General features: G+C 40.8%; 4 protein-coding genes across 8 annotated transcripts in view; 2 read left to right on the plus strand and 2 right to left on the minus strand.

The window, feature by feature from the left end:
• The first annotated feature begins 208 nt into the window (after positions 1-208).
• On the plus strand, positions 209-6,975 carry smad4a (SMAD family member 4a). The gene is made up of 12 exons (XM_044053681.1): positions 209-555; positions 940-999; positions 1,355-1,693; positions 1,802-1,976; positions 2,284-2,313; positions 2,395-2,598; positions 2,800-2,907; positions 2,999-3,049; positions 3,162-3,345; positions 3,454-3,622; positions 3,842-3,980; positions 4,750-6,975. The coding sequence occupies exons 3-12, from the start codon at positions 1,454-1,456 to the stop codon at positions 4,959-4,961; spliced, it is 1,512 nt and encodes a 503-aa protein (XP_043909616.1). The 5' UTR covers positions 209-555; positions 940-999; positions 1,355-1,453; the 3' UTR covers positions 4,962-6,975.
• Positions 6,976-9,207: 2,232 nt separating this feature from the next.
• Positions 9,208-23,342, minus strand: rfx3 (regulatory factor X, 3 (influences HLA class II expression)). 4 transcript variants are annotated; one of them, XM_044053677.1, is made up of 17 exons: positions 23,201-23,340; positions 18,742-18,854; positions 18,495-18,583; positions 17,537-17,795; positions 15,686-15,760; positions 15,213-15,394; positions 14,999-15,118; positions 14,799-14,923; positions 14,552-14,667; positions 13,788-13,903; positions 13,491-13,645; positions 13,281-13,378; positions 13,016-13,165; positions 12,703-12,911; positions 12,453-12,606; positions 12,266-12,308; positions 9,208-11,928 (listed from the first exon to the last, which is right to left on the minus strand). In XM_044053677.1, the coding sequence occupies exons 2-17, from the start codon at positions 18,847-18,849 to the stop codon at positions 11,648-11,650; spliced, it is 2,280 nt and encodes a 759-aa protein (XP_043909612.1). In that variant the 5' UTR covers positions 18,850-18,854; positions 23,201-23,340; the 3' UTR covers positions 9,208-11,647. The 4 variants fall into 4 exon arrangements, with proteins under 4 accessions (XP_043909612.1, XP_043909613.1, XP_043909614.1 ...); XM_044053678.1 differs by lacking the exon at positions 23,201-23,340 and adding an exon at positions 20,344-20,541; XM_044053679.1 differs by lacking the exon at positions 15,686-15,760 and having other exon boundaries at positions 23,201-23,339.
• Positions 23,343-25,630: 2,288 nt separating this feature from the next.
• glis3 (GLIS family zinc finger 3) lies at positions 25,631-41,397 on the minus strand. Of its 2 annotated transcripts, none has more exons than XM_044012937.1 (12): positions 41,091-41,397; positions 40,764-40,815; positions 39,929-40,321; positions 39,107-39,272; positions 37,904-39,020; positions 32,890-33,051; positions 32,699-32,809; positions 30,541-30,682; positions 30,341-30,413; positions 27,549-27,673; positions 26,637-26,807; positions 25,631-26,544 (listed from the first exon to the last, which is right to left on the minus strand). In XM_044012937.1, exons 3-12 carry the CDS (start codon positions 40,299-40,301, stop codon positions 26,423-26,425), a joined length of 2,562 nt encoding a protein of 853 aa, XP_043868872.1. In that variant the 5' UTR covers positions 40,302-40,321; positions 40,764-40,815; positions 41,091-41,397; the 3' UTR covers positions 25,631-26,422. The 2 variants fall into 2 exon arrangements, with proteins under 2 accessions (XP_043868872.1, XP_043868871.1); XM_044012936.1 differs by having other exon boundaries at positions 39,107-39,275.
• Positions 41,398-69,191: 27,794 nt separating this feature from the next.
• unc5cb (unc-5 netrin receptor Cb) overlaps positions 69,192-72,089 on the plus strand; it is a 134,775-nt gene continuing 131,877 nt past the window's right edge. The window contains exon 1 of the mRNA XM_044012117.1: positions 69,192-69,331. Within this exon, the coding sequence (XP_043868052.1) occupies positions 69,265-69,331 (67 nt within the window). The 5' untranslated portion in view covers positions 69,192-69,264. The remainder of the gene's footprint in view (positions 69,332-72,089) is intronic.

Below are 72,089 nucleotides of genomic sequence, written 5' to 3' on the forward strand. Positions count from 1 at the left end.
TGATGGAATAAATGATTGTGGCTGGGCCACATGAAATGGGCTTAGAGGGCCGCATGTCGTCCGCGGGCCACGAGTTTAAGACCTCTCACTAAGTAACGGCTCGAAAGTGTCTTTCTGCTGTGTACAATTTACAGAGTGTGGGTGTGTTGGTTGTATATTTCTTGTCGTTTTTCAGAAATGAGGAAAAAACAGCAGCAGGGCCACGCCTGTCACATTTCACGCGCGCACGCGCAGTTGGGCCGTGTGGTGGGTGGACAGAGATTTTTGTTTATTTTCGTGATTTGCTAACCAGTAAACGTTTTTTGCTCAAACGCTCACATTTAACGCTAAAAAAGTGTAAACCGCTAAAGATCAACGTGAGCGTATTTCAGCGTGCGAAGTACCGCGTTTTAGCTAGCGGGTTAGCGTGAAGTTGATTAATGTCTCTATAGCGTTAGCTGTTAGCGGACTATGTTAGCACGCTAGCTAAGACTGGACACGGGATATCAAAGTTTAATTAAAACCACCCAGTTACCGTTCGTTTCTTATTGGGTTAACGCTACGATAAAACTCACGGTAAGTCCTCAAATCAGGGTGAGTTTGGGGCTCTTTGAGACAGTTAATGCTGCGGTACCAAGTCATAGCTAACACCGACATTAGCTGGGGAATCTAAGCTATCTGCATGTCCTCTCTAATAATTCCATTTTAATTGGATATGTTTGTGAAATCGACCAACTAGTATTTTAGACTAATTTCAGACTGGTTTAGCTACACAGTGCTGATGCGTCGTTCGAAAGGATGAAGCTGGCTGTGTTTATCTGCTCTAGTGCCTATCAGGGCTAACATTAGCTTAGAAAAAGCTGCAATAAATGTCATCATATATTAAATCCCAATGTAGAGTATATGCGAAAGGAAAACGCCCCTTTCTCAGACTATAAAATGTTTTGTTTTGCATTTCAGACGAAATGATATGGACATTTTTGCAGAAGACGACCTCTGAGGTGTTCTGCATGCATGAATGTGAGCTATTACTGCAGTGGTTATACTTTCAAATAAGGATTGATCCCTGCAAACAGACGTTATGTGTTTTTGTTTTTTTGTGTGTGTTTTTTGCACTTAATATACCACAGATGCACTTATAATCAAAGCATTTATCCCAAGAATTTTTGAAAATTGTCTAAAAACCCAGAACTACAGAGTATGGTTGTTCTGTTATTAGTAGAATCTATAAACTGTTCTCCCTTTTTTTTAGGTGTTTTTTAATTGTAGTTAAATGGTCCTTGACCAGAGTTTTAATGTTGGTTAAATATTTACTTTATTTCTTATAATACTGTGTTTGGCATACCCATCTTAACACATCTCTGTCTCTGTTCAGATTGCTAAACGTGGGCAGCTTTTGATCAACACCTCTACTGGTAAAGCTATAGAGGATATAGCTGGAAAGCCTCCCCTAGGTTGAAACCTAAGGAGCAAAATGTCCATCACAAACACTCCCACCAGTAACGATGCCTGCTTGAGCATCGTGCATAGCCTGATGTGCCACCGGCAGGGAGGGGAGAGTGAAAGCTTTGCCAAGCGGGCTATTGAAAGTCTTGTCAAGAAGCTGAAAGAGAAGAAAGATGAGCTGGATTCCCTTATCACAGCCATCACTACGAATGGAGCGCATCCCAGCAAGTGTGTAACCATACAGCGAACCTTGGATGGACGTTTACAGGTGCAGTAGCAGATGATGCAGTGTAAAGTTGGCTTAGTAATATGCTCAGTGAAAACTTAAGGAGAGAACACAGAATCATTGTCTCATTAGATTCTCTTTGTTCTTTAGGTTGCAGGGCGTAAAGGTTTCCCCCATGTTGTCTATGCTCGACTGTGGAGGTGGCCTGATCTCCACAAGAATGAATTGAAACACGTGAAATATTGCCAGTATGCCTTTGACCTGAAGTGTGACAGTGTTTGTGTGAACCCATATCACTATGAGAGGGTCGTCTCTCCAGGCATTGGTAAGTCAGTGATCCATATTTTTTTTTAGCCTGGCTGGATATCATTATTTTATGTATTTTATGTTGTGAATGTACAGTAATTGTAGAGATACAGTAAAGGGTTGTGAAGTTTGATGTGAGTTCATTGATTTGTTGATTTGAGCATTGCTAAAGCTATTACTGGATTGTTATTCCTCAAATACATTTTTAAATATATAACATTGTTCTACATACTATTCTTAGTGATCATGGATTTCTGTACAATACAATAATACATTGATAAAGGTACTGCCAACCAACTAACATTTATTACTTTATTCTTTTTCAGACTTATCAGGGCTGACTCTTTCCAGTTCAGGTAAGGAGAACTTGTGTTTTTGCTCTTTCATGGTTTTGAGAATATTCATCAGCTCTAACTTTGTTTGTTATTCTCTGATAGGCCCACTCATGGTGAAGGATGAATATGACTATGATAACCAGCAATCTCACTCCAGCTCTGAGAACCACTTGCAGACTATCCAGCATCCACCATCAAGGCCTGGTCCACAAGAGACCTTCAGCAGCCCCACTCTGCTCCCTCCATCAGAGAGCAGCAGTTCTGCATCAACCTCTGCTTTCTCCACAATCAGTGCTGGACCCTCGAGTGAGACACATACTATATATACTGTACTATTAGAAACAAATACATTTGATCAACTTCAATATTTCTGCTGAAGAAAATATGAATCTAAGGATTATCCCCCCCCCCACCAAAATACCTGGACATTTCTGTTGTACTGTTCATTAATTTATTTTAAGTTTGCACAAATATGGCATCACAATTCTTTTAAATTTATGTCTATAGATCCTACCCCCAACTGGAGCAGGAGCAGCAGCTTTACTCCTGCGGTGCCTCAGCACCAGAATGGTCATCTGCAGCATCATCCACCCATGCCTCACACAGGGCATTACTGTAAGTAGACGAGGAAAGACCCCCAGTGTCTGAATAATTTATGAATACAATTTATAAGAGATATCAAATTAATATTTGCACATTTTCACAGGGCCGGTTACTAATGAAATTGCTTTCCAGCCCCCCATATCCAATCACCCTGGTGAGTGTAAAGAAGCAAATGAAAAAATATTCATAAATTTACCCTTTATTATTTATAAAATTGTAACTATGATCGCTATAAACCCTTTGATCTCTGTTTGCTTTTTTCCCAGCTCCAGAATACTGGTGCTCTATTGCTTACTTTGAGATGGACGTCCAGGTAGGGGAGACATTTAAGGTCCCGTCCACATGTCCAATTGTTACTGTTGATGGTTATGTGGATCCATCGGGAGGCGATCGCTTCTGCTTGGGCCAACTGAGCAATGTCCACAGGACAGAGAACATAGAAAGAGCCAGGTACTGATATTTGAAGGTTTTGAATATGACGATATTGTTTATTCAAGCAGGCAGAGTTCTATACATAATAAGTTAGTAAGAGATATGTTTTTCTCTTTCGGACCTCAGGCTCCACATTGGTAAAGGTGTACAGCTGGAGTGCAAAGGTGAAGGAGATGTGTGGGTGCGCTGTTTGAGCGATCATGCAGTGTTTGTGCAAAGCTATTACCTGGACCGCGAGGCTGGACGCGCTCCTGGAGATGCAGTTCACAAGATCTACCCCAGCGCTTACATCAAGGTGATATTGGAATACCTTGCACATACATTGAAAAGCAGAAATATTCCATGTAGTGTGATTAAAAAAAACTTGAGTTTTCTCTTTTATGTAATTGCAGTTAAGCCCAAGTGTAAAACATGTGGAGCATCCTCAGAAAAGTTTAATTCTGTCTTATTAAGGTCATAACTTTGCTCATCACAGGACTTATTTAGTGTTGTAACCAATCTCGTCTCCCACCAGGTGTTTGACTTGCGTCAGTGCCACAGACAGATGCAGCAGCAGGCAGCAACAGCTCAAGCAGCAGCCGCAGCTCAGGCGGCAGCAGTGGCTGGTAACATTCCTGGACCTGGCTCTGTGGGAGGCATCGCCCCTGCCATCAGTGAGTAATCTAACTGTTTCTTTTCTCTTCAGCCAGTGTATTATTTTGATTGCTTCTCAGAATCTCTATTTATACATGCATTTGGTGTCCAGACTAAAATCAGGGACTTTTATACCACCTCAATGCTCTAACTTTCAGAACCAGTTCCTCAAGCCTAACACTTTATTTTAAAGTACACAGGATTAAACACAAAAACCACACCAAAACCAATAAACAAATGTTTCTAGTTATTGATATTTCTGTTAATGCTTCCCTGCAGTTCTTAAATGATCTTTGAAACAGATGTAAATATCACATTGTTGTTGCTGGTGTGCCTTACAATCTCTACTGCTACAAGACTACAGTCTGTAAAACACTTGGTGTAAAACGACTTTGCCAGCATTGCTAGCGTTGGATAGCGTGCTGCATTTGGGCCGTTCATCTCTGCTTTTCCCTCATCGCTGTTTGTTTTGTCCAGCTTCATTTTGCTGTGCGTCAGCCTTCTCTCCATTGTGTCCACATTAACTCATCGTGTATTGTGTTTCCGCTTCTACTACTACTTCTGCGTGTCATGGTTGGCATTCATGTCCTCCAAGCAAAACACAGTGCTGCTCTGTTCAAACAGTAGTGAAACGGAGCTTTGATGCGAAACATCTTTGCTTCAAAGATTATTATCATTTCATCCCAAACTCCACCTTTGTACAACAACAGTAACTTTACTGACATGTCTTTGGTTTGGCCTGTGGTTGCCACGTTGATATGACCGTTGCTGTGTGCTGCTCCTCTGCAGGCTTGTCTGCAGCCGCGGGCATCGGGGTCGATGACCTGCGCAGGCTGTGCATCCTGCGGATGAGCTTTGTGAAAGGCTGGGGACCCGACTACCCACGGCAAAGCATTAAAGAGACACCCTGTTGGATTGAAATCCATTTACATCGGGCTCTACAGCTACTGGACGAAGTTCTGCACACCATGCCAATAGCTGACCCTCAGCCTCTTGACTAAGTTGAAAGACACAATTGTACAAAAACAGACAAACACAAAACAAAAATCGGACTGTACTCATTACAGACAACTCCACCTATGGGCCCGGAGTGCCGAAGGAGGACTGCAACTTCAGGGATGATGAGTAGGTCATAAGGACTAAGAGTGAGGACGTAAAGATTGGCAGTATACTCCAAACGCACTGCTTTTCCATTCTAGTGCTGGGAGCGGTTGTCAGTTTACTGAACTAGACTCCCAGGTCTGTGTGTTCAGTGACTTCCACACAACAGCTGGAGGAGCATGTGAGTCACACTGGGAGGAGTTAGTAGCATAGTGGAAAACATGCGGCCAAGAGGATGTGCATATGAAAGGAAGCCGGGATTCTGACATTGTTCAATTGGGACTCTACAGTATAATATGCAGTGAAGAAGGCTCTCATATCTTGAGTTTGATTTGAAAAAATAACCTCACACCACTACGAGGAAAAGAATGTGTCCACACCGAGTTTGCTGAATATATGCTGAAATCTTATCAATTATTCAATTAACCTAAATAATGCAGAGAACATGTTGTGCTGTGGGCATTTTCTACTATAATGGTTAAAGATGTTGAATAAGACAGTTGATTGATCTCGTTTGGACTAATTAGTCAGAACCCAATCAACGGAAACTGTTGAGCTGAGCCCGTGTTAGTGGATGCAGAGCTGTTGTATATTCCTGTCAAATGTGAGTTTTGTTGGTGTATACTGCCACCGGTCCAGTCCTCCTTCAGTGGCTCTCTGGTGTGAATATCACTTCATGTAAGTGGAGTTTTATTCCTGCCTTTGCAGATCAGGACATTTATGTGAAATAATGTTATTTACCCCCACCCCCTTCCTTTTGTTGTAAAATATTAGCTTAAAAATGTTTCTCAGAGCTAACGGTCCTCCTTGATGATTTTTGATTCATAGCCCTTCCTTTTTGAATAGTTGTTTTTATTAATGTAAAGATCATTTACAAAGGCCCTTTTTTAGTTGAGCTCAGCTTCTCTTTTTAAAAACAGTTATTCTAGCACCAGGCAAGGCTGTTGAGGCAGTGAGAGTTTTCTACTGAAGTTTTACTAAGTCCCCCAAGTTAATTGAAAAGATTAAAATACTTTTTTTTTAAAGAAAAATTTATTATACACATCAGCGTAATATTATTTGTTGTCATTTTTTTAAAAAAATTAGATGTCTTTTAGTGTCTATTAGCACTTTATTAATTTGCCTAAGTATTTTGTCTTGTTTTTGTTGTGTGGTTACTTGTATCCATATAATATCTTAGTATAGTGAAAAATCTAAAAGTGTACACTGGGTCCCAAAGGTCTGAGGCTACTTTTGGACCCCACAAGCGGTGTCTTCCCAAAATCTCTTTTCAGTATCAAATGTTTCACCTGCAGAAGGATCTGTAATGTTTTCTGATGGAAACTATTTTATTTGAAAAGGCCACAATCTCTGATACTCTAAAGATACATTTGGGTGGATTATCATGATAAGTTAGCTCACTTTCACCCATTTTAAAATGCACATTTTCTTTTTAGGGACAACTCGTTAACGTAGGTAACAGCCGAGGAAGTTGAAGAGGGTTGAACTGTGAGAGGAAGTGTAGCCATATCGATGCCAAAAATACTGAAAAGTAGGACGTTCATCACACTGCAGTCATTTCAGTGTTAACGTCACTTCTTTCAATTTGGTTTTTCATGCTTAACGGAATGATTTTAGTTTTTTGCTCAGCACTATTCATACAATACTTTGGTAGTTTGAGCTCTGTTTACAGCTGTTGCAGTATTTTATACTTTTTTGCTACCTTTACACTTATGAACCACTCTGGCTGTACCTGAAAATGATTTTTTTTTTTTTTTAAGTAAAAGGAATGCTGTACAATTTTCAGGAAATGCAAGTTTGTGCTCATTGTAACCCTTTACAATTAAGTCATACATTCTGAATACATAACGGAGTTTGAATGATGTTGGTGTTTTTATGTACGAATACGGTTGAATAAAATTTAATGGGCTAATACTACTGCGACATTTGATCGGTGTGTGAACTAAAACCAAGCCAGGACACTCGACGTTGAACAAGAGAACATTTATTACTGCAAAGACATGTCACAAATCTTAAGAAAACAACACTAAAGCTAGCCTGAGCTGAGATCTGAAATATTCAGAAAACCAAACTACATGTGTCTTTAATAGTTTCTATAATCATCAATACAACACACTAAATGATATCTTTAGAAATATAAAAGTCCCCCAATTGTCCTCATTTTTTATGCAAAATACACAATACAAATCACCCTACACGCATTGGTTCGCTTGCCAGTTTGAGAAGATAAGAAGGAAACTTAACAGCACACAAAAAGAAAGTTACATGAAATTTGTGTGTATATATTATATCAGATACTATACATAATCCCAAAAAAGAGGAAAAAAATGAATCACAAAAGCACTTGAGCCAACAAATCCGATAAAATGTTCACCAAAAAAGAACAAATCAAATAATTAGGACACAAATAAATAGAACTTTTTTCATTTTTTCATATATATACATATTTTTGTCTAGGGTGAATCAAAATAAAAACCTTCCCCCAAATGCACCTGCCAAATGCTTGTGCTTGCATTAGAGCGTGCTACAGATGGCCACGACTCACTGCACTGTCAAATGGCACTTGAAAATATCCAAATACAAATCTCAAACAGGTCACAGCATTCAGAAAATATCATTTGACAAAAAAAAAAAAAGTCACTATCATGAGAAAACCAGTCGCAGGAGAGCGCTTTCCTTACAGTAACTCTCCTTGTTCATGAGCCAGCTCTATACAATAAAACGTCGTTTTCAGGTCATCCGCCGTGTGTTAACCATTCGGTGTTTGTCTCTGGTGTCACATCCAATAAATAAACAGTCCAGTCTGAGAACAGGGTTTTTTTTTTTCTTTCCTCAGCCATGGTGTGTTCTCAGTTGCAGCACCTGTGCAATCAAATGTTTTGCTCTGATAAGCCTCTATCTGTAGCCCACTAGAGACCCAATTGTCACCCAGGCCATCTGCACTGGCCAGGGTGAAATTAAAGGCACTGGAGTCTGCTATGGGTCAGTGAAGCTGCCATGTTGTCCAGGTGAGAAGGCATTTCATTCGCTTTCACTCCCGATTGGTTTGGAAACGGGCTCATTTGCACACAGCGGTTACGAAAAAAAAAAACGAAAACAAACAATTCTCAATTTCCAAAGACACTGAGAAATTAAGTACAATTGTGTTGGCAGCATTAACATTAGTCCAGTGTCAACCAGGCAAAAAAGCTAAAATCACTGTGTGGCACATCAGTCTATGTGAAAACATAACAAGATAAAAAAGATAGGGAAGAAAGAAAACCCGAACGACGAAACGGTTTCTAGCAGCACATGGTAGGCGTGCAAGACCAGAAAGCACTTAATGATCCTAAAGCACACAATTAAGATTCAAATAAAACCATTACTTATCTTTTTTTTAAAAAACAAAACAAAACACTTCCACTCCAGGCACAAAAGAATACATGATACCATCGACAGTGTTGTAGTTAATTCATACGACAAAAAGGAGCGGAGACTCGCGTCAGAGAAAATAAATAAATAAAACATCAATCAGCAGGAGGCGGGATATTCTATCCTGCAAAACCCTTTATTCCTAAACCAGTACATATCCAGATTTGTGACAAAAATTACTTTTTTTTTACACACCGCATTCTCAACAACTCGAGGGAGAGTGTGACTTTATTTTCCGCAGTTATAATGTGAATAAAACAAAGGTTTCGGTTATTTATGAGGCTCTGGACAAAGATCGAGGGCTTATGTTTATAGATTTGTTCATCTAGTGTTCTCTCAACTTGCATTTGGCCGTTAGTTGGGGAGCAGGGTCACAGTTCAATGTATGAAAAAAACAAAACAACATAACACCCCAGGCCTTGCTACTGTACTTCCAGTCTTGTCGACGTTTTTAAACCGTCCTCGGGGGATAAGATAAGATAGCAAGATTTGCGTGTGCTCCGTTTCTAGATCTGGTAAACCAGACATTTCAAGCCAATAGGATGGGATGAAAATAAATTAACAAAACTACTACAGTCATTTGACCCAGTTACCTAAATGACACACAATATTTTCCCACCTTCCTTTACTACTGAGCATGTTTTCTGCACACAGCCTACAATAAGACGGAAAACAATGGCAGAGATCCTGTGCCTGTGTACTGTTAGTATTTAAAAGGATTTTTTTTTTTGAAAAACTTTTAAAGACTGATTACAACAAAGAATAGCGCCAACCCTTCTTTAACATCCGTAATCAATCCACAGGGGGTTAAAAATGAAAATAAAAAAACACCTTCTGGTCCTCCTGTACAGTAGTTCTGCTCTTTGCAGTGCTTTAAACTCACAATTCATAACAAGTTCCCATGATAACATATGCAATTCAAAACAATGACAAAAAAACCCAATAAATATCAATAAATAAAACTTTTCCGCAAAGAGACGTTTATGCAGAACATATCAACAGGCAAAAAAAAGACATTTTAGTAGCAAAATCTTCCTATTCAGAGGATTAATCTCAATCTTCTCCACAAGACAGAAGGCTGTTACACTTCAAGTATAGATGTAGTCTAATGAACCAAAAAAAAAGTTAGTACCCATGCCTTTCCCCATTTCAGTCTATAAACTAACCACAGAGGAGCTACCAAAAGAAACGAGTCACATATAAACCGATCCGATCAAAAACACGCGGAAAGCAACAAATATACGTAGTGTATCGTCATTATATATACTATACATATATATATATATTTATATATATAATCTTTGAATATCAGAAAATATCTACTTTTGGTCCACTGTACAAAGATGATCTCCAAACAGGGGAACAAAGAATGAAGCATTTTTTTTGTGTGTGTGGGCTAAAAACGGAAATCAATGTATCAGAGGTGAGAGAAAAAAGAGCAAATGCAGATTTTTTTTCTCCATCGCGTTGAGATTTGTGCAGTACAGAGGTGTGTGTGCAATAAGTGTTTGGTGACTGCTCTGCACGCGTCAAAAGGGCTGGCACCACTGGTTTGAGGTAGGGTGACTGACAGATGTGTTCCGACACACACACACACACACACACACACACAAGCACGCAGACACAGGTATATATATATATATGTATATATATATAGAAATATATACAAACACAGTGCAGACCTACACATTCATGTACAGTATAAACGCGCACACATACATACTCTTCACCCAATAACGAAGGCTAATGCAAGAATAGGCCTCAGGAGGGCAGAACTAGGGCAGGAGCAAGGCTAAAAAGACCATGATTTAGGTTCGTAATAAGCTTAGTAGAGCTGATCCAGAGAAAACAACAGATGTGTCTGTGCCTGCATTCCTTGGTCTCAACGCTGATGAGCCAGCCCAAATCCAGCCACGAGTCACCAGAAAGCCAAATATGTGGCCGGGACAATGCAGAGGGGCTGTGGGCTGTCTACACCGCACAGTCAGGACAACAAGGACAGCTGCATTTAAGGATAAGGCACTATGATAAAGCCGAGGTACATTTAATCCCTGACATTCCTTCTGCTCTGCAACATGGCACTGTGGGACAGGAAACGGCTCTTGGGAGGCCCGGACGGCACACTCCCAGCTTCCTCTTGTTGCGTTTGGTTTTTGGTCCTTTTGTGAACTTAAGAAACGTCTATAATACAGAAACTGAGGGAAAAAAAACAGCAGGGGGACATAACCAGTTTAAGTTAGTTTTCAAGATTACGGCTCGTCACATGAACCACACTACAGAGCATCTAAAATGAATAAAAAAGGCAAGCGTTATGCACGAAGTGCATAGGAAAGCTAGCGCTGAGAAAACGAACTTCTCAATCTCTACATAGACACACAAGTAGCAGCACAGAGATATCCTTAGGGGGGTTTTCTTTTTTGTGTGTGGCTAAAAGCTATAAGTGGTTTTCGGTGAGTGGCTACCAAATCATTTTCAAACCAAGCAGACAATTCTGCCCCATGATCCTTTAAAGAAACAAACAAAACAAACATACATAGAAAGTCATCCCTTTGATTTTTGTTGTTGTTGTTTTTTTAAGCTACATACAATACTCAAAAAAAACATTTTCATTCAGCTAAAAGTTAATTAGCAGACTGTTGATATACTGTAACTTATATTAAAATTAGGGGGGGATAACTGGAAATTAAAGCAAAACACAATGATAGCACCATGTGGTTTGGGTAATACCAATTAAGTACAGCATAACTATGTACAATCGACAAAATGTGTAGAGTTAATTCATGACTTTGTTCCACTGGGACTGGTGACGTGGATTTGAGCTCTGAGACATCAGTAGTATGAAGGAGATTAAACCTGTCGGCGTACGCAGACTGCTTTCGCTGTTATGTCGCGATATACCGGGAAACGTGTAACGGGGTCAAACTAGTCCTTTTTCCTCCTTTTTTACACCCCCCCCACCCCCACCAGCTGCTGCATTGTCGTCGAGACTTAATGGGATGACACCACATCCAGAATCTAAGCGGTGAAGACACAGACAGCACCTACACAGGTGCAGACAGACGATGCATGGAAAAAAAGACGGAAAACATCGAGGCTTACGGAGAGAAAGATATGTGGAGAGAATGAAACGGTAACCAAAAAAAAATCAGCCAGACAAAATTGGCCCTTCAGACCCTCAAACAGAGGCGTAGGTGTTGCCTGTGGCGCTGCAGTGGCGGATGGTGGGTGTGCCAGCAGAGGGCGTGAGGATATGGTCGGTGTGATCCTGCGGGGGCTGGGGCAGCGAGTGGAGGACGCTTGGCTGGACCACGCCCACCACGGGGTGGGAGCCGTCCTCTAGTGCCCCCACCTGGATCACCTGGATCACCTCGTGCTCAGATTTTTCCCGCTTGGCAAGAGGTTCCCCGCACTCCTCGGTGTCCTCTTCCAAGTCGCTGTCCATCCCGCTCGTTTCATCTGGACAGGAGTGAGGGAGACGCGTCAATGAAGCGACAAGCTCACACCTGTTTTCTTCTCCCTCATCGCACACGATACAAACTTGGTGACATCGACAAATCTCAGTGAGTGTGTAAGTGATATTTATTACTCAATTCAGTTTTCGGTGCATGCAACACACACACAAACACACAATGATGCAAAGATGTTGGACTCCACTAGACATTTAGCCGTCTTCAATGATGCCACAATGTTGCTGTTGCATAAAAATAGGACTGAGACTTCGATAAATACTTGATTGTGCAAATACAAATAAGTAAATAAGTAAAGTAAGTAAGTAAAAAGCACTTCCACATACCTTTATCAGTGTTAGTGAGGGATAAGGGGTTGAGGCTGTCAAACTGGAAACAGAGACAAACATTATAATCAGAGGATCAATTACAATTTTAAATGTTTATCTCTTCTGCTCTGGGAGAATTTCATCCCTCTTTTAAATGCATCACAGTGGGACTATCAAAAAAAAAACCCAAACAAAATGGTTGTACCTCCCCCATGACGCCAATGGGCGTCTCTCCAGTAGCTTGGGCCACGCGATGCTCCACCAGGTAAAACATGTACTCATCATAGAGCAGGCGAATCAGGTGGAAGGAACCAAAACTGGCAGCACTGCGTAGGGTGAGGTCCCTGATCACCATAGAACTGCAGACACAAAAAGCACACTTAGTGGTTGTGTTGTGTTAAAAACAAGACGACACACGCGTGTCATAGGTTTGTTGTTGTTTTTTTGTTGCAGACCTGTAGAAAGACCATTTGAGCAGGAACTGTCGAGCCGCTCTGGGAAAACTCGGCCGGTGCTCATAGGGTTTGAGCACCTGCGTGACCACATTGTCCAGCCAAGCCGCCCATTGTTCCAAAGAACTTTGCTGCTGTAGTGTGGCCTTGAAGTCCTGCTCCAAGTGCTGTACCACGCCTTCCTCACACTGGCATACCCACGATGCCTGCTCCTGTACAGCACCACAGTGCGACAATTTGGACGTTCAAATATTAGTGATATATTAGCACAAAAGCAACACCTCTGAATATTCAGAACACAAAGTAGTCCTCTGACCTGTACATTGGCAAAGTCAACACGGTTGAGATCACTCAGCATCTGGTTGATCTGCGAAGTGTTTTGCAACACAGCACGTGCCGCCTGAGCCAGGTGGTTCAGAGATGTGTATCTGCGCAGTGTTTGCGCAAAGGCACTGACAGCGGCAATCTGTGAAAACAAAGCATACAAAGACACAGGTTTTACAGCGGTCACTCTCACGTATTGGCTTTTTCTGTAGCGTTATCACAAAGGTAGGCTCCGTGTGAATGCTGCAATAACGCACCTTGGTCTGGATCATTCTCGGTGGAATGGCATTCATAGCATTATTGAGCCAACCTTCCAAGCTTTTGGCAAAGTTGCGAATGGCTTGCGTCAAGGCACCTGACGGCAGAGAAACACATTGATAAAAACAGTAAAGACCATTAAAGAAATACGAGCAACACACCAAACACGTAAACATGAGTAGTGTTTTTTTTTTTTGAGTGCGACTCACTGGGAATGGGTCTCAGGACATCAGGAATGAGGATCTCTACAAGGGCCTGGTACATTAGATGGTCACAGGTGCTCATCCATTTGAGAACTGCTTCATTTCTGCACAGCACCAGTAGTTGTGATTGGGGGAGCCGTGCTTCGATCTCACTAATGCCGCTGCAGAATAATAGTAATTATAAAAAAACAAAAAACAAATCAGTGTTAGAAAGAGGCACTCTAAAATGAATGTTCAAATGCTTATGGTTTGAAAATGGACACATAATAAATGCTGTAGCAAAACACAACAGACAAATCTCACCTGTTTTCTGTTACTGTGGCACCCTCTACTGAGTCAGGGGGAGAGTAACGCCAGAACGTCTGCCACAGCTTCTCAATTAGACTGAACTGGAGGTTAACAACCACGTCCAAGATGGCCTAAATACAAAATCCAAACAAAACAAAAACACGTGTATTGATCCAGTCACTTGCAAGATGTGGAAATTATTCCAGAACAACCCGGGCTAGGTCAAATTCAGATAGCACTAATAAAATTCCATCCACCTCCGTTTACTCATGCCGCAGCGGAATTTTCATTAACATGTAAAACCTTTTTGTTTATTTCTGACTTGGTTTGTAAGATCATACATTTTCTTTGGCATTGAGAACGTCACAAGACGAAGAGGAATTGAATTTTCTAAATGCCAGTGGATGGCATTTTATGAATCCCTTGTCACACACATGACCTTTCAGAAAGTTTACACGTGTGCCGTTTTGAAGTTTCACTCACTCAGGTTGCATAATTTCAGTCTTGCTAGTCTTAATTTTAGCCCTAAAATTAAAGACAACTTTAATAAACTCAATTTCTGCTGCGATTGATGTGAGGAAAGAGAGAATCTTTGCACAAAGTAAGTGGAATAGATTTACTGGGTGGGAAATACAGCTAGTCTAGGCGGATCGATGGGAAAGTGGTCTGTCCGAATGGCTGTATAGCGAGACATGATGATGTCAATGAATGCTGCATTATTGAGTTATTGTACATGTGGAAATGTGAAGTGAAATTGAAAAGAAGGGCTTTTATCTAACCTCACAGTGCTCTCTGTAAAGGCACTGGAGAGCTTTCACATCCTCCACATTGATGTTCTCCGTATTACTCTGACCCAGGTCCAGCTCCATGAAGTCCGGGAGTGCCCGTGATGCATCTGTGGCAGTGACAAAGTATGTTAAGGAATAACCCGGCAAGCAAAAGTCATAAGAGTACATGAAAAAAGTCGCTGCATTTCTTATATTTTCTGTTTTCCAGACATTCACATAAAGAGTGAAATCCACTGACCGAGAAACTGCTGGTGGTGCTGGCTCTGCGCGATGACTGTCTGCTCTGCTGCGCCAGGATGGTGCTGGCCACCACCCGAGTAATTCTCTCCTGAGCCACCGTCAAACTTCTGCACTGGCTTGAATCTGAAAATCACAAGGCTCACCTTAGCACCAATACAATCGGCCATAAAAAGGGTAAGTCTGTGGCTGCCTGTGTACCTCTGTTTCTGCTGAACTGGTTGCTGTCTCAGAGCCATATACTGCATGTCCTCTTGGAGTCTATTGAGTGGGGAGTCTGGTTTTACACGTATACCATAGTAGTGATATTTGGAGTTGCCTCTGGAAGACAAAATCAAGAGTGAGCGCATGTTGACAGAGCCGTGAATGCAAAAATGAGTTTGAACAGGAGAGGGAAGATGCTGATAACGCTAACCTTGTCCCAAGGCGCCTTGTACGGAGTCCCATGAAGATGGAGCGAATGAGTTTGCCAAAAGAGGCTGCGTTTACAGGATCCAGTTTCTGCTCCTGGCAGTGCCGTAGATAATGATTGTAGAGGGTGGATCGTGGTAGACTTACGCCCTCTGCTGTCTCATAATTGTCCAACAGCCACTGGAGCTACAAGGCAACACATTACACATGCTGTTTTACTCGAGGGATTTACAGTGGTCCATATAAAGCTGTCTGTAAAGACCCCAGACTGAACTGCTGCATCAAAGCCCTGCAGAAGCATTTCTATGCAGCCAGTGAGTTTAAAGCAACAGTAACAAGTAAAAGAAGCAACAAATACTGCAAACAAAAAACTGAAACACAGAGTTGAGAGGCAGAGCAGCGAGACAGTGAGCTGAGCAAAAGTCAAGGTAAGACGAAAGCAAGCATTCATAAAGAAAACAAAAAAAAGCAACTTACATGGCTGTTGAGCAGCGAGCTTCTCTGACTGGATAAACCCTCAGATTTTTGGAGCGTCTCAATCGCCATTTCAATCTAAACCACGAATCACAAAACAACAAAATGTAAGAGGAGGAAATAAAAATAAAAATAAAATAAAAAGATAGCAAGAAAAATAAAAAGTTGACATACTGTATTAGTGGCCACAAAAAACAAAAAATAAAGCAAATATTGAAAAGATCCCAAAGCAAGCACCACTAAACCCAAGCAGAGCAAAACCACGTCTCATTTCAAGAAAACCTTTGTCAGGAACAAAGCTTCTAAAACGTCACTCAGTTGTGGACATGCCAGACACACACAACTCCCAGATTCCATTAGAATATTTCCTCTCATAGTAAATAATAACAAAGAGACAAACTCCATTATGAAGACTAACAACCAATCAATACTCTCGTCTCTGTGAAATGAATATATGTGGCTATCTCAGGTATTTCTTGTACTGAACAATCAGCTTCAAATAAACTACTCATGTCTAGGATATGTCATATGTCTTTAGTATTCCATATCGTTATATACATTATTGTATTTTGGCAGCATGGTGGCTCAGAGTTTAATCCCTTTATACAAACCCTTTCTCTTTGGTATTTCATCTTTCTTAAAAAAGCAGATACAATTCAATTTGTTAATCTTGTTAAGTAGCACATCACTTAGAAATGACAACTATGAGATTACATTTGATCAAAGTGATTAAAAATCACTTTGCACACATTTTTCTAAAACAAAACATTAAATCCTTGAATTGTCATTATTAATGTTTAAAACTGTGATGATCACAGATCCATTACCACATCACTGACACATTACATTTCAGTGTTTTTCTTAGAAATGGGGGATTCAGATGATAGATAAAGGCCAGGGCTTTGCTACTATGTTCAGGAGTTTGAACAATACACAACTCTGCAAAGAAGTGGGTGCATTAAAGTCCAGAAGGACATTCCCTTCCTTCTTTAAAACACCCATCTCTCAGGTTTTAGCCCCTCCCATTTTCTTCACCACAGCGTGCTAATAGTTTAACAGATGATGAAAGGGACGAACACAGGCCATAGTTAGATCACTACTGAGAGTCAGGACCAGCCTACATCAGCAAAGGATCATTACCAGAGATACACACAATCGTGAAGGAGGTGTACACAAAGGTTGTTTGTCTATATCGAAACACATTATCTGCAGTTTGGACAAACGTGAATGCATAGATTATTAAAGTTACAAAGCACTGGAAGTGTGTAAGCAAACTAATAGCTGTGTGAATGTAAACAGGGGAGGTTTAAAAGTGACTACAAAGCTACCACAAATCCTTCGCTACATCCTTGCTAGTCCATTTTTTTATTTGAAAATGCATAAATCCTGCTGTGAATATTCCTGTCATTACCATTACAGTGGCGATTTAGAGTGCCCGAAATGGAGAAGTCTGAAAATGCTGCTGTATCTATTTTCCTTTTAAAAACTCTGGTGCTGCATTCTAGCAAGGATGGACAAAAACCAGAGACCTTTGAAAATGACAATGCAGATAGCCGCATTTCACTCACTGACTGACTCTTATCAGCAGTGACTCAACAAGTAGCTGTGAATGAAAACGTCATTAAGAACACTTGCATTCAGTTCAAGGTTCACCTCGTCCTCGTTTCTATTTTTCACTATTGTTTCTCATTAGTGATACACTCGAAAACATTCTTTTTTTATCTGAAGATGCCATTTTTCCAACAGAAACGTGGTAGCATGGATGTAGCCCTAGTCTAACAGTCAATCAACAAACACAACAGCACAGCTGACAAAGACAGGCGACTAAGCCAGTGACAGGCACTTTGTACTTACAGTAGCTGGGGAAGCTCGTGCGGTCTGGGTGGCAGGGTGTGGTCCAGTGCTGTCCATGAGGTAAGCCCCAGAACTGCTGCTGATTACCTGACCCCCCGCCAGACCCATGCTCATTCCTCCACTGCCCCCTCCACCGTTGTTGGTCATTCCATGAGATGTCACCACAGTGGACACTTGCGATGAGCTGCCCTGTGTGTCAAAGTAGCTTCCTCCACTGTTCTGGCTATACAGCTGTGGCTCTGAGTACGAGTAGGTTCTTCTGTTTGTAAGAGAGGTACACAGTCAGTCAGTGTGAAAATGAATTAGGAATAAAACTGACAGAAAATAAACATAGAAGTATCTTCATTAGATATTTTAAATAACTTTTTTTTATAACTATTTTTTATTTTATTGAATTGTTTTTCAGCCCCGTGTGGCTTCTTAATAATGTGAGACTTGGCTAATGGCTTTTTACATCATTTCTTTGGGGGTCTTTAACAGTCTTGTATTTTACAAGACTGGTGCCCAGCCCATGTGTCCTGCTGTATGCATGATTTAGTATTTCTAAGTAGTCTGTAGTATTTCCACCAGTAGCTGATGTCACACAGCTACAGTGTGTGTGTCTGTACAAACACTTGTGTGTGTGTGTGTGTCTGTGTGTTAATCACAGCAGGACAAACACAGCTTGTGCTTGTTAGTGAGGAGTGTATGCAACTCCAGTCCACAGACCCCGGGGACCACTGTGTAGCGTCAGCACTTATACAGGCCTACTTCTGGTCATGTTCAGGTGACTGCACACAATCAAAGACTTGACTGCAACCCCTCAGAAAAGAAAACAAACTCCATCACCAACATCATGTGCTAGTGACATGAATGATGGTGTGAAGAGACTTAAGAGGAGGGAGAACAGGCTGCAGAGACACAGCGCTAATATTTGTTGAGTGGTGTAAGAGCAGAGCTGAGGAGCAGAGTGACTCACATGTTGCCATTGGTGTAGACGCCACTGTTTTCCTCCACATACTGCACCTGTGCTGGGTAAACATGCTGAACCTGTTGAACAGTCTGGGCCTGGCAAAAGAGATGGTGATACTTTTAAATTAATTATTTAAGCCATTTACATTACATGTTGTGCTGAGATATACAGACGTGCGTGAACGCAGGTACAATATGCACACTTTTGCAGGAACACCCAGACACAAATACACGCGGAGAACGGCTGGATGTACCTGTTGCTGGACAGGCACCTGCTGGGTGGAGCCGGTAGGCTGGACAGGCACGGTGGTCTGAAGAGGGACAGTGGAGGTGGAGTCAGCGCCTGCTTCAGGGGTCTGCATGGCGCCTAAATGAGTCAGAGAATACACACTCTTACTAAAGATGGCCACGACAATTGAAAACCAAGAGCACTGTGAACCTACCGGTCTAACTGGCAAAGCAACTTCACAACTCAATAACAACAAGGAAAATTATCTTAATGCATCATTGTGCCAACACCCATGCAGGGACATGGATTAGCAATTCATTTAAACTAAACTACTACTAAACTAAAAGTGCCAGCAAGCTAAAATAACTTCTTAACAAATCCATCATAAAATATTTGGAAAATAAACATAATGTATATCATCATGGTTTGCTTATTCCAGGACATAATACACTCCACCATGAGATACTAATCCAAGTATAAGAGAAAATATGAGGTGTCAGACTCTCATCTGTTCTGCCAAAATCAATGCAACTAAACTAACTGCTCTAGAGCAGCTCTACCCAAGCATCTGTTTCTGCCTTGTGGTACTCAATGTACTGAAGGCCTCATGCATCAATGACACATGGGCTTGTCTCCATGTTCACAGCCATAAAACAAGTTAATATTTAACAAACTCCAAATAGATGTCGCGTTCTGTTGTTCTGTGAGTCCCCACTTTCACAGGTTTGATGTTACTTCAGATCAGATAGTACCAAGACAGAGACTTTACCAAATACAAAAACCTTACTACTACTAATAAAAGGGTTATACTGTGCATCAGTGATCATGTATACATCTGTTACTAAAAACAAAAAAAAGAAAGAAAGAAGATTTTCACAATAAGGAGACTGTTGGTGAATCTGTGTTTGTGAGCTAATAATAGTATGGCTAACATCAGTCGTTCCTTCCAGGGGAAGGCCACCTCCTCCCCATCACAGTTTCCATGAATAAGCCTCTCTTGGTTAATTAAGCTAGGTCTCTGAACAGCTTTGAGTCTCTCAAGGGAAAGCCTTCCCTTTACCTTCAATATTATTCTGTTTTTTTTTGGGGAGGATAAAGGCTATTACCTTATTTGTGTTGGGGTGACTAACCTTAAATTTGGATTACAAAGCAGCCCCAGTCTTAACAGGCGCAGTGAGATTGTAAGGAAAAGTAAAACGGACAGGCAAAATCTGCAGCTTGCTTAAACATACAGGAGAACTGAGATTCATTATCGCAAAGCCATCTGCTTTCAGTGTGACTATTTTGAACATCGTAAAGGGTGATATATATGCCTATACTATCACTGTCACACGTATGCAGACTGTCGATAGACAGGCTGCGGTCTGGCTACCAGAAAAACAAACTTCTATATATAGAGGCGAATATAAATATCATTTTTAAACATAAATATTCTATGGTTTTGTAAAGGAAAATGTAAATTACGACAATTCACAAAGAATGAAAACCTGACTAAATATATGGTTAAACTACATCACACGGGCAGCTCCTTCTTCTTTAAGTGTGTAAGTTTTGGATGCAGGCTACCAAAGTGATGAAAATGTCATTATGCACAAACTGTAGCTTTCAGCTGATTATATCACTTCACCAAAAATGTCTTCGGGAGGGAGGATGTAGACTTCGGTTCCACAGTGCAGTTAAAAAGCAAAAGTACATGTGCCCAACTGAGCCCACCTAATCGAGGAAAAGTGCCCCTGCATCACAACACACTCTTGTCACCTCAACCCATCCCCCTCCACAAACACACATCAACACACACATACACACAACACACCTCCTGCCTCACCATTCAGGCACTCCCTTGAGGTCCACTTAAATGCTTTGCTCCACTGAGCAAGTGCAAGCCCTACAAAGACACAGAGGAACAAAAGCCACAGAGGAGGGCAACATTTTGCCCCTGCGTTCTCTCGCCTCCCCAATTTCTCTTGCTAACATTTCAAGAAACAAATGTGAAGGCTGATAGATTCACAGTCACAGCCAGTGGAAAATCCACACAACCATCATTTGACCCTCTACTGATCATGTCTGATAAGGGTGAAGTTTGATGCACCAAGTACAGAAATATGAGCAGGTGAACAAGCCTGAAAAGTACACCGTACACAATATCTCACCCTTTCAGACACATTCAACCCAAGGCAAGACAGGAGCATAATCAGGCACTGGTACAACAGAACAGGTGGAGTGAGATGTAAGCGGGAGCTGAAGTAAAGGGAGGTATGCAAAGTACTGGCTTGTTGTAGCAGTCTGGTTTTAAATTATACAATAAAAAGATTATTTTGCTGATTTTGATGACTGAAACGTCACATTAACATGTTATAACATGGTATATCATTTGAGTAACAAAGCATCTAACATTTGAGATTTGATGTCAAGACTTGACAACAGGAAACAGAAATATGAACTGTGTCAAAGACTCCCTGAAGCATTATCACACAGATGAATAAAGTCTAAATGTACACCGTTGAGGAGAGTTGTCTAATTTGGATTAAGGAAAAAACAAAAACAAGACCTTTAAGTCCCCTCCTTCCTCAACAGCATACATTATTTCTGACAGTCTGGGGAAAATAACAAACCAAACATGTCCTATTCTGCTAATCCATGAAAATGGATGACTGAATAATTGAATTAATCACTACCTCTTTAAGTGATTGGAAATGCAACAGGATCCAGGCAGCAGGTGGCATGGTACTATTTCTGGCTTAGCGGACTACAGGTAAGTGGTAACTTGATCTGATAACTAGCAGTTTCCAACATCCTGTTGATAATGTGTGTGTATGTGTATGTAGGGTGGGTGGGGTGAGCATCACCTATGCTGAGCTGCCAATAGATCAATATATTTGCATTCAATTGGTCTTTTCCTTTAGTGTGCGCAAAAATATCATTAGTGTTTCTGACCGATTTTGACCGAGGCTGTCAGGGACGCTTGGTCAACGGTGGCAGGTCTTAAAAGGAAAAGTACATGAGTGGTACAAATAAAATTATTATGCAACCAAATTTAAATTATAGAACCAACTTAAGTTTAAATGCTGAATACCTTTTCCAAAATAGTCTAATCACTAATCACTACTAGTGCACCTGTCCTCCACTCACTTCTACACACACACACACACACACACACACACACACCTGTTCTCCCCCACCCCCAAAAGGAATCAGAGGTTGCAGCTGCACAGGAGACCCTGTGGACTCACGAATAATGTGATGCAACATTAAGAAACCAAGTCTGCACTTGTACGACCCTCCAACAAAATACAGAACTCACAAAAAGCAAGCACTGGATTTTATGATGATGAATGTAATGATTTAAAATAAATAAATAAATAAATAAAAACTAACGTAATTAGAGTGAATATAACACAAAGCTTGCAAAGAAGTAAGCTTTTAACTTACTCTCATCCATGCACAGTGTAATGCTGCACTGAATAAACTCTTTCTCCTCATGTTTCCTGTGCTCCCTGGATAATACATGCACACATAAAGCACATGTCTATAACAAAAACAAAATATTTAATACAATATTTTAAAACGTGGACTATTCACTCTGCAGTATACCTATGTTATTACAGAAGGGGCGGATAAACCCTGACGTTTAAATGCCCAGGCACGGAATGTGTGGTGAGGAATAATGAAACGAATCGGGATAAAAATAAGGTATATTAAACGTTTTGTTTTTTGTTGTTTTTACTTTCAGCTGCCAAACTTCGCGTTGTTGTTATCTTTTTATCTTAGCATGTCAGAGCCTTCTGATGCCACAAAGAGGGCTAGCGAAGCTATCTTGCTCCCTAAGACAAAAGGGAAAGTAATGGCTTAGCTATTGTCAAAAGCACTTAGTGCAAGCAAAGCTAGCGCACAGCACTTCCCATTGCTGCTCGACGCGTTATCGAATTTGTTTAACCAACAAGGTTCGAACCACAAGAAAACACAAACTCGCAATTTAACCGTAACGTTGGCTTTAAAAGGGGGGAAACACCAACAGGCATTGTCAGAGGACAGCGCTGGCGTTAGCAACCTAGCAACAACAGACACCTGCTCCAGCTCCAGCTGACCAGCTAGCATCAGCGACTAGCTCAAGCCTATGCTACAACTCAGCAAGCATGGTGAGTTTTAACAAATAAGTTACACAACAATGACATTTCTCACAATAACCTACAACATTTGGACAGTTTTCAATCCACAAATCACCCCGTGAGAGGACGCTATGCTCATGCTAGCGGGCTGGACCTCTCACATCTGTGGGTTTCTACAGTCAGCGTTAGCTTAGCATGTTACAAAGAAACACCCTCGCTAGCAAACTACACCAGCTATTCACCGAGCCTTCATTAAGCAGCGGCGGCAGCAGCAGCAGCACAAAACACAAACCAGCATTACTGTCTCTTGCATAGAAAAAGAGATCCCTGCAAGCGACTTGAATTCAGGCAATAAAGAGTGAAGAATTTTATTCAAACCTGAGCTGTGGACTGGTTGATGAAGATGAGGATGGTGGAGGAGGAGGTGGTAATGATGGAGCGAGAGGTTGTTGTTGGTGGGTTACAGTCGCCAAGACTACGGTGGCTATGGCGCTGCTTCACTGGGCAACAGTTGCTATAAAACTCACCGGGAGCGCGCAACCTTATCTGGCAGGTGGGAGGAGATTAAAGCGCACCACTAAAGTGTTATTAACCGAAACTGTATTAATAACTCTAATAATAATCACGCCCAAATGCGCTCGGTTTTTTTTGTTTTAATATAAAGGCCTTTTTTCCACCTCGAGAAGTTGCGTTCATTTGGAAACCTTGATTGCATTAGGTGTGATTGGCATGTTTGGGATTTGTTAAACTAAAGTCCAGCATTTGTTTTTCCGTGGAAAAATTCTTGCAGGCGTTTAATTCACTCTTTTTTCACCACAACATGCGCTCTAATGTGTTATCACTTTGTTATTACTGTGATTCATGGTGAGGTTTTACATTTGAGGACAGTTGACAGTTATGTGGACCAGTTGTCAAGCAAAATCTTTGTGAGCACATTTTGACCTTGTGAGGACAATCCAAATTTTTTATTCAACAAAGTTGAGGTTTTCTGTGACACATGTTATGTATTCAGGTTATTTTTATTTAAAATATAAGGGCTGAATGCTGCCATTCACCCATCCATACCACACATCTGTCATACTTAGTCACATGTTGTTGGCACAGCTGCTAGGAACAGTTTGAGTTTCTGTGTCAAAGCAATGGACACACTGACATATAGACAGGAGGATCTATCCTCCAACCTTCTGCTTGGTAAATGACACACTCTACCACTGATCCCCAGTGCAGACATAAAAAGGAAACTGCAGAGAAAGAATCTAAGTGTGTTTTTCACAAAATATTTATTAAAGTTAAGCAATTTCATGTATCACATATTGGGAGATTTGTGACTAGTGTATTTACGCAGTTTGGCCAAAGAGATAGAGATAAGTTTATACATCTGTTGATTATTTTCTCGTAATCGTTTGGTCCATAACATGTTAGAAAATGTTGAAAAATGTCAATCAGTGTTTGTCAAACCTGTAAATGATGACGTTCTTAAATGTTTTTGTGATTTCTTTGTTATTTGGAGCAAAGAAACCAGAAAATATCCACATTTAAGAAGCTGAATCAATCAGAAATCTTATTTTAATTATGTAAAAAGCTTCAAAAACGATTAATAGATTATTAAAATCTTTGACAATTAATTTAGTGATCGGTTAATAATCGAGTAATTGTTTCAGCTCTAGTCCTGCTCCACAGACCTGTTTCTAGGTTTGCCAATAATTGTGTTTATCTCAGCATCAACATCTGGGTGCTCCCCGTTTCTTTGACTCCCACATTCTCTTAGTTTTTGTTACTTGACCTTCAGTCACAAGTGAATAAAAAGAGTATCTTGTAACTTGTAACCATAGCAGATTGCTGGAGCAAGGTTAAACTGAACTTGCCATTTATCTCATTGTCCTTCTCAGCACTTTTCCACCTAAACAATTAGATGTTTGCTCCCATATTCTGCTCCCATATTTTACAAAATATTAAATACATCCATACACTGCAACTTAAAGTATTTTACCACAAAGTGCGAAAAACATGCAGAAAACTAATTTGAAACAGTGAACAAAACAAAGCCAGCATTGTTAGGAAGCTTCCTGCTGAATACAAAGCTTTACCAACCACCTGTGTCCACTGTGCAGCACACTTTTGGTTAGCTGTATTAGACAGATGCTTTTTGGAAAAGCTGTTGTTGTTGCTAAGCAACTAGTAAAACCCCATCTGAAGCATGACACTCTTTTGCTAAAGGAATTATTTTCAAGTAAAAACAGTTTGTCCTTTCATTAAAAAAAAGAGAAAAATCTATAAATGACATTAGTTTATTGCCTTTACATTAAGTATATGCAATTCTGAACTTTGTCTTGTGTTTTGTGATGCAAGCAGAAATAGATACTGACTCTGGAGTGACTTGGACAATAAAATACTTTTTTTTTTACTGAGAAAATGTTTCATAGTGTGTGTGAAAATTACTGCTTCAGTATCAGTGTCAACTAAAATATTTTCTATTAGAAAGCCTATACTCACAACGTCTTTAACCTTCATTTTTTTTTTATTCCATAGTGAAATGTATTAATATTTTTCCCGTGGACTTTTGCAACCTCAATATGTAAAGCCAAGTGCTTGCCCTCTTTGTTAAACCTTGCTATGTGGTATTGTAAAAAAAAAAAAGCCTTAACACTTATCCTTGAACAATGTAATTTACTGAAATGAATGTATCCAGTCTGTGACGCACCATCATATAACTGAGACAAGGAATGACAAATATTTAGCTTTTTTTTGGTGGGTTTTAAGTTAACCCACCAATAACAAAGCATATACTTCACATGGACAGTGATTGCCTTTGAGTTCTGAATGTTTTTTTATTCACATATTCATTAAAAATTAACAGATATTTTTGTGTTGGGTTCACAGTAAACTTTACATTTCCCATTTTTAACTTGTATTTACATTTGGCTTATATTTATGCAGCGGCAGGTACAGATTGGATGTGCAAAAATAAGAAAGAAAAACATGCTAAAAAAACAAAAGCATTGATAATGACATTTTTGCAGTCACAGCACATTCTTTTCCATACCATGTGGAATAAATAACTGAAATGAATGTTTGCAGAAAAGGTCTGATGCTTTTTTTTTTAGAAAGGGTCATCTAAGTAGTTTTCAGTAAATAAACCTTTTTTCTTGTACAATCACTGACATGGTTACCAACATGAAATCATAACACAGTACTATTGTATGTATATTCAGGCTCCATGCCGTTATGTGAATATTACAGTGAAATGGTGAGGCTGTCTTGTTACTATAGTTACAAAGCCACGTTTCTAAGAAAAAAAAAGTTGATAAATGATCTCTTGTATACTTTTCTCTGAGTGTTGAGTATCTAGCAAAATGTCACCAGAAACTAAACCTGAAGTATTTACTACTTGTTACACACACGCAAATAAAAGAAGACGCGAACGCCAGCATTATTAGTCAGATAGTAGTTTAGTCAAACAGAGAGAAACTAATATTTAGATTGTTCAGTGTCAAAGAAGCCATTCTTTATTCTGCTAAACGAACTGAAGCTGCCGCCAGGTTGCAATGCGATGTTCTGGCTCAAATAGTGCAAAGGAACGAAGCCCATAGTTGTGTGATGTTATCCGTCCGTATAGATGTGGGAGCCCGGGCTTGTGAAGTGGTCAGCCATGGGGAAGAAATCTCCTCCACATAATTCTTCATTAGCAGGCGCGTCATGTGCTTGACTGTGGATGTTAAACTCTGCAGATGCACACAAACACACACAAGTGGACGCCTGTTGTTAAATCTAATGGCTCTGCGGCGCTATTTTGTTTAGTTTATATTTTCATTACCTGCGATGGGAAGAGAGCTTTGCGAGGTTGCGACCCCACTGGGATTATTGACTGCTGGAGCGAGGCTGTCACCAAAAGCGTCAACTTGCATCAGGCGACTGGAACTGGTCTGTGCTGTGATCCCACCGTAGTGTGGAGGTGAATATAACCTCTTCATCTGCCCCGAGAGCTCTAACAGAAGAAAGAAATCCTCACGCTTTTGTTCAGATTGTAAATAACATTTCAAGGGAAGTGTGAAGCTTTAAATTACACATTCCAAAGAAACACATTTTCCCCGCAAATACTCTACATTCACACATTCTATTTATCATTCAGTTATATTTATTGCCACGGAGGTTAAAGGTCATATAACTTAATAAGCGCATACTTATGTTTGTATTCCCTGTTAAGGTGTATATTTTATCTGCTGCAAACGCCCGCTGGGATCAATGAAGTATCCCGATTCTGATACTGATTTCACATTTCAGTTGTTTTTTTTTCTTTCCAAAGCCTATCTTTATATCGGCAGTTAAAACTGAACTGTGTTTTTCGAAACACCTCGTCAACATCACTGTGGCTGTCAAGTCTGGGGAGGAGGCGTAGAGGTGATGTCTATTTAAAGGTGCATAGAGTGGTGCTGCCTTATTCTGTCTAACTAGAAAATAACCAGCCACCTGCTCCACATCATAAAGATGTACTGCACAATTAATGTGCATGTGACAAAATCTGTTCAAACAGACTGTCAAACCGCCCACACATTTGCTAATAGGCTCAGATGTGAAACTTGCACTACAAACCAATTTCTAATGAACCTCCCATTCAGGGCGACTGTATTTCCATCTATGGAGGGAGTATTTTTGACAAATTTTGAAGATACACTGATTATAAACCCGCGAGTACCCGAGGTGTGATCAGCTAAATCGGGAGGCTGACCTGGCGGTGTCAGATCCTGGTTGTTGTGCAGGGAGGTCCCATTGGGAGTATGAGGGAGGCAGATGGAAGAGCAAGGCCCACACGGGTCCCCAGAGAAGAGCTGGTGAGGGGAAGGATCAACAAACCTGAAATATTTCAGACTAAATTAAAAACTCCGCTCATGGAACTGAGAAAAAAAAATGATGACGGGAACAACAAGCTTGCTATTAAAAGAGTTAAATCTTTCATGATTAGATTTTATGACACTTCAAAGAAAATGTAATACATTCCACCGGTGCTGCTTTTACTGCATCATTGCTCTCTGAATATGATTCAATGCACAAATGTTTTTCTAATTAATGCACAATTGTGTGTGGGTTTTCTACGGGTTCTCAGGTTTCCTCCCACAGATTTAGGCATTAGGCAAATTGGACACTGTTAATTGACCAGAGGTGTGATTGTGTGAGTGGATGGTTGATTTGTCTCTATATGTGGCCCTGTGATGGACTGGCAACCTGTCCAGGGACCTGTCTTTCACACTATATCAGCTGAGATTGGTGTGTGAGTAATCACAACAATGACAACAATTTGTATGCTCACATTGCCATTAATATCTTAAAAGCGAACCACAGTATCTTTACATTACAGTAACATTATGGTAACAGACATTTGTAATATTATTGTCATATTATTATTATTATCGTATCTCTACTAAACTAATCAAGTGATAACTTGGTAATCAGAATGGAAAATGTGTATGGGTAATAATTAACTTTGGTTCACAGACATTCTCATGTGAAGGTACTACCCTGATGGTGGTAAGACAGATAAGAGAGACTTTATTGTCTTGGACACATACAGAATCTGCTTTAAAAAAACCCAACATTTTTAAAAATCCCTTTGTGCATGATACAGTCATCATGAAAATTTAAATTAAAGGAACAGTTGTGCACGGTACATCTGTAAATCCATTGAAAAATAGCATTACAGATGCTGCCCTTGGTTAATCTGTTATTCAGGGTTTAAATTGATAGAGGGAGTTCTCAAAGTAGTTTAGCCTTCACTAGGAGCTCTGAGGCATCACATCACCAAGCAATTTGATGTGTGTATACATATATATATATATATATATATATACGTATATATGTGTATATGTATGTATATACTGCAATACAAAATTATTACCATCCACTATCACCATGTTCTCTCAGTACTAATGAAGTGTATTAATTAGATTACATTAACACAGCTGAGTTTTGTCTTGAATGTCTTAAAGATGTACATTTCATGTTACCCAAACCAATTACTGTAGTTGTTAAAGCTAAGGAGACCAACATAGCCGAGATCACAAACTGAATTTTCCTTTTAACTACAGTCAAATTTACAGAAAAATCTAACCTAATCTAATCTATTTTTTTTTGCCACAGTTTCACACACAAAAGCACAATGACCAGTCGTGCTGGTCAACAAATCATCAATCATGGCCACAAGATTGATTGTCTGTGCTTGGAAACTGATAGAAGTAGCAAGAGAGGCAGCCATGCAGCAGTTTATGATGTATTACACTCTGTGGCTTATATACTATAGATGACCTGAGCAACACAAGTTAGTGCATTAGTGTAAGTCTCTGTCGCATCACTTTTTATATAGATAATGGATGAGGGCTAATCAGCTAAATCACTGGTTGAGCACGTTATATTCCTATGTCTATCACCACGAAAGCAGTTCTGATTGACCATTAACCAATTAACATAGTTATTAAATAGCTTATCTTATCTTATCTTAACTCATTGTTAGATACTGAGGCTTAAATATTGTTGAATGGCCATGGCAGCTCACACCCCTGATTTGGCCAAGTAACACACGCCAATGTTAACTTGCCAATAACAAGGAAAACAAAAGAGCCAAAGTTTGCTCTCAAAACATAGAAGAACCGTACGAGTCGAGAACCCAAATGATTCCCAGAGAACTTAAATGGCAACCAGGATTTTACAATCGATTTAACATATTAAAAACATAATTACACTATCTCTCTTCTCCCGCTGGACCTTCAATTGTATTTTCGGGATTTTATGATTCACTCATTGAATTCCTTAGCCACTCTCTTCGGTGGCTATAGCATCCATTAATACCATGCGATCGAGACCAATGAGGGAAGGAGAAGTCTCCTTTCACAGCCCAATTGTCTACCCAGGATCCCGCGGTGAATGCTTTGGCCTACCGCTGATATGAGAACAATCACAGCCAATGAGGGAACCATGAGCATCTGGCTGCTCAGAATGGCAGAAATCCTTTATCGCATGCTTTGAAGTGGGTAGATGAAGGGATGAGTTCCTATGGATTGACCAGGGAAATGTGTTTATAGCCAATCCCCAATCTCTCATGCTTCTTCTCAGCTACATCACCCACCTCCATGCACACATACACACACACACGCCAATCCTTTAAACTTCCCTTTTTAAATCCAGGGCACAAAAACAGCACTTTCTTTGAAACTAATGATTCTAATCATGAGTTTCTAACCTTGAAACCATGACAACCAATGTTAAACTTGCTTGTTGTAGTTCACTAAAGAGAGAGAAAAGATTTGTAAAGCACGGACATCAGTAATGGTTGAAGTCTGATCTGTGCCAGTTGGAATACGAGATGAAAAGAAAATACTAATCGAGATAAGCTACGGTTGCGGAACCTGGCACATTACATTTACACTGGAAATGGTTTATTGAACTTTTCAGAACTAGTTGTAAGATCACATAAATCAGCATTTGCACAATATGAAGAACACAAACTGGAAACACAAAAAGCCTCAGCACCTGTAATTATCTTGTAAGGAGCACAGCAGAGCCAGGCGAGGATCGCTGGAGGAGTCTTGTCCCTGGGGAGCAGCTGAGGAACAGGGAAGACAGACAGTTGATGTCTGTTATGTGCACATGGTTGCAGATAACAAATCTGTTTGTTGTTTTTTTTTTTTTACATTAAATGATTAAAGTAAAGAGCCAGACCACAGACGTACCAGCGTAGGATTCATATGATGCATCAGAGGCAAGGTTCAAGTTGTTGTCTATCCTTGCCAGAGGAGAAAGGCTCGACTGCAGAGGGTGGATAGTTAAACAGTCTGTCAGTGTGTCCTGGGTGACATCCATAGTAGATCTCATCTACAGAAAGAGAGCGTGGAGCATAAACATAAGCAGATGTTTTGACAGCGTGAATAATTATTAGATGCTTATTTAATAAGCGGAATATAAAATAATTATACTGCTTTTGTGTTTTTTGAGTGCTCAGTCACCTCAATGTATGTGTAGTTGTTTCTATTGCCCCAGAGCGGGGCCACCATGTTTTTAATGGACATCTTTTGAGTTTTAATTAAAAGTAAACGGCACCATAGGTTCTCCTAAAATAAGCTCAAGAGGTCAAGAGCATTAATAAATCTGAAATAAATGAACAAAAACCTCAATACAATCAAATTCAAATTTAAAAACTGAAATAAGTTTGGTTTTCTTGATGAAGAATCTTGCAGGAAAACCTCATATTTCCCATTATTCTATATCTTCAATCAGAATAAGACAAAAAAAAACCCAGGATCTTTTACAGTATATACTGCACATATACAGTACATGTACAGTATACTCAAGCCTAGCATTTCTATAGATAGTTTTCTAACACGCCACATTTAATTCGTGAAATCATTATTACAATAAACAATTGTTATTTGAGTTTTTGATGAAAGAAGCCGTGAGTGTGGGAGACTTTGTAAAATGTCACTTATTTTAGTAACTCCCACCTTCTTTGTCTGTATCTATGGTGACACATAACCCTCAGTAAGAGCTAAAGAGCACAAATCTCACACACGTGCTGCAACAATAGGGTGTAATAATAATAATATCCAAAACAAAAATCCATAACGAAACCAACTTAAGATAATTACGATCATAATTGTCTGAATTCTTCTATGACTTCTCTGTGTGTGTGTGTTAACGTGAGTCTGATGCACAGTGTAAATGATCGTGTGTATTTTCATCGAGATGTGAGATGGTGAAAGTTAATTACCTTTCTTTCTGTAAGCAATTAAGTTGCAGAGCTTAAGTAAAGTGACACGGAGAGCACATTAGAGAGAGAGAGTGAGAGAGGAATTCAGTAAATACTCACAATAGAATTAAACATGAAACGTGTTAATATGCCTTTCTGCTTTGTTCATGATTGTAATGAAGAAGTGATATTATATATTTAAATTTGTATTTTTAAAAAAAAAAACTAATTGGCTGTATTCTCCGTGCCAAACATGAAATTAGCTTCAGACTGAGTACGATGATGAACGTGATGAAGTGGTGAGTGAGTGGTGGTCCACTCTATTTTTTATTTCATCAAATTAAATGACATTAGCTGATGGATTGGAGAAACAGCTTGTCACTGTTTAAAATATCCCTTTTGGCTAATAATGTATTTCATATTTTTCATTCTTGAAATGCAGATATATTGTCGTGCGACATGCACAATATAATGTGATGTGACACACAGTAGAAGTAAATGTGAAATATCCTGATGTGGGTATAAAGCCTTCATCCGCATTTATTCTTACGCTGTCAGAGTTCAAGCTGAATAGAAACCAACACCACGTGCCCCTGTCTTGGGATCTATATGGTCAGGATTGACCTTTTACGAGGTCAGACCGCGCCGCGCCGTCGTCAGACAAGTACACAGTACTTTCTCGGGAGAGCCGCTCTCATTTGCTAAGCTGTTGTAAACGTGTCACTGTAATTGGCACAGACGCTGCAGAACAATGAGCAGAATTATGCGACAGGCTGAGAGTTAATTCATTACTCAGCAAAGCCTCTGATCTATATTTATCGGTATCTTTTGCACTTTATACACCCGTGTGCATTTAGAGGCACACACTGCATTGAGTTACTTACTGAGTTGTGGTTCTATTTAGTGTGAAGTCTACATACTTGAAATACTTTATTACAACCAAAATGCTCTCATGATGGCACATGGCGGAGTAGTGGTTAGTGCTGTTACCTTGCTGCAAAAAGACCCTGTTTAGGACAAGGGCAGGGGTTAACTGGACACTCTAAATTGAATGTGAGAGTGGACGGTTGTATGTCTCTGTGTGTTGGCCCTGCAATGGACAAGTAAAAAAACTGTCCAAGTTTGAATTGTAAGAGCATGCGCACCTTCTTCCGTGACTGTCGCTCTTTCGTCGAGTGTGATTTCACGTGTTTCCTCAAGGAGCTGGGATCAGTGTAGCGCTTTGCACAGCCGGGCACCTGGCATGCATATGGTTTCTGTACAACCAAGCACATTTAAATAATTAGTCTACATAAAGGTAAAGACACATGTACACACACACACACAAACCACTCACTGTGTCCAGGTGTGTGCGCTGGTGTTTTGCTCTGTCACTCGAGTTGCTGAAAGCCTTGTGACATCCTGGGTGCTGACACAGATAGGGTTTCTCCCCCGTGTGGCTCCGCAGGTGGATCTTCAGGTTTTCTAGCCTAGAGAAAGCTTTCTTGCAGCCCTCGAACTGCGACCAAATATAAACACAGAAATGGTAATTTGAGCTGTCGGTTGCCATCACATTGACACAGAGAAACAGGTTAATACTTTGCACATTGCACGTTGACACTGTACACATGCTGCACTTGGAGCTATGAACTTATGTCTTGCAATCACTGCAGACAAAAAGGCTGCTGACCTAAGTGTGTGGGAGGAAGGACATGAAGACTCCACTTGAGTCGCAAAAAAATCTCATCTGACACTCAAGGACGCTCTAAAATGTGCAACTGCACAAATCAGTGGCTTGATCGTACATATTCTCTTACTTTATTGGTGGCACGCACCCTATTGATTACTGCACAATTGAGAACTGTGTTGCAGCCAAATTGGGTTACACAGTGAGAGCCTTGAGACACCTTTGTGTACATGAGCATTAAACTGCGCGATGACACAAAAGGCGACACACTCACATTGTCCTGCTCTCCTCAAATGCACATTCTAATTTGCCCCAGTAAATCTGTTGCACTGTTGTTCATCTCCTATGGTCATATGTGCCCAGCAGGGGTCAGTGTTTATGCACACATCAATGAACGTGTCATTTTTTGTGTTCTCACTCCCCAGTCTCACACGACCTCGAAAGCAGCTGGTAATTATGACATTCAGACAGGATTTCTCGTTTTAAATGGAAGTATTATTTTTTTGTATATATATATATATATATATATATATATATATATATATATATATATATATATATATATATATAAATATATATACTTTTAGAGCAGAGCTTAGATGGATAAATGAAGTGCTTCCACCAGTGTCACAGAGATAAAGCTCAGTTTTTGGAATTGCATGCAACCATAGTGACTTCACTATGAAACTATGTGAATAATCAAAGTGCTGCTTTTGTAAGACAAGAACTCTACTCTCCCTTTTCCTGCTCACACGGGGGGGTTTGGAATGTCCTTACTAAACTTTTATGGTGAAAACGCACAGAGCATGTCCAATTTTGTTATGTTGCCTCCAAGAGTGGATTCCTCACATACTGATACCTCCAGGTCATCATCAGCACCACAGACAAATTAATTTTTTTTCTCCCCCTGTTAATAATTCACTCATGACATCCCTCTGCATTCCATACGGTAATGCTCCACATTCCCTGTCACTACATATGTCACAGATATTTCCTGTCGCTCAAACACCCCGACTAGCCCACCAGGTTCCTCGGCTAAACCTCGTTTGGAAATGCAATTGTTATAATGTCCACTTGTGTTCTGCAGATTTTAAAACTGCATGAGGTCCAAGTTGATGAGCAGTGAATTTGAAGAAGAAGACTTGCTGTCAAATCGAGTGGAATAAACGGGAAACTGCTGAGTGGCACACAATGAGAAATGTTTCTCTGGACCTGTCCAACACGTGAATCTAAATCCTCACTTCCCATTTCAAGTGGACGCTCTTACATTAGATGCTGCACTAGAAAAGGACCTTCCCTAAACAAAAACAGCAGGATTAACACTGTGAAACAAATACATGGTTTGCTTCAGAGCAAGAAAACAGCATAAATCTTGAAAAACACTGATAGAACTGGCTTGGAGTAAGTGTCTCATAAAGCACACAGGGCGTTTTACTTTGTCGCAAAGGGACATTTGGGCCGAAACAAAAGCAGCGTGGCTCTTCAGTGTAGATCAGTGTTACGGCCAGTTTCTGACAGGCCTTGGCAGGTAATCGTGCCCTGGCTCTACAATGACAGCTGCGGTTTGTGCCAAACAGTGTTTGTCCAGTGCTCAGTCTTATACTGAGGTCAGTTCATGCCACTCTCTTTTCTTTATTTTTATCCCGTTTACTCTTTTTGTTTCACCTCTTTGCTCAACAAATTCAACGTGTTATGAAAGGCATCCGTTTTGCCAAGTAACATTTAACTGTTTCAAACATTAAATCATTTGCACATGGTGAGATGGACTATGGTGATTCATGTATGATTACTCCAAACATATCTCAAGGTTAGAATTCAGTGTTGATTACCATCATCTCTCCGTTCAAAATGAATTTAACATGTGCTTGTTCTACAGCAGAATAAGGAATCATAAATTCCAGGTTTGGGAGCACAAGTTCCCGGTGATTTTCCTCCGAACAACTGTTGTCAAACCTGAAATCTGATCAGACTTGCCTTCAGCGACATTAGCATGGGTTGAATTACAAGCTGCTTATTGTCGGAAATTCAGATTAGGAAAGAACTACGGTTTTTGTTTACACAAAATGCACTCTTTGGACACAACATTATTAATGCTGAAAATGAGTGAATTTATGTCAGCTGCGCTCACTTGTTTTTTTGTCTTATACATTTTGAATTTCTGTAAAGATAACCAACAATAAAAAAACATTTTTTTTTTCTTTGGAAACAGCATGCAAATTCCAAAGAACAAACCATATCTCCACTTCTTAAGAAGCAGAGTCAGGCAATTACCGAAATTGTAACAGCACAGAATGGTATTGTAAAACATAATTAACATTCTGAGTCACAGAGACTGCAGCGCTGTGCTTTGTTTGGGGTTGAAATGGTGCTTTAAAACCTCATGTTTAAATCAAAGTGACAGATGCAAATAGACTGGTGAGTCAAGGATATGTTAACAAACTGTTCAATCATCATGAAGCAGATTGTGAATTGACAAGTACAAGTCTGGGCCTGCCCTATATGTTCACTGTGTAACAGGAGTTGCCTCATTGTTCCGTTGCCGGCTCGCACTTCTTTTTAACGTCTATCAGTTTCACTCACCTGCCAATCTTTCCTTGAGAAAAACCTGGCATTGCATCTTAGATAGTGATATAATCAGAATAACTAAATAACTTAAAATGCTGGATATTTTCATGTACAGCGTTACCTTCATTAGAGCACAGACTCTAATAGAGACGCAGATAAAAATGTCCATGCAAGGACAGAAAAAGTCTGCACTATTGACATTTCTCTCACACTTGACTTGAAGAAAATCCACACCTTTACTTAGAATCACCCTGTACTATAATTATTGTACACTAGTGGCTCTTTGTATCATTTCCATTTTTGACACAAAGCTGTGACCATGAACACTTTCTTCATTACTGAGTGATTATATGAAACATAGATCCAGCCAACGACTGGAGCTCCATGGCAACAGAGTGGACTTAAACTAATAAGTGAGTATTTTGGTACTAAAGGTTGACTGCAGGTATGCACGGTGTTAATAAATGACTTGTTCAAAACAGCGACATGAGGCATGTTTGGCGAGCGGTTTGTCAATTACTCATCTAACTCTCAAGAATTTTCTCGGTGGGGGTGAGGAAAAGCCAAAAATGGAGCAAAAGCTTGGGCGCGATCCACACAGCCCGCATTATTTTTAGCCATACTTGGGACATTAATCTCAGGATGACAACATCAACAATTAATGAACAGATTTCTATGAAAATGAAAATGTGGAGCAGACATTTGCTGTTCCCGATGACGTGTTCTAATGACTAATGATCCTCTAACCTTTCCTCCAGCACTGCCATGAGGTTGATATTTTTAGCTTTATTGAAATGTCTCAACAACAATCGGGTGAATTGCCGTGAAATGTGATATAGCTATGTTTCTAAGACGATGAATCCACTATACTCCGGTGGCTTTTCCTTGAACAATTCCTTTGTTCAAGTTTATTCTAAAATAAAACAAAAAACATTTACTGCACTTTGTGTTTGGTATGATGAAAAAATATGACCTACCTAACACTGAACATTGTAAAAACTACACCTTCTCAACATCACTGGCATATTAGCATGTTGATGCAAGTATTTAATTGCATGTCTTATACTTTAATAATCCCCTTAGGGAAAATTCCTCTCTGCGTTTAGCCCATCATATACTAGGAACCTTCCCAGAACTAGGAACAGTGGACAGCCACTGAGTAGCACCCATCTCCCATTGTTCCCCCGTGCTCAGAGGCAACCCCGGTACTCTAACTGATGGGATTCGAACCAGCGACTCTCCAGTTACAAGCCAAGTTCCCTCTCCATTGCTATGGGCTGCACCAACACTCTAGAACTCTAGAGGACTTCTGCCTATGACGCACCAGTTCTACCAACTGAGCTCTTCAGACATAAAGCACCTTTGTGTCTTAAGTAAAGTCCTACAAATTGGCAACAGCATTAGCCTGAGGTGGTGAACTCTACAATGTGACATCATTCACATCACCTTCAAGAATAAAAACTCATAAGCTTCATCAAAAGCTTGCAAATCCATGAAAGAAAGATCAGCCGTCATGGAGAAACACAGCCAACAGTGCATCGCTAACAAGGCCCGTGGATGAATGCCAACTTTTCTGGCCACAGACACAGACACAGACCTGTAGAGAGCCTGACTGTGAGGCATCACCTTCCCAGAACAACAGCCAAGTACTTCAGACGGTGGCCTGGCAAATCCACCTGCTGCTGACAGGGTCAGCCACTACTACAGCAGAGAGTCACAGTGCCACGTTAGGCCTCCTTTGTGCTGATTTAATAACTACAAATTGAGTTAAACATCAATTATTTGCTAATTACCCAACAGCTATAGTTAAGAGTAAAAAGGAGCAGTATTTGTGATCGAAACCTTGGATATAAACACTGAGCAGCTGAATGCATATATCCATAAAAGCTTGTTTTTTTTCCAGCCTCAGATTCCCTTTCTCTGTTATCAGTGAGCACCTGACAGTCTCTGTGTTGCCGCTGTGACAGCATTCACTCAGGTCTCACAAAGGGGAAAATAATATTCATTTGAGCCAGCGGAAGCTGTGTTATCTACACAAAAAAATACCGGGTATTGTATGAAAATAAAGAGATGACTTAAGTTGCGAGACAAGATAATAGCTGTGATTTGCGTGGTGTACCGTGCACTTGTTGGGTTTCTCTCCTGAATGGACCCTCATGTGGATGAGAAGCTTGTATCGGGCATTGAAGGGCTTGAAGTTGCGTGGGCAGTCCACCCAGTAGCATGTGAAATCCTCAGCCTTCCGCTGATCTATATGTAGCCTCTCTATATGCCTTACCAGCTCCTCCTTTTGGTCATAGACTGCCCTGCAATCCAACCACTTGCAGCAGTGGGCCCCATAGTCCTCCAGCTCTCCTTCTTCCTCCTCCAGCATTGGGACCTGGGGTAGAAAGCTCACCCCATGCCTCGGAGGAAGCATTGGAGCCTGTGTGAGAGGTTCCTGAGAAGAAGGCTTCATTTTGCTATGACGCCTCGGGAGGCGAACGTGTTGGTGGGAGTGGTAGGGTGGCGGAGGGCCCTGTGGAGAGGCAGCTTCATGGAGTGTAGTCAATAGAGCTAAAGATGGCAGCAGGGTGTTGGAGGTTTGGCTACAGCTCTCTGAAGTTTTATCCAGTGCCCCTCCTTCCTCTGGGAGGCACTGGTGCTCCACCACCATGTTAGCCATCTGACTCTCCAGACACCTTCCCTCTTCAAGAACCTGCATACGGCCACACACTGTCTGTGAGGCCATAGCCTTCGAAGAGCATGGCATGCCGTAGGGATGGACCTGGGGGATGCAGCGTCCTCTCACACCCAGGAAGTGACCGTACCCCTCAGACTGGACAGGTGAGAGCGTGGAGTGGGAGGCTGGAGAGCTGCGGGAACCATTGATATAAGCCACAAGTGAGGTAGGCGAGGTGCGTATGATTGAGTTGAAATCGGTACCTATGACATCGGACAAAGGCGACATGGACAGCGCCCTTTTCTTAGCACGAGATGGACTGCGGCTTCCACCATCGCCAGCAAACAGGTACGAAGGCAGCGAGGCAGAGTTGCTCGTGCCTCCAGACATGGCCGTGCCTGGTGAAACGCTGAGTTGCTCGCCTCCCTCGCTGGCCTGGGTGGAGCACTGAGGTAGTCCCAGTGAAGGAAGCACGCGGTAGCCATATGGCCAGTCATGTTTCCCGCTAAACACTGACTGTGTTTCAAACAGACTGAGGGTAGTGGATGCCAGGGATTCTCTGGACAGCACGGATCTGAAACACATTGTTGTTATCCACTTTAATTACACTCTTAAGGTTTAGTGAGCTCATCATCACACACTGTTAATGATATTGCCCACCTGGCATCAGTGTGGGGAACTGTAACACCATGGAAATGAGATGGAGGATGAGGCACAGCAGGACCGGCTGTACATGTGTGGCCTGTGATGGGAATACTGGTGACTGTCTGGTCAGCTGCAGCTGCTTTTCCAAATACTTCCATGGTGGGATGAGACACAGGGCAACCTGCTGGACATAATGCAGAGCAACAACGTTTGTCCACAGTGGGTGAATCTCCAAAGATCCATTCAGAGTTTTGATATTAAATGAGCAACACACTAGAAAGACACACACACACCACCCTATTTATATGCATCACATTTTAATAAAAGTTGTGGAATTTCCCTCAACAGCCTGAACAGGCCAGGGACACTTTCTGCTCTGTTAATCACTAATGAGCTTTTCACCTCGCTCCACTTTTTCCTCAGTAGAAATATAAAGACAGCCTTTATGGCTGGTTAATTATCTATACATGAGAGATGGAGAAGTCAACCAAGAAGACAAAAAAAAGAGCGAAGCATGAACATGAGCATATTAAATCATTTCGCTCTGATATTGATAGCATTATACTGTATATAGGATGTGTGTGTCCTCTCCTGAATACTGCAGTATTGAAACACTCTTCTAGAACAATTGTTCCCGGTGAATGGGTCAGGACAGATACATAGGTAAAGGGAGTTTTTTTTGTTGTTTTTTTTAAGTTGTTATGCACAAACTCAGTGAACTGGGGCACAATCGTTTGTCATCTTAAAATAGTGGGTCCCCATATATAAATGTTTGGGAAACGTTTATAAGTTGTCTCACACCATTTAACTTGACTGTTAAATGACTTTTATTTTTACCTTTAAAGCTGATGTTAGAGGAGCAGAGCCCTGTATGAATGGTATTTGCCACTGCTGTGGTTGGAGGATGATGGGTAGGTACATGCTGTGGTGGGGATGCACTCGGCATGTTTAGATGTCTGCCATTAGTCAGCACCTGCCGCCGGAGGCTCAAGATTGGTAGAACAACATGGCTTCTGCTCTGCGTCCCAGAGGCGAGGGGGTGAACTGGTCCTTTTTTTGCTTTCTCTGTTCCTGAGGACGGACTGAGACTGGCCCGTGGCGGGGGAGACATGGGAAACCTGATGGACTGGGGCTGGTGTCCTCGGATCATGCTCAGTGATGGGGACACGGTGCAAGGAGACACCAGGAGCTGACAACTATTTCCACTCATGGCTGAAATCTTTAGAACTTCTGTGGAAAGAAGGACATCACTTATAATCTGGAATGCATACAATTCACTTCAGTGCAAAGTAGGGCTGAACGATTTTGAATTAATATGTAATTGCGATTATTTTGACTGAAATTCCGATGTGATTTGCGACATCAGAGGGAATGGTCTTTTTTTTTATACCATATTTAAAAGGATTACTATGTGATATTTGTGCAGATCGATGAGAAACAAATATGTTTTCTTCAGTCTGTAGAATATGATGTGTATAGGACAACATTTGATGGAAAATGGTAATTTGACGTATATTTTGGCTTAAAGAAATATTGCATTTGAAGATTGCAGTATAGATGAATGAATTTTTCAGCCCTAAGTGCAAAGCCAAATACTGCAGGATTTAAACACAAGACGTCATGAAAAATAGACAGAAATTAAAGCAGCAAAATGAAAAAAAAATAAACTAACCTTGAACAGCCTTGATACTTTGAACCAGTGGAGAAACACTCAACTGTGCAATCTTTCAGGTTTAGGAATAAACAAATAATTAATAAACACAGTCAAAACAAAGACTTTCACTACAAGAACATAAACATTATATGTTACCAACATGCATGTCTAAGCAACTCTTTACACAAATAACAACTTTGGACTACTTAATATAATATAATATAATATAATATAATATAATATAATATGATATAAGTCGACATTGTGTTTACATTTGGGATTTGAACAACTACAAGAAGTACAAGTATGTCAAGTTTTTCATCACACAGCGGTGCGTTCACTCACCTATTATTGTTGCTGTTGCAAACACTTTCCCACAAGTGACGTGAGTCACGATGAGTGGCTGCTGCAGTCCGCTGAGCTGTGAATGTGAATACTAGGTGAACTTGAACAGATCAGATGTGTCGTGTCGTGTCTCACTCAGACTTTGTGATGTCTGGTCACTGAACTGTGTCCTCAGTCCAGTGTCTCAGTGTTGGTTTGAAACGCAGCGTCCCTCCTCTCTCCACTCTCTCTCTGTTTCCAGGAACTTCTTTTCTTTCCTCATCGCCCTTTTGCCCTTGACAGGGTTTTAATGTGGACTCTCAGACACAGCAAACCTTAACAGTAAATAATTAAAAGTTGTTCTTAATTATTATTTTATTTTTTGTTACAGGTTTGTTAGTTACTGCTACTATCGCCAATAATGTTTTGGAGTGGCAGTCTCCCGGTGAGCGCGTGCGCAGCTGCATATCGATAGATCATTCTTATTATTGGTTTTTCTTTTTATCTAAATGCATTATGGCTCTGATGAGTTTGACTTAAAAAAAAAAGAATGTTGTGTAGTTTATGGCAGCAATGATACGTCTATGAGTAAATAACCTGCGCTAACAAAAAACAATTAACATTATTAACACTATTTTCAGTTCAATAATTGACACTTAATGTAAACCAGAAAAATGACAAGTTGGTTTGATAAAGTTTTTACTGTGCACATTTCTTAGATCAAATACTGTATGTCATTATGCATCTCTATCAATTTATAATTTAAACTTTGCCATGTACCTCCCAAGGATCCCATGTACTTCCGCTCCTCCTCCTCCTCTTGCCTTCCACCTGCTGGACTGCTGTGTGGATCCTGCTCCCGGTTGGCATGGAAACCAGCATGTTTACAGGAGGAGGGACGGTAGCAGTTCCTTGGGAGCACACATGGAGTAAGGTGCTCTTCAATAATGATAAACTTATATTTTGACAGACAGCATTCACGTGATGAAAACATGTCACTGCAGCACTATTATGGACTCTCAAAAATAAGAATGATAATACTTTACACTGAGCAAGACATCTGTCATCTTATTTGTTGAAGAAAACCTTTCTCTTTTCTTGTCTTTCTTTATTTTAAGCAAAACCACATAAAATATTGAATGCTAAGTGGTAGTGACCCCTGGTGGTTCTTGAGAGGAAGCAATTAATTGCCACAGTTTGGTCCAAGCCTTAGGAAGTTTATGTGTCAACATTCAGGCAATTTCACTCCCCAAGCTTACATTATATTAACTTCCACTCTTACTTATTTATGATCTAAGATCCTGAAAAACATTTCACTATTGCCTTTAAAAAAAAGAAAAGAAAAAAAGCAGTAATGAATTCCAGAAAAGAAGACTCTTCTTTCTGTATCAATTCTGTCTGTGACATGTTCCCTCTTTTGCCAGCAGGGGATACTCTAAGTTCACCAATGGGGATGTATAGATGCAGTCTGAGGGGAGGGGGGGGCGGCACAAAATTGGTGTGTAAACGTGTCCGAAAATATAAGGTGAAAAAGAAAACCCAACAGCACAAAAACAAAACGATAATCTCCCTGGAACTTGCCTTAAGCTGCAATCCACCAGCCCTTTTGTGGCCATTTGGCATCACTTTCCCCTCACTCACTGAGTCACAGAGTGTAACACAACGGTAAAACGTCCGAGCTCGAGGCAGAACACGGATGTAGCCACTTGCTATTTCATCTTTCTCTTTGTTTTCTCAGTGGCACAAACGAAACATGTGCGTCTGTGTGTCCGTACAGTTCATGAACTCACGCTTTTCACACCCTTTTTGGTCAAACTGATGCAACATGTCACAACGCTTTTTCTCCTCCTCCCCCCTCTGCTCAACATATTTTAAGGACAGTAGCATATAATAGTTGCAGCAGACCCGATGAGATAAAAGTGTAGACCATTTGTGAAGAGCTCCATTTGTAGTAGAATTAATGCTCTAATAGACTCTGCAGCACTTACAAAATCCATTTTCCCCCATTGATGACAGCACCAGCACTCCTGGCAGTAGGAAAGCATTCATTCTGGTGTCAAGATGAGAAATCATGGGTGCTTTCTCTCTGTGTTATATTACAATAGTCACTTAAAGTAATGCACACCCCCGTGGACCTGTGATTAATTAATATACTTCTGATTTGCTAATGACAGTTCAAGTCAAATGCAAGGTTAGTGAAGGCTGAGTCAGTGCTTTTAACTGCAGCTGTAGAGACGACTGTATAGTGACTGTCGGAAATATCAATTTATTGGTATCATCCCTCATTATAATGGCTCCTATTAGCCTGTGACACCTCACATACTTACTCTCAGCATATTAATAGATAAATACAGTGTTATGCATACCCATATCCGACGGTGCATTAAAACGTTCCCATAAACATAAAAATTACTCGCGTTGTTTTGTAGCCAACAGTGTTAAATTAATGTTTGCTAAAGACGGCTAAACTAAGAGGGATATAAAGAAAAAAGTAAGTTCTTTTTGGAATGCAGCACTATAGCCACTGTACATGATGACGTTCAGTTGAGAGAGAGAGAGAGTGAGAGAGAGCAAGGACCCGTCCATCCATCTTCTCCTCTGCTCCTCTGCTGTCATGACCAAAACCCAGATGAAGATGAGTGTGAGAGAAATGGGATTCTGAGCATCTTCCATCTCCATCCATCAATCTAAGTCGGCTCCTCTAATAACCTTTACAGGGAAGTCATATAAAAAAAGAAGGAGAGGGGGGAACAGGGACCACATGTCTTTTTCAGCAGGCTCTATCTTTTTTACCCCCTTCCCTGCTGTGTTTGCTAACAGGATGACTCTAATAAAAAGTTTGCTGACACAACAGCACACATGCTTAAAACTGCCGTTAGGCCACAGGCTTGTTTTTAACTTAAGCGCACATTCTGCGTGAAGCCTAAGGGCGCGCATGCTGTAAGCTTCCCTCTTTCCTTCTCGGCTGTTATGAACACTGCGGCTCAGGAATCACATCTGGGATGATGGTGATGATGATGATCATGAGGCCTGAGCACTGGAGCACAATTACAGGACTTACTCCGAGTCTGCCATAGCAACACTGTATAAACACGAAATGCTCCCTCAGTCAGGTCTTTCAGTGCAAAAATAAGATCAACAGTGACAAAAATCACCAAAAGTTACTATGACACATCTATTATTTGTGCACTGAGATGAAAATATGGACGATATCGCTTGCAAATACAGCCCACACTTCATTACACAGAGTTTACTTTTGTCATAGTGAGTCTCTTCCCTGTTTGAATAGTCATTAATGAGCGAGTGTCTTCCTCGTTTTGCAGTTGAAGCTGCTGTGCAACACATGCTTGTGGGCGTGTGTGTGAGAGCGCTGATAGGAACAGTGCGGCTGTCCGAGTGACTCTGTGTTGGCGTGGTGGTGGTGAGGACCGCGGGACACCTAAAACAACCTTAAAGGTCCAGACACTGGAGGGTGTGTCATTAGACCCCTGCCTGAAACCCTCCTGGTAAGATCGTACAAACATCCGTCTTCATTAAAAAGGTTGCTCTCTGAGCAGATGGTCATTAACAGCACCCCCTTTCTATGGATCTGACACCCTCTAACACACTAGGACACTACCTAAAGGACACACATCGTCCCTTAGGAATCCCACAAAACTTCACCGCGGAAGAAGAAGTAGTGGTGCCTGACAAGGCCCCCCAGTAATGATCACTCTGGGGTCTTCATAAATCACCTTTTTTTTCACAATAACAGCATGGAGTATGGAGATGACCCATGTAGAAGAATTATCAATATGTCAAAACAAAGTGACACAACTGATACAACGCCACTGCCCCCCCACAAAAAAAAGGTGATTAATATCATCACTGCTTTTCTGCCCTGTTTGCTTACTGCAGTTAAGGGCTCTCGGTCCTGTGCCTTTCATGTGACTGGCATAATAATTGGGTTGGAGGCTGTCCTGTTGTTCAGACAGGTGTGGTCACGGATACAAGAGGACAGGGTCAGGGTTTTGAGTGAAGCAAACGCAGACAGACAGAGGATGTCACAGTCACTTTGGTGCTTTTTACTTCACATTACAGCCAGAGTTCTTGGAGGGAAGAGCCAGTGAAATGGGATGCTTTATGAACACGAACTAAACACTCTTTGACCCAGTCTCTGACAGCGTACCTCTTCTTTGTTCAGTCACTGGATTCTAAAAATGATTGATTGCGCGGCACAAATTTGCACCGAAACCCTAGTCAAACAGACAATTAGGCCACAGATTTGACTTTGAAGTTGTCAAGGGAGATTTGTGAAGTTGTAAGTCTCAGGTCCATTATGAGTAATGTCAGTGTTATCTACATTTTAGTCAAAGCCACCTCGTGATCAGTATCTCCAGCGGCAGCCACCATGGATCCCAATTACTGGAGTAATCACTCCCTAGCTGAGAGCACTGCTTCAGACAGGGCAAAGTATTATCCATCTTCATCATATTCATTATCAGGCGGCAGACGCAGGTGTCCTGGCCTCCCACTGCTCCACACCATTAGTGACTGATCAACAGTGGAATCGTAGCAGCTTTTTCTCCACAGAACATGCCCAGATGTGCGTTTCAGAGCAGGAAAAAAAACTTAATTTAAACAAGTGGTTGAATTATGCGCAGCATCTTCTGATCAGGGACTGTTTACTCTTCATTCGACTGTTTTTCAACAGTTCAAGCATGTCAACAAACTTGGGTGAACCACATCTATAGTGCGCGCACGGTCAAAGGTCACACAGTAGGGGATTTGCAGCAGATCATTTGTCAACTCCTGATTATCCTCTGCTGTCTCTCTAACAAGGAGGGTCAGCGTGACAGGCAGACACCGCCGCGTCTCCGTTTCCGCACAGAAAGGTGACATGGAGCGGTGGCAGATAGTGGCGTCTTGTTTGTCACCCATCCATCCACCTTGCATTCACTTGCACGGGTTAAAAGGGCAGCTTGCTCTCCGCTGGTGGTGGTGCCGCCTTTATACGGCCAGCCTGTGCAGACCGTATCCCAAGCAGACTGTCGTGGGTGCTGCGCATTACTCATGGCACAACTCAAATAAATCACCTCATTAGTCTGATTTCTAAATGGGTTATTGCAGCATCAGGCAGGCAGCATGTTCCCGTTAAAGCTCATGAGATTTCAAAATTCAAAAATGCTTTTGGGTTGGATCGTTTCCCTATCCTCTGGCACCTGGTCGAGGTCATTCTATTAGGTGGATTGATTTACATATAAATTGAACATGCGGTATTACGCACCTCCTTAAACTCATCTGTTTCATTACTGCATCCCATTATCTCCCTCGCATACTCCAACAAGCATTTAATTTCATCTCTCATATTGTCTTATGTTTCATTATGTTCCAGCAGTATTTATTAAAATTCATTTGGCTAATAACGCCCACATGCGCCGCCCCCTTTTCCTGCAGTGCACCTATTCTAATCTGCTTTGAGAGACTGTGTCCTGAGGTAAAACATGTAAAATGTTACAAATTCACTGGAATATGAAAAGCAATCATATTTTCTGTATCAGTAAGCAGGTCTGTGGTAGCTGGGGGTCATTCTTGCTCTATGCTGTTGCTTGGGGAGGCATTTTGTTGGAGCCCCTGGGGCTCACCTAGTTAATTAACTTTTCTCTGCTATTAGAGTGATGTAACTTGTAATTTTAGAGCTCCACAAAGCGTGTTCTCTACTGGCACCGAGCGTTTGATAGACACTACTTTCACCACCATCAACTCACGGAAAATATTGTATGAAACACGCGAGTAACACCAACGCCGGGGCTCTTACTTAAAAGTAGTCTACTCGGGTGAAAGTAAAAGAAGGAAACGAGTGAAGGAAACTTTTGCGGAGTGCGTGGACTTTTCAGTTGAGTTGTCGTGGTGATGTGGTGTTTGAATGCAATGAAGAGGTAGCAGGAAATCCAGATATACCATCGTGTGGGTGTGTGTCTTTATTCACAGCAAACAAATTAAACTACAACATGAGCTGGCACCAATAATGAGTGAGGAGACACTGCTTCATACCGACACTGTATGGAAAAATGGAGCTGAGTGGTTTTCTGCTGCAACAGTGCTCATGGTGCATTATTGTTTGCTCTCTGTGAGCAGAAATATGTGATTTCTTTTCGTAACTAATATTTAGACTCTACAACAGGGGTGTCAAACTTACGGCCAGAGTGTCTAATCGGCCCACAGGATGACTTTGTTAAAATTTCACACTGATCTAAACGTAATGTCAAATGCTCCAGATACCCATGACTAAATGTTTGTGCCTTTATAGATCCAGTGTGCTGTGTAAATAGTAAATTTAGGCATGATATTGTTGAAATTGCACTTATTTCTCAAGAAATTTCATGTTTTGTAAAATTATCTTTCAGTAAATATAAAACAAAGGAGAAAAAACAAAGGGGTTCTTGTTGTTCATAGGTTATTATGCTATTATTTTACTATTTTTACTATGTGGCCCCTGAACAAAAATTAGTTTGACACCCCTGCTCTACAAGGTGAGCGGCACGGCCTTGGAAACCTTATGTGATCAACAATTATATTCATCATGAAAGCAGCCTTGCATATTCAGATATTTGTGTTGGCTCTTTGAGAGCATCCCCACAATTTGATGTTTATCCAAAAAGGAAGGAAACAACGTGGATGTATTTGCATGCAGAATAATCACAGATGTCTGCAGCACTATGAAGCTGTTGAGCCAGATTTTTTTTTCCTCCTGATCAGTTTCACTGCACCCGTCGGCCCCTTTATCGACAGCAGCAAGCAGCCATTGTCAGAAAATAAGCCTCTGAATCCTACCTGCCCTGCACCTAATGCCAAATGTAATAACTGGTGAAGAAAGCAGAACATCCTGAGCCGCCTAAAAAAAAATATTAAGTGGACACAGTAGTCTGGATCAGTGTACCGTGTGCATTTTGCCATAAATTAATTTATTAACATTTTCAAAGGCTTTATCCTTTTGGGGGGCCTAGCATACAGTAACGAACAACCATTTACTCTCAAATTAACTTAACCCCCAATCTGCATCAAACTGGGATCCGAACGGGCAACCTTCATGCACCCAAGCTTGCTACGTGCTGTTTGCTGTGGCCCCATGAAAATCATATAACACAAAATCTGAAACAGTGATAAAATCCGGTCACACCACAGGTGTGGTCACAGCTTCTGCTCGACGCGACACATCTGTGTCATGTCCACACGTCTCCTCCTGTGAGATGTCCCCCAGAGGACCTTCATGCAGGGCCACAGTCTGACTGACTGCATGACCCAGTTTCCACACGTGTGATTTTGAATATAAACCTGGGCAACATAAGTGGATGGATGGATGTTTGATAGTTGCATAGGTTACAATCTTACCTCGTTAACCACCAGCAGTTTGATCATTTTCAGATCTGCCTCTTCTTTTCCCTGTGGGAAATCACTGACAAAACTGAATCTGTATTAACTGTACGAGGCAGATGCTTGTCACTGAGTCTGAGGTTGATGTCTGTTGACCTCCATGTAAGTGTATTCAAGTGAGTCCATTGAATGAATATGAATTCATAGCCTTAGAATAAGCCCTTTATACATAACTAAAAGCAAGGGCCTTGCTTTTTGGGGGCCACCATCTAGTGCCGCCTGAATCTTTTCTGATATGCAAAGCAATTCCTTGAGTTCTCAGTTTGAATAAACTACATTCTCACTGTTAGATGTCACTCAGTCATACACACTGGACCTTTAAAGCTCCTCTACAGTGTCCTCTGTAGCCAAAACAATGATGGTGTCACTACCCCCCGTCCAGACTTACCCCACACCTCAGGTGAGAACTTTCTCGAAAACGACCCCATATGTCAACCATTCTCTTTCAATGTTTGTTTCAGTATCTCACCATGTAACTCATGTTTCTGTGAACCGGAGATTAATTCCTTCTGAAGTTCTCTTTCAGTATTAGTTTCAGCTCACTCATGTGTCAGAGTATTGCAGATAATTCCTCAACTAAAGTTTGCTGCCATGTCGCTTTACTAATGTTGCTGTCATTCTTCCTTCTCCCTCCGTCGGTCACTTTATAGAACGCATCACTCCGTGTTGCCACAGATGTGATAGCAGAACACTGCTGTATTAAAGGACGGATTCGCCCATTTTTTTCCCCACTTGGTCAAATGAAGTATAACCTTAAAATCCTTATGACGCTTCTGTGTTTGTTTAATTTACATTCTATTAGAGTGGGATTAAATTTGACCAGTTTCTTTTTTATTTATTTGATTTTTTTCAAATCTTTTACTCATTAAACTTGACCGAAACACAGTAAGGTACGTTTCTTTGAAGGAAGTGACTTTGACTTTGACTTTTTTTCAATTTAATTTTATTTATTTTTCAATCCCAACGTCCTCTGTTGTTGTGGAAATGAGACATGTATCTCAGATCCGCTGTCGGATGATCGAATAACACATTTAGCTCTGGAAATGAGTAAAAAACGGCATATTTTTTGGGTGAAGTGAACACAAAGACAGCATTGTGGAGCTGATATGCTTAATCAGCATTGTGTGAACTCATTTAATAACGAGTTTTATTTAATTCAAAAGTGACACACTACATATTCTTTTATATGTATATAAATATTGGGCATTACGATTAGCATTCACGAGGCAGCAAGTCGTCCGAATTACAGTTTACAAACTAAGTAGTAGGTCGAGAGGACAGGCATCAGACGGGCAGTATAGTCTCTATTTAAGAATGTACCTATTTCCTTGGCAAAGAAAGGCTCTGACAGAAGACTATACTCACAGTGACTTGAGGTTATTCTTTGTAATTTCCTCTGTCCCAGTTCACTTCTCCCATAATGAATCGGAGTGCCTCTCTAGTTCAAGACCTTGTCTTTTTGCATTTGGTGAAAGCATAATGCAATTTTTCCTCCTTGCTGTTTAGTGTAATAGTAAGGGGGTGGGGAGGGGGGGGGAAGGAAATAGTCCCTCGATGCATGAATTGCGGAAATGAGACCTGACGCATGCTGTATTTATTAGAAAACCAGCCCCAGAACTATGGAGATTGTGTCATTCTTCAAAAAGGGTTTTGGAGCACATTTGTAACGAGATGAGAAACTCCTGACAACATTTTCTCATGTATGATATTAATGAGTCACTCATGGATTCTGGCCCGACGATAAATACTGCACAGCTTTCAGCCGGGGACCTCAGACCTGAAGTGTTAAAAAAGACTACAGATTATGCACACACAATACAGTCTGTTACACAATATTGCCTCTTTGATCTTGGTGGTGCACAGCACAGAGCCTGTGAACTGTGCGGATGTTAATGTGGGCTGTGTTGCATGTCAAATGTGTTGACATACTCCTCCACAGGAGGACATCTCTCATCTTCCCATCTATGTCTCCTTGGAGAACAGAGGGAAGATCCACAAAGCTCTGTCAGGAGAATAATGAGGAGCCACAACCGAAAGGTAGTTTCCTTCCCCTGCAGCAAAGCAGATTTAAACACATCTGCAAACCATCTATGACGCTCAGCTCAGCGTGTGCAGTGATGGACATGTCGTCCCACTATCATACATTTCTCTGACAAAGCCAATAATGAGCCAATGTCATGTAATGGCCATTCATTTTTATTCATAATGTTTCATTACTGTAATAATTACACTATAATAACACTATATGGCATGTTTTAATGACTTTAATGACTATGGTTTTAAAACTACGTATTTGCTGGTCACTCACTGCATCTGCAAAGGTCATGGTGTATTACCAGTCTCATAGTCGTAATACATCCATCCATCACATCATCTACCAATGTATCCTCCACATGAGGGTCGTGGGGGTCACTGGTGCCAATCTCAGCGGACATAGGGTGAAATGCAGGGTACACCCCGGACAGGTCGCCGGTCCATCACACATACAAGACAAACAACCATCCACTCTCATACTCACACCTACGGTGTCCAACACCTGCGTGTCCAATTTGCCTGATACCCAACCGGAGAACCCGGAGTAAACCCACGCACGCTGAGCGATTTTGAATACAAATCTAATTGCGATTACGATATGTAGTGTTAAACATGTTTAAAATGATTACTGTGTGATATTTGTGCAGATCTGTGAGAAACAAAGATGTGCCCTTCAGTCTGTAGAATGAAATATGTATAAGTCAAGACAATAAATAATTTAAATTTCTATTTTGACACACCTCCTGTGTGCAGGAAGACATAGTTGTAATACATTATCACCATTTTAATGTAATATAAAGTGATTATAACTTTAATGAATTTTAACTGTTAATCAAACTAATAAAATTATCTGCCAGTGCACTTGTCAAGAAAAATTATTTTCAGTATTTTCAGCCATTTTTTAGTAAATAAGTCCAAAAAAATGGTGTGATTATATAAATACACTCAATTACACTCGTACACATTTTCATTGTTTGCAGTAATCTATAACAATACAACACTATTCCTACTCTTTGCCCTTGAATTGGCCCTCTGGGATAAATAAAGTTTTTGAATCTGAATCTGAATCTATAAATTCACCATAATGCGTTATAAGTGGGCTCATCTTGTGTATTATAATGCCTTGTATAGGCACAGGCCTCAAAGGAAGTGCTATCGATAATTCAATATTGTGACTCTTGCTTGACGTATCGCTTGTGTTACACAAAAACACAAAGGAATTTAAATGTCCTTGACAGATGTTACCCCCAAGCTGCAGAGAAGTTTGGGACATTAGTTACCAGCTTAACCCATTACCCACTAACACATTTGCTTTAATGGTGATACAGTTGGTGTGACCCCCACGCTCCATGTTAGAAAAGTGGCAGGTAGGACTGTTGATCAGTACCCTGGAAGAGAGTAATAGATCCGTTTAGCGTTAATCAATGTCGTTCACAGGCTCATTGAGCAGTGCACTCAGCATCTTGCTTTTGTGTCAGAGAGCCTTTTAATCTAATTGGGCACTAAACCCCTGTCATTATTCCTCATGCCCAGAGACTTATTTATGGCTCTCCTGCTTGCTTGTCTTTACCTTTTCATTACAGCATGCCAGTCTACATCAACAAACTCATTAAAGCAAATGAATCAAAGGAGAAAGCTGATGTGTGGCTGAAAAGTGTAATTTAATAAATGTATGTGTGGCTGCAGTGCCGGGCACATCATTCATGTTGTTTACAGGCTGTAATGTGTTAGCAGGTGAGGGCACTTTAATAATAAAGGCCTTTTTGCAAAGGCAAACAACAGCACTGCATTTTAATACACGGACCTTTAGGGAGTGACCTGATTATCAATGCTCGTTGCAGTCAGCATGAATGTTGTGGCGAATGTGCTTCAGAATGAGGACGTTGGGTATATAAATTGTCATCTTCATCTAACTGTGACACGCTAATGGAAATTTGCCTCTTTTTGTCTTAGAATTATTATTTTTTTAACCTCTAAGTGGGGGGAAAAAAAAAAAGAAGCAAACAATCGTCAAATCAAATGACCTGCCACTTTGGCAGCTACGGCCTTACTTGGTCTGGTATAACCATTAGCTTTTGATGTCTAGTATTAAAGTTTAGAGAGATCATTACTTTGCAAACCGCTACCATCTGTGGAGGAGCTGTAACAGTGAGACCCACACACTGTACATACACAATCATTCGGGATCTTATGTGTTTGTCTTTGATGTGTCCAGAATCTAATTAATGCAACAGTTGATTTTCTTTTCAGGAAATGGTCCTGTTTGAGGCGACTTCCTTGGTTTAACAATGACAAGGGCCTGGTGTGTTCGAGTCTTAGTTGACTCAACTGAAAATGACATTTGGGTTGAATTGTCTAAAGTTAAGATTAATGGCTGTACACAATGTAGATGCTATTGCAACCCGTGTTGTAGACATCACGCCTTCAGTTATGAATGTAGGTATTATTTTTACTGGGTGAATATTAGTTGTTTTTCTTTAAACTTTGACATTGTTGTTAGAAAGTTGGATGCTTTGTTTTCTTATACTGGTCATGAATTTCAGTCACCGCTGCTACATTCACTGAAAATGAGTAACGTGTGCACACACACCAGTTAATAATAGTGAATTTGACCTCTGTATTTAACCCATCCTTATTACACACCAGTCGTGAACACACACAAGCTGGGCACAGTAAGCGGCACTGATCTGGGTATGGGGTGCCTTGCTCAGGGGCACCCCCAGCCCTTGGCCCATTGAACCAGCAACCTTGCCCCAAAAATAGAACAGTGGTACATTACTTTTAAATATAAACAAATGTCTGTTTACATTCAAACTAATGCCGATCAGCTCCACATACTAGACAGTACCTCGCCGATGGGACGTTCCCACACTGCACACAGGAAGTGATTCATTTTATGTCATGACAGGCAGAGGCAACAGTAGCAGCAGCGTTGCACTGGTGCTGCGCAGCGACTGTCGCTTGAAAGCAGCACGGATTCATATTTTCTCCAGTCACACGGAGAGTTACACTTCGTTGGGTTGACTTGTACGATGGTTGACAAAGTAGCCGACTAGTTTTGTGAACAAAGTGGAGAATTTAGCAGCTGCAGCGCCAGAGTTGGTGAAAGCCCTAACAGAGATAATGAGTATTGAATATGCCCCCAAGTAACCAAAATCCATTAGCACACACTTGGTAGAATATTGTCAATTGTGGTGTCTTGCAAAGTATTCCGAAATCGTCGGTTTAATAATGCAGCTGGAAGCTGGTTTTAGTCAGAGTGTTGTTTCAGCTCATTTATGTCCTCGGGTCGTAGGTTGTGCTGGACCTCAGTGTGGTGTCGGTAGTAAATTCCAAGCTGTGGCAGACGAGCCAGTGCGCTGAGGAACAAAGTGACAATTGCATGGCTTGAGAGTCATAGGAGACTCCCCAGTCATTACTGTGTGCACAGCATCCAGAGAACACCTCTTCATGGGTGTTTAAGCAAGCACTTTAAATGGAAATGTACTTGACACGTTAAGAGATGTTATCATCTGGTATTTGAATTCGACTCTTTGTTACTCTCTCTCTCTCTCTCTCTCTTTCTTTCCCACTCTTGTCATTGTCTGATGCTTTCTCACCTTTTCAGTGTTTTTTCTCCTGTTCACTTATTTTCTCTCTCTCTCTCTCACCACCCACTCATCCCTGTTTTAAATGATTTGCCTTCTATGCAGCATCCTTGCATTTTATATTCTCTTAGTGTTGTTGATCTGTGTTCATTTATGCACTGCGGCTCTGTCAGAGAATATGTGGGCAGCACCTTTTTTCTTGTAGTTAGAAGGACTGAGGCTATTCATTTGATACTGCCAGACTGTAGCTTCCACTTGCTAACCCGAGTCATTTCTCTTCTTTATGGACAGAATAATGGGGTGTTTGGCTGTTCAAAGCGCAGCGATTTTCTCGCTTTCATAATGTTCGGCGTTTTAGCATAAAAAAAAATAAACAGTCTGCATTTCTGAAAACATGAGATCATAGTGGTCTTGTGCAGTGTGCGGTGTCCTCCCTCTGATGTGTTTCTTGGTGTTTGAGTGCTGTTCTATCGCTCCCATCTCTTTTCATAGCTTATCTACTTATTACCACAATTACAGCCTGTGAACATTTCATTAGGCAAATATGTCTTGGCTGGGACGTACACTGTTATTGTGCCGAGCGAGTGTGTTTTCATCACACTCTGGTGCACGAACCCCCTCCCTTCAGGATAACCTCAGTCCTTTCTGTCAACTGAAAAGCAGCTCAATTAATTGTGTTGTTTGTGCTACAGTCTAGGCCTCCATTAGAAATGAGGGTTACCTAATGATCTCAGTGTTAGATGCTGTGTGTGAAGCAGTAAACGCAAATCAATAAAATGTCCCTTGTGCATTTGCATTTTCATTGTAGATTTTATTTTTCCCCCGGTTTGATTTACATGAAAAGGAACAATTGTGGAACAAGTAGGACATGGCTTTTGTAATCAGATTGTGCTCGGGATGCAAAGCTTTGTAGAGTCTGTGGAACATAATTAAGCAAAAATAAGACCCACTCCCTGTCTGAATTAGAAGAAAGTTTCTGAGGCTGAGCATGTGTCTCCTGCCTTTTATTCCCCTTTCCTTCATACAACATGGTGAATGGCGAGCATGTGACAGCATCTCCTTTGTTCCTGCTCTGTAATGTCCTGTGATCTGATGTCATCTGGACTTGGCTTACCAGGAACAGTCTGTTACACATTAACTGTCTGAGAGGTCAAAGAGACTCAATCATTGGCCCTCACAACCTCACAAGGAGCTCAGTCACTCTCTCTCTCTCACACCTTTAAAGAGGTTTTGCATATTTCTGTGTCTGCTCTCTTCATCATCAAAACGTTTTCTTCCTCCCCAAATCCATGGCTGCTGTTCAGCACATGTCAAAAAAACAAGTCTTTGTTGCATTAGTGCAGCTATTAAAAACCATACTCTATACCAAATGTTTTCTATGGTGACTCACCTGTTAACAATGACAATCCATTGCATTGCAACTAAATTACAATATAAATTGTGATTAAAGCAAGTTTGTGCATAATATTCTAAATCCCATTTCTATAATATCTAATATTATTCTAATTAGATAAGCCAGCTATTGCCAAGACACATAATAAATGAATCACAGCAACCAAATAATCTGCAACGCATTTGTGCATCCTGGCCTAGTTTCTGGGAATGACTGGTCTATACAGTACAATGCAATTAAGAGAGCATCATAAATATCATCTTAAGTAATGTTACTTCTACTATTGCTTTCATTATAAATCACTGAATCTAACAGTAGGGCTCACAACCTGCCATTTTCACTTCTTTGAAAATGGAGTCTGATCTCGGTGCACGGTCAGTCATATACACTTTGCATGGGAAATTAATTCCATTATTAAACATGCCGCACTTCAGAAATTTCAATTACCGAGAGCAGCATGAGGAGGGAGCAGGAAAGTAATCCATGCCTATACCCTAATGCATGAATATTGTATTAGGCCAAGAGAGTAATCATAGCCAATATCTACACAAGTCAAGTGTCTCGAGGTCCATTTGTATACACGACTTCTGGCCACACGGCCACTACAGACAACAGGTCCACTGGTGAAGTCCACTTACGCAGCCATCAAGAATCGAAATGTATTAGAAGTGGTCAAGAGCGTGACAAACGAGAGCTCCAAAACAAAATGGCCACTCTACTTAATAGGGTTAAGAGGTATAATGGTAAATGCCACATGAGTGGGCAGCTGGGTTGCACATGAATTAACACTGCTGACCTGTGTGCTAGTTATTGCAAGAATTGGTGATAGAGTAACATTTTGTTTGAACAATTGCACTCTCTGTTCCCAGAAAGTAAATTCAATTTTCTTCTACGAGCACACACATACTGTATTGAAAGCAATGCTTGAGTTTTTTTAGAAGACTTTTGGGAAATTGGCAAAGCATCAGCGCGACGGAACAAAGTGGTGTGTTTCGACCCCGTAGAGGGCAAACACTTACCGCTGTTAATTTCCCTGCTTGCCATTTCCTCATATTTTGCGGACTTGAGCACTCTTTCCAGTTGGGTAAAATGTCCCTTGTTGCCATCGAGCCATGAGTCTGAGAGGAAAAAAGGTCAAAGCAATTTATATGTGACACGTAGAGTTTGATCGCTTTGTCATCGCCTCGGGGGCCAAACCTGCCGCTCTCAGACGTACCACCCCCACAGAAGCACACTCACATACACACACACACACACGTGCGTGTGCGCGTGCACACACAGACAGATGTGTGCAAGTTTGCATGAATAACACACCCAACAGTCTGCCATCTGCATGGAAATGTGAGAAAATCCTTTCAGTTCTGCCTGAGTGGTTTGGTGTGTCTTTGTCTTTGTCTGTGAAACGAGGTAAAAGCACCGTGGCTACTGGTTAAGATTCAATTTGATGGTATTTGAAGTGATTTTTGTAATCAATTCATATTTGGAAACATTATATAATGCAGTTTGAGTTGATATAATCCTTACAAATATAAACCAAGCCTCAGTGATGGAATTTTCTGAGAAGGAAGTGTGGTGTTTTCAAGACACGAGTACACAAAGGTCAAACCTTTGGTATCTAATGAGCCACTGGAGGTAACATCGTCACAATGCCTAAAATAATGTTATCATTGGAATAAAATCCAGGCACATCTAGTGAGCATCTAGACAAAGGGGCTGGAGGTCAATTCCCAAAGTAGTTGGTTCTAGCGACACATGTGAAGTGACACATTGAGGAGCTTGTGACAGTCACAACCCCGTGCATCCTGTCCCTTGGCCAAAACAGTGACAGAGGAGACTGCAGTATTTCACTCACAGACAAGATGCATGGTGCAGCGGGAACTAAAGCAATCAACTCCAATCCGTATGTGTCAGTCATTAGCCATTAGTCAATGGAGGAGATGTTGGAGGTCTTATTTTTTTGTATTTATGCAATGATCTGTAAATTCATTGGCATTAAAATAATAATACATAAGTTATATTACAACCCCGTAAATGTATTCGTAATGTGACAGTGGATGTAGCAACCGATAACATAATAACGGCCAATAATGTAATAATTTAAATGTAATAAAACCAATAATGTAATAAATTGCCAATAATGTAATAAAGTTGTTAAGCCAATAACGTAATAACTTTTGGCCAATAACGTAATAACTTATTACGTTATTGGCTGGTTATTACGTTATTGGCCGTTTATTACGTTATCGGTTGCTACAGTGGATAAGTTAAATAAGTGATAAAAAGGGCTACAAAGCTAATAAACATCAAATAATTCATCGGCTACTCCAAATCTACACCTGTAAAACATGCCCCTTAGGGGCGGTTGTGGGCATTTTTTACGTGCTTTTTATTCTTCGTTTTTTTGATAATTTTGGTTGCGAACTCTGTCAAGATTGTGTATTTTTATTTGATCTTGTTATTGCATACAAACAAGTGTTACACTCATACCTTTAAGCACAAAACAGGTGCCATTCAAGCTGATCACCCAGACATTTTAGTATGTCTTGGTGTCAATCAAGTCTTTTGCCTTGGAACTGATCATTTTTACTTCTCTCCACCAGATGGCGTAATTTTGGCCATATTCGGCATAGGGAGAAAACACATCCTATTTCCACTAGATGACACTGTCACAAGTGTTGCTGCTAATAATTGAAAAACTGTATCCCAGGCTGTACTAATTCAACACAATTGATTTTTTTTAACTTTTTTTTACTCTTTTATCTGAAACCATGGCGGCATCATGACAAAAACCTGGCATTTAAAGGGTTAAAATGTTTAAAAATGAATTAGCATTTGCATAATTAGGTCAGATGTAGGTGAAAAAAAAAATCAGCTCAATGAAAGTAGAATATAACGAGTGTGACTAATATTAGACCTGGCTCTAAATGAAATGTTGGCGCAATAGGCAGCAAAACCAAAATGGAGACCAACTAGGCGGACCATGGCATGTCTGCTCCAAGTGTACACGTCTGTAACAGATGAAATTGTCTAGATGTGTCATTATTTATTTCACACATCTGGATGGGTTACGGGTGACAAGGAGAGGATGGGGAAATGGGAAGAACCAGGAGGCAGTAGCTGCCACTGTGAGTAGCCATCATGCCAATTCCACAGTGATTTATATAGCGTCTTGCCAAACCAGAGAACAAATGACCTTCACACATAGTTATCAGAGGAAGATATCAGTGGACAGGCGTTTTCATTTTAAATCCCTCCTTCCCCTAAGGCCCACCCCATCTAGACTTTAAGAGTGTGTGTGTGTGTGTGTGTGTGTTGTTGAGTAAAACTGACACTGAGCTCATCCTCGGGCAGTGGGACTATACTGCTGGTTACATTCCTCCATGTGTCTGTCCTTGGTGGAGCCCATTTTTATATGGGGGGGCGGGGGGCAATCAAATTTGATGGTCTCTGCTCAGTTAGTGATGTGGGAATCCGATTTATTTGGAAACTTACTGTAAATGCGATATCCTCTGGAATAAGAGGTAATAACAAATCCAATCATTATTACAAAGTCTGACATTAGTTGCCCTGGGAGCGAGTTTAAATGGAATTACTACGCAGGCGCAGACCTAAGCATATGGACATTTATTTTTTCATATATCGCTAAAATGATGTGGTAAAAGAACAACGGGAATGGTTTGGAGGTCGATTTTTCTCGGGTTTTAGTTTAGGCTATTAATCATCTGACCTGAGACAGACTGTGGATCCTGTTATGGTCCTCTGTCTCATCAGATACCGATTGTAACCGTCTTACTGACTGAATCCACGCTGTGGTAGAACGTTTCTCTTTCTCTGCTTTGTCAAGTTGTAAATCTCTTTGACTTGAGGTCAAGATCGTCATCAATAGATCATAACAAAGTCACTTTTTACTGGAGGATGATGTGATGCAAATCCTTTTTTGAACTTTCTATTGGAAAAAAGTGATGCAAATGCAGCTAAACCTATAACTGTCATCTGCAGATTTGTTGCTGTTATTCTGATGTACAGTTTCCATGCAGTAAAGGATCAGTGCACCCACATCGTGAGCATTTATTTTCTCATTTTTTTTTGCGACAAGGCTAATTTACAGTCCACTGAATAGGACTTTATCCCAATGCTATGGAGGTTAATGGAATCTGCAGTGGTCAAAACACACATGCTACCAACATCGACAGGGACGTGTGGAGCAACATTTAGGGGAAATAACAGAATAAGTACTGTATGCTCAGAATGCTTATTAAACTAGCAACGATGAGTCCGATTTCACTACAAATAATGAAGTTGACCTTTTGCGTGCAGCCAGCTGGGCGTTGTGCAGGTTGTTTGTGGATTCTTTGCCAAAAAAACCCTGGTTTGTGTGTGGGTCTGTGTTGCAGTCTTTCTGCTGGTTGCAGGCGTAGGAGGAGAGCACGCTGTTTCCCTCATGGCTCCAGATGTTGTGTGTCATCGTGCTTCTGATTGTCCTCGTGTGAGCTAGTGCAGGCAGTCCAAATGTTTTATTTAATCTGAGAACGATTTTACTCAAAACACCACTTTTATTATTAAAATGTGTAAAATTCTTAGAACATCTCATGAACATAAGATTCTACCTGCCAAGGATTTTCCCTTATTATTACATTCTGTGCTCATTGCATGCATTTTCAAGAAGAACTCAGTGCTTCATTTATAGTTATTCTTTCAAACACCGTACGAGACATTTTATGGTATTGACAGCATGGACCTAAAAGGAGCTATTGTACAAACAAAATCGTCCTTGCATTTTTAATAAGCAGCTCCTGTGGCGATGTGAATAGTGTGAAAGAGTCAAAGTGCTTTAAGCCAAGGAGAATTTTAGATCATAATTAGTCATAATCAGACACTGTGCCGTTAAAAAAAGAGGTGTCAGGACTTCCATAAATTTGATGTTCCAACATTAATCACCCATGGCTATATAAGTGTTTTTCACATACTACTGTGTTTCACTGACCATACACTTGCCCAACAAGGTAAAGAATTTGACCAAAACCAAAACTTACAAGTAGAGTAGATTGTTGAAAATGGCTTAAAATATAGTCAAAGTTTACATGACAGTCAATTTATCACTTTGTTCACAGCTTAACGAAACACAGCCACACGATCCATCTGTTACATGGCTGCACATCACAGCTTCTATACATGGTTTCTCACTCACATCTCCATAGTTTCCTGGTGTGTATAGAACATCTGAAGCCAAGCACTTTAAATGTCTGTGTCCATAAGAAACAAAACTTTCATGTTTCCCCATCAAAGGTAATGGTGGTTGACTCCATTTTGATGGCAATTTCATTTAGTTAGAAAATCGATCAAAGGTTAAGGGGAGAATGGATCGGGTTCCTTGTCCACAGTTCCTTGGACCATAATAGGGTTCGCTGCTGCAGGATCTTTTTTGATCAGGGTAATGCAAAACCTGGCACCATCTCCTTCTCTTTGTGGAGACCTCTCCAATATTTTCTCAGTCTTTATCGCGGCATTAAACGGCGCAGGAAATCTGTGTGTCCCATTTGTTAGCCCCTTTTTTTACAGGAGTCTCCTGACACTCCAGTCCACAGATCATGAACCCAATTAAAGCGGGCAATTTGTGTTAAATTTATTATGCCATGGCAACACCACAATTGGCTCGGAGCTCATCAGACCTCACCTTTATCACCCGTAGTAGTTCAGTCTGGTCCCTGCGAGGTCTGTGGTCATTTTTTGTTATTGTTCCTTTGATTTATTTCCCTCATAGCACAGGACGTGGCTGGAGACTGCCCCCACTGCCCACTGAGAGTAAAATAAACTACTGCTCTATTATGAGACCTCTTATCCTCTGATGACAGTATTATGAAGGAGGGAAATATATCGACTCACTCAGCTGGGGAAACTTTGTCTTTGCTCATTTGATGGCAAAATTTATCAGTGAAAATGCCAGTGGAAAAGGACGCGTGGTGTACGGTGAATTTTTATTCCGCTTCCAATAAAGGGTAATAGAGCCCTATTAAATATTCATTCCATTAAAACTTCGCCATACATTTCGTCAACGCATACATTAATCATGTTACACATTTACGTATTTATTTTACTTTCACAAGTAATGGAGCGGGCTTGTGGTGTGAAATGAACACATTAGGAGTAATTTTTCACATTTCTTTTGATTGCCAGAGCTTTAAATAGTTTGCTGGGGAGCAACCTCATGAATACGAGAGATATTTAACAAACACTAAAAACAGTCTGCAGCCCAGGAGGGGAGGAGACTGTGGTATTGTTCCATTTCAAGCCTGTCAGTCTGACTGATGACTTCTGGGCCTCACATCATCCCTCTCTTTCTTTTCATTGTATTTATGATTTGAAGTAGAGGAATTACATGACAGAAGGTCTGCAAAGTCTCCTGTATTTATTTTAAATCCTCTTTTGACTGAAAATGCAGGTGGATACCCCAGGAAAAGACTTACAAGTTTGAACAATACCTTAGCACATGAAAAAAAAAAAAACCTAATTTCTGCATTTTTTTTGGGAAAATTCTTACCATTTTCTAAATCCTCCACTTGGCAAATTCTCAGGCGCATTAGTAAAAGTTGGTGTTGTACAAAAAGCAGTGAATTAAAGCTTACTTGGAATAGTTAAATCTATCACAATGAACTTTATTTCTAGCCTGCAGAGCTCAGATATGCAGTGATTTGAAACAACATTTGCAAATGTGACGGATTTCCATTGGTTCCATTTAGATTTGGCTGCTGAACATTATATTAACATTATAGAGAATACATTTGGATTTTGTAACTTAGGAATTCACATTATGATGCAAGTACTAATGACTAAGTGTGCTGTCTAAACAATGAATTACAAATCTTAATGGAGTTTCAGCTCTTTTCCAGCTTCTCCACTTTCCTCCCACAGTCCAAAAATATGCAGATGTTGGAACTGGACAAATTGGACACTCTAAATCAGGAGTGTTTAACTAATTTTAGTTCAAAATAATAGTATATTAACCTAAAAACAACTAGAACTCCCTTCGCTTTAAATTCGATGTAACATATTATGAACAACCTGGCATTTCTTGAGAAAAATAAGTGCAATTTCAACAATATTTTTCCTAAATTGGTGCATTACAACTTATAGATCACAGTGGGTCTACAATGAGACAACAAATTTAGTCACAGGTATCTGGAACAGAAACATTTAGTGTTGGATTCTAATCATAACGCGAAATTTTCACAAATTCATCCTGCCATGGACCCTCTGTTGGGCAGGTTCTGGTCCGCAGGCCATACGTTTGACACCCTTGCTCTAAATTGACCATATGTGTGAGTGTGAGAGTGAATGGTTGTTTGTCTCTATGTGTCCCTGTGATGGACTTGCGACCCGTCCAGGGTGTGCCCCGCCTTTCGCCCTATGTCAGCTGAGATTGGCACCAGCGACCCTCATGTGGAGGATAAAGTGGCAGAAGATGAATGGATGTAGGGAGTTTCGTCCTTAAATAATAAGTACGGGTGCATCAAACTTCAAAATATCAAAAAAAATGTCATGCTATTACAATTCATTATGAAGAAACTAAAACTCTGCTAACTCTCAGATTCTGCTTCTCTTTTTAAATAAATATAATTTGTACGCATTTGAACAACTTTGATCATCTTTCACACACTCATGCCCAATCCCGTGAAACATGGCATAATTACACCTTGCTCCTTAATATCTCACGACGTTAATGGGATGTAATGGTCCATCAGGTTCTTGTCTGTTCTAATTGCCACCTTTCTGATCCCTCCTTCTTCAAACTAGCTGTCAATTATTCCGTGGAGGAAGCCTGGAGGAAACCATTCGAGGAGTGATTAACTTGCTTTGTTATGAAAAAAACTCTGTGCTGGAGAGAGATACAGTATATCCAGCTTTAAGGCAGACCATAATATAGAAGCGTCAAGTGAATATCAGTCTGGACACAACTGTAAATCTATAGAATAAGAAGAGATGACACCAAACTATAGACTCTTTTGTTGTTGTTTTTTTGTCTTTTTCTCCGGAGTGAGAGCAGATAGAAATCTGATAGAAATGTATTCACCGAGCAAATCAGAGCAATCCCCAAAGTCACAGGGGAAGCGTGCACTCTACACAGAGCTGTCAAATGAATGATCACACATGAGCAAACACATTTACTTTTATATTGGCAAAATAAATAGGAGATGTTAAGTCATTCTTACATGGGCGCACACACACGCACACGCAGAGACTGCAGCGTTGCATTAATGGAGACCCATCTGGCTGCTAGTGCAAGTGTAGCACTCAGCGAACGCTGATTTCATTATCTCGCCATGTTCTCCATGACCCAGAGAAAAGTGACATCTGATTTACCTCAAGATCAATTTGTATGTAAATCAGTAAGAAACTGGAGGGCAATCGAGGGGCGGCTCAACAAAAGCTGTTTTCTAGAGTGTGTGTGTGTGTGTGAGCAGGCTTGTGAGTTTGGTCGTTGCACTGGTCCCCACAGAGACACTAATAGAGCTAATTTAAGTAATAAGACCCTTTGGTCTGCGGGGCAGAGTCTCTAAAGACCAGCCTGCACAAACCACGCTGTCACAATGTATTCAAGAGCAGCATGTTAGTGTAAATCCATGTTATTTGCCATTTACTGTTAAATTAATAGGTCCTTGATGAGGTTTGTCCTCATGCTGGCGTGTGGTTTATCTCTGTGTGTCAGTACATTACTAAAAAAAAACCACTGTGGTGAGGTGGTGGTAATGACTATACTTTGACCTCCTTTATATATATAAAAAATGGATTTTCTCCTTCTTTCAGAAGCTTACCAAGAACTCCAAAGCTCCTCGGCGTGTGGCTGTAAAACATTACTGCCATGTTGAGCGAGAGCACCTTTTATCCTGGGATGATGTATGACTCTGCCTCACTGATGTTTCGGTCAGTTTTTTCCTCCGCTTCCATTTCACACCCGAGCATGATGCTCTCCTAAACTTCCATAGATCATATTAGAAAGTGTCGGCTCTTCTCATCACCACCTGTTGGTAAAGCTACGTTATCTTGTAATCTTTTATCCTCATTACGGGTTAATGAGAATAATATCCCTCTATGATTTTAATACGTCGGCATGAAGTAGTTTTCTTCTCTTCTGGATCAGTCTTGATTCAGCTGCTCTCACACTTGTTTTCTCTGCACCCAGCGAATCAATTGCCGTTTTCCCTTTTTTCCATTATCGCAAGGGCTTGAAAGATTAGATTCTGTTCATTAAAGCTTCTGGTAATGTTGAAAAAAAAAAGGGATATTGATGTGGTTTGTGATTGGATAATGGCGTGGAGGATCAAGGACTACTAATAACGACTATTCTTAAAATAATGAATGTAAGTTCAAATCAGAAAATGGAATTCTTACACGGGCAGAAAATTAAATCTTCATTACACACACACACACACATGCTGCCGTATCGAATATGAGCAAAAAGACTGTCGCTCAAAATTGCATCTATAAATTACGTTCAATGTATTTTCATTTTATCTACAAAGGGAAATGGTCTCGGTGGCCAATCAAAGTCGAAGCCAATCTCTGGGTCACAAATCAAAGCTCTTTCTATTATTAAATGGATACATCATCTCTGGCTGACACTGAGAGCTCAGATCAGGTGACAATGGCTGAATCACTCTGGAAAACACCAGAGTTTGCTTGTTTTGTAATAAGCGTAACAATAAATCTGTGTTTTTCCGGTCATAGTGTTAATAATATGTTTCATTAATAGGTGCAATTATGAACTAAAAGGACATAAAGAGGGGAATGGGAGTAAATTTACGCTGACTGTACTTTCACAGGTAATTATTGTGTGTATATTTACAGTAAATTGCTGTGTCTGGACTTTCAGAGTAAGTCATTATATAGTAAACTAGTGATGGGGCAATATACAATATTATTGCTGATCGGGATTAAAGGCGCCTACAATTACTATAGTTAACTGTGATAAATGTCTATTATCGCGTTAATCGTGAATGGAAAATCCAGTCCCACTCAGCGGCATACATCAGATTTTGCATGTTAAATTTGACATTTGAAACTATGTGCAGGTGTTTTTCCAACTCTCCTCCTGATTCGCCGGCTTCCTGCAACAGCGTGAGTGAGTGAAATTACAGTAATAAGCCCATTATATCTCATTATGTACTATCCCAGCTTTTCAACGTGTCATCTGCGATACACTCGGTGTTAAAGGGTTGCATCTTTCCTGACCTATTATTCATTCATTCACTCATTCATCATCTATGATCTTATTCAACTATTTTTGACTGACCATATGTATCGTATCTGCGATGTCGCTGACCTCCGTGAGTGCAGTCAGAGGGCTGCACCTGTTTAAGAATCTAAAAACACATTTTTTCAGCGATTCAATAATATTATTAATCGCAATTACTTTGGCCAGGATAATCGTGACGTAAAATGTTTAAATCGTCCGATGCCAATCGTAAACTACTGCACAGTTGTGCCATACATTACTGCCCTTTAGCAGTACTTTCCTGTCTAAATACACTATTATACTGTGACTTTTCACAGTGTGAACTCTTGCATAGCATGCATAGCTGTGTCATGTAAATCCCGACTGTGCTACATTTGCAGTACAATGCGGCAGACGTCAGATGTCAGTGTGTGACTTTAGCCTCCCTGCACAAAATGAAGAACATCTTCTCCACTAGCATTTTATTAGGTTGCTCCGTCGAGCTTTACAGAATGCAGACATGGTGGACCGTGTCCTCCTCAGGCCATTTAACTCCTCTGGTACCACTCGCACTCTTTGGCCCAGGGGATGTAGCAGTGCTCCGCGGTTGCCCTCAGTTGAAAGGAGCACGTCGCGCGCACACACTGCACACAGTGACAATGAAAGGGCCTGCGAGCTGCTGTCGAACCTATTCCGCTTTATATCGTCCATATATCACTCCCGTTCACATCTACATAACGGCACCAGTAAAAGCTGAGGATTCAACATCTGCTTCTCAGAACTAACAGAGCACAGAGGTTTTGGCCCATCACACAAGAGCGACTGGGTCTACCCAGGCAGACCTGCGCCTCCATTTATTATCTGCTTCCTGCTTCAGAGAATTAACTCTGAAGTGATTCTCTTCCTGAAATGGACTGGCATTATTAACACAAACCAAACAGAGCGGAGTTCAGGTGCAGAGGGTTTTCTTTTTTTAAATGTCACACATTGTATGTTCAAAGTAAGACATGGAGGGACTGTTTTTTTAAAGCAGGAAATCGGTTTAGACTTGAGGAAATTTGTGATAATCAGTACCAATATGTAAGACAATGAGTCGCATGGGTAGAATAAATGTTCCATAATCAAATTATGAGATTTGTTTGAGTCAGAAAAACTTCAAATATTTTTAAATGAATCACAGGGTGAAATGAAGCACTCCCACTTCCGTCCCTGTCTCTTTGATCATAAAAAGGGAATTCTTCTTCGTCTTCGTTATTATTTATTTTGTCAATCATAACCACGTTTGAGATGATCAGTGTATGCGTCCAATATTCGAGGACTTACACAACATGCAGTATTGTAATGTGCACCTCCTTTCAGCGTCAGGCGGTAGGACAAAGAACAAAGAAGAGAAACCCAAAAAAGGGCCATTCTATACGTTTTCTCCTTGACACTGCAAAGAATTAATCCCTCACACAGTTTTGACAAGTGACCCTGTAGGGGGTTTCTAATGTTATGGCAAGGGACCCTATTTAAGTAGCCCACACTGTCGCTTTTTTTGCCCCCTCTCCAAACTGACTGATCTAATTATTGCATGTTAAATGGGCATCTGGTAAATGGTGCATATAATGATGCGCTACCGCAGAATTAAGTGCCTGTCTGTCCTGCTGCTGGGGCTAATGCACAAATTGGCCTTCTTCTCTCCTCATATTTTCCCGGCGATTCCTCATTTGAGTTCTGTGGGCGATCACTCAGAGACACATGCTTCAGGTTCTCCCCGGATTAATGACCACAGACTAAGGTGAGTCTTGGTCTGCGGCCCGTGTCGCCGTGATTTAGAGGAGGGAAAGCGCAATCAAGTGCAAGAAATGGGCGAATTAATCTAATAAAAGTCCTTTCCATTCATCACGTATGTTCTAGCATTGACCATGAGGTTATTGTTTCATCCCAATGAGACAATTCTGCTTATTTGCATATAAAGACATTTACAGACTCACACTTGATTGACATTTAACAAGCTGATTCTTATTGTTTCTAGTGTCAGGCTCAATAATCACTATGGAAACAGATGTTGTCAGCTGGCCATGTCTTCCTCCATCCTCCAGACTTGGCTCTACTGTGTAAATATCAGCAGCGAGCATAATCTCTGCTCTATTTCAGTAAAACCTCAGCCACATTGCTGACATTTATCTATATCTGGAAAAAAAACCTTTCTGAGTTGTGAGAGGCTGTCCGGGCCTGTCTGTTTAAATGTCGTAACACATTTAACAAGTTCATTTTCAGACCTCTGGGGGATGAGGCTTAAAGGTCCAATCTGTGATTCAACTGTAAATAAAAGGTTAGCGTCAACAGAGCAGCGCAGAGCGTGGTTACAAACAAATAGGCTGGCATGTGCATCTGTTTTGATAAATGATCAATTCACTTAAATCGCAAAATAAGACGTTTCCATACTTGTATAGCACTTCTGGCATCAGAGTAGAGAGCAGACTGAGCTCTTGACACTGTGCTGTGGGTGTGCTGCTTTGTGAAAACATGCTTTGTCTGTTTGATTGAGACTCATAATTCATCTAAGTGCCTTCAGGGGGTGCTCTACACATGCAGTGACTGTCACTTAATATTCAAATCTTTCAGGACAATTTTTTTTTACAAATTAATTTGTCACAGTGGCGATGTTTTTGTAATGGAGATGATAAAATTCCTTTTTCTGGTGTTCAGAGTAAAACAAAATCTCGTGACCTTGGTTTCTGTAATTATGATGGAGACTGAGGGACACTATTTATTGTACTTCATACTCCAATTACACGGCATTAACTATGGCAAGATAATAGAGAAAGATGAAAAGCTTTTCTTTTCTCGTGCGTGAGAGAATGTGTGGGGGGAAAACACCGTCTTTGAGTTTTGGTCTGGCTGTGGTGTAGGGTTGGAGATATGCAGATAACTGTAAGAATATATTATAGTTATATTGTATATTACTAAAAAAAAGAATAAAGGCAATTAAAAAGCACAAGAGCTAATAATTCAATTATATTATTAATTGTACTTCAATAAGAGTTTCACACATATCAGTAAATTCAAGCACTTACAACGGCGCCCATGGCAGATGTGCAATAAAACCGCCCATAAAACACTTAGTATACTATAAATGTTTCACAGCTGTGTTTTTTCACCCCCCAGTAGGTGTAGTTCACTAGTTTATAGTGCAATTTTGACATCAACTTCATAACTGACCAGCGCGAGGAGGAATATTTTGCTTTTCTGACCCTACATAAAACAAATATTAGTATTTTTCAAAGCTCTTTGAAATGTTTGCACATGATGTATTTAAAACTAGATCAGGCTAAAGCACACAGAACATGACTATATCGTCACACTACACTAAATCGCCTCATTTTCAAGCAAAAGCAAGAACAGGTTTAGTTTTTGAACAAAAGCAAGAACTGGGTGACCAAGCCTGAGAGTCATGTGGTGCTTCTTTTCCTTCCAGTGCCATGTCTGGCCTGGTCGAAAGCCCGGGAGCGACTGGGAAACAAGCGAGGCCGTGGAGTGGCAGACTGGAGCTGTACACACCAGTGCCTCTGCATGCTGGGGACAGCTGACACACGCTGGGACGAAGACAGACACATCAACGGTCCAAAGTTGCAGAGAGGTGAGTCTGTTCCAAAAACCTGCCTGCCCCCTCTACATGTCTCACCTGTTTCCTCGCACACGCGGCCAAGTCTCCTGGCACGCACAAGTGCACAAAGACAAAAAGGATGTACAGCCTTTAAAGCGACGTATAGCTACAGGAACACACACATTGGTCAAAGAAATGAGAGATAAACACCAACCGGTCTATCACGGAGACTGTTAGTCATGGTCCAGGAGCACTGTTGTCCCGACCACATGTTCTGAACACATGTATTAACCGTATCTGTTGACCTGAAGTGCTGCTTGCATGGGGTTCACAGACTGTGCTGCCGCACTGGAATGGATTAGCGGACAGCAGGCCTAACAGCTTGGCTTGGTGCTATCCTACATGGCTGCCATCCTGCCTTGAGCACTGCAGATGCCACCTCACTAGTGGGTACTGAGAACGTGGAGTGAAAGGTGATATATCTCCGCGAGCAGACCCCAGCTTTAAAAAGTCCACAATTGCCTCTTATATTCATCGTAAAAGTCTTTATCATGTCGAACGATACTTAGCGACCACAACCCCTTAACTACAGACTGAACAATACATGTGTAGCAAGGACTGGTGCTTGTTTTATGATGTCACCGGTCAGAAACCACAGAGTCCAGTATGACCCACGCACATAAACAGGCAGTGAACTATATTTTTATTGGTCTAATAGATGTTACACAGGCATTATAGTCCACCAGGGAACATCTTATGGGGGAGGAATTTGCAGCTCAAGGTTGTTCAGGTTTACAGCATACACTACAATAACTTACAACAAACAAACACGTCTGACATCAGAACTAGCGCTCCACTCTCTCCTCTGATATGCCCTCATGGGAGTCTGTGTGTTTTGCACGCACGGCTGGTAAAGGATACTTCCGCTGTGAGGGTCACCTTCACCGGCTTCCCCGGGTTTTTACCTGCACTCCACCAGCGAACATGAAATCCATCACCTGGCACCGCCATGGTAATGGACTCATTTTTTTCTGGCGGGCTGGTTGTCGGGGAGATTCACCAGGGACACAGGTGTAGTTCCCGCACAGTGAATAATTGACCCTGTGCCAGGGGGAGAGACGCGGAGGTCGGCGCCGTCAATGACAAAAAGGACGCCCTTGAGCCTCGACCTGTAATGTCTTTGTGAATGGGAGGCAGACACGAGAGGGCATGGCACGACGAGGCTGAAGGAGCTCATTAAAATTTGGCGGGCAGCGAGAGAGATTCACGGAGGAATTGGATGCCAGATAAGTCGTCGCTATTCAGAAGAAAATAAGAAGTGAGGTGGACAGATTTCATGGTTTCAGGCTGAGTAGGAAGAGAACAAAGGCAGAATTGTTTGGTCAGTTATTATGGACACAATGATTTTTCATTTGATAACTTTTACAGGCATGTGACTGCTATCTATTTTGTGGTTATTTGGATTAATTAAAGGTCCAGTGTGTAACATTTAGGAGTGTTCATTGGTCAGTCATTGTGTGCGGCGCGATGCCACTGGGAAACGTGGGGCCAGTATTAGAGTTAGTAGTCTTTATCCCTGCAGCCAGAAATCAGAGAGTGTCTGCTGGGTTCAATCACTGGTACACTGTGGTTTTATTCAAGGGGGCTATCTGGTGAAGCAAGTTGTCAAAAGTCGTGGGAAAGACAGAAGTATTAAAAATGCTGCTCATCATTGATCTCTCGCTCATTCTCCATTAATGCCACGACTTACATTCAGTGGTCTTACATTCCGCCTACATAATCTGCTTGACTTTTAGTCTATTTTCCTATCAAGAACAATAAGAATAACCTCTTTTAATGGTCGGTATTTTGATGCCTGCAACTTGGTTCTCGACACTGCCCTCTAGAGGAAGTATTTTGTAAATGTCCATACACAAAAGGAGGTATGTAGGGTAGTGACGGAGATGACATAAAATGGACGAAATAGGAGTATCACTGGGCCTTTTATATGTGCAGCTTTGTATATGCCATCTCAGCCATGCATTTCATTTAAGTAGATAAGTGGAGATTGTCGTGAAAGTGTGTTTACACCCTTTCCTATTGCCAAGGCCACCGTAGTTCCATTAAGCACTTGGGAAACGGAGAAATCCTCACTTAGTTGCCCTCTGTGGTCTCACCCCTCAGTGTCACTAATGTTTCACACTGGGCCTTTAGATTTGTGATGCCAGCAGTTGAGTTAAGACAGAGAGATGATTTCACTGGCAGCGTTTTTCTGCCAGTGATTATTCATCAAGACCATGACCCACAGCAGAGTTGGCATTTTGTGTTGTCATGTTTACTGAACAAGCACGTGACAGTTTACACCATGTGTAAGTGAAGTCAGAAGTGTTGTGTGAACAGTCATTTTCGACGTGTTGTGAATGATGCAATGAGGTCTGGTCTTACAGGGCATTTACCCACAGGACAACGTGTCCTTGCTTTTACACACGTGATGCATGCGCTGCAAGGCCGGACATAAATCAGTGAAAAAGTATTGTTCACATACCATAGAACCATATGCTTCTTTCTTAAAAAAAACTTTTTTCTTATTATATAAACTAATATAAAATGAAGAGGATTTCCGTGCATCCCTATCACTCAGCTACAGACAGTATTGGTTTTCTTTGTACAATATGAAGACTTTGCAGAGGCCAAGGTCATCACAGAACAGAAGGTGTAATGATACAACACATTTGGAATTTATTTTTTTTTTTTTCTGCTTCATTGTCTTTGAGGATATTTGTTGCCGCATCACCTTATCTAAGTCAGAGCA

Source organism: Solea senegalensis, linkage group LG21 (genome assembly GCF_019176455.1).
Source record: "Solea senegalensis isolate Sse05_10M linkage group LG21, IFAPA_SoseM_1, whole genome shotgun sequence".
NCBI lineage: Eukaryota > Metazoa > Chordata > Actinopteri > Pleuronectiformes > Soleidae > Solea > Solea senegalensis.

Bases quoted from the DNA above. Each gene is read 5' to 3' on its own strand.
- smad4a (XM_044053681.1), top strand. From the start codon at position 1,454: ATGTCCATCACAAACACTCCCACCAGTAACGATGCCTGCTTGAGCATC. The intron at 2,599-2,799 runs GTGAGACACATA...TTATGTCTATAG, and splicing joins AATCAGTGCTGGACCCTCGA to ATCCTACCCCCAACTGGAGC. The intron at 3,050-3,161 runs GTGAGTGTAAAG...CTTTTTTCCCAG, and splicing joins CCCCATATCCAATCACCCTG to CTCCAGAATACTGGTGCTCT.
- glis3 (XM_044012936.1), bottom strand. From the start codon at position 40,301: ATGAGTGGAAATAGTTGTCAGCTCCTGGTGTCTCCTTGCACCGTGTCC. The intron at 39,021-39,106 runs GTGGGCAATATC...AATGTGTTTCAG, and splicing joins GTTCCCCACACTGATGCCAG to ATCCGTGCTGTCCAGAGAAT. The intron at 26,545-26,636 runs GTAATGAAAATA...GTGCATCTGCAG, and splicing joins AAGCTCTCTTCCCATCGCAG to AGTTTAACATCCACAGTCAA.
- rfx3 (XM_044053677.1), bottom strand. From the start codon at position 18,849: ATGCAGACCCCTGAAGCAGGCGCTGACTCCACCTCCACTGTCCCTCTT. The intron at 13,379-13,490 runs GTGAGTCGCACT...CTCTGCCGTCAG, and splicing joins TGTCCTGAGACCCATTCCCA to GTGCCTTGACGCAAGCCATT. The intron at 12,309-12,452 runs GTACAACCATTT...CTCTGTTTCCAG, and splicing joins CCATTGGCGTCATGGGGGAG to TTTGACAGCCTCAACCCCTT.